The 72089-nt window shown below is 34.5% G+C and overlaps 1 pseudogene; it reads right to left on the bottom strand.

Moving 5' to 3' along the window:
* Positions 1-27429: 27429 nt before the first annotated feature.
* LOC107849092 lies at positions 27430-36051 on the bottom strand (annotated as a pseudogene).
* Positions 36052-72089: the final 36038 nt, after the last annotated feature.

Genomic DNA, 72089 nt, shown 5'->3' on the forward strand with positions numbered 1-72089 from the left:
AAACAGAACTCGTACATGGTGAATTTTAAATACAATGTTGATCCTTTAAGGTTAGAACATAAAGTAGAGGTAATCGATATGATTTACCTCACTCTTAGAATACATCAAAATATCATTAATAAAGACAATGACAAAGAAGTATAGAAAATAATGGAAAACTTAATTCATAAGATCCATAAATGTTGTCGGGGCATTGGTCAAACCAAAAGACATCACCAAAAAACTCAAAATAACCATACCGAGTTTGGAATCTAGTCTTAGGGATGTTTGATCCCTAATCTTGAATTCATAGTACCTAGAACAAAGATCAATCATAGAAAAGTACTTAGAACCCTGAAGCTGATCAAAGAGATCACCAATCCTTGGAAGGGCATACTTATTTTTCATGATCACCTTATTCAATTAGAGGTAAGCAATACATATCCGAAGGGAACCATTCTTCTTATGCACGCAGAGCACGAGATAACCCCACGGTGATAGACTAGGGTGGATAAAACCCTTATACAGAAGATCTTTTAATTGCTCTTTAAGTTTTTTCAGCTCAGTTGAAGCCATTCTATAGGGAGGAATAGAAATAAGATGAGTGTCAGGAAGAAGATAAATCCCAAAATCAATTTCTTTTTTGGGAGGAATACCAGAAAGATCATCAGGGAATACCTCAAGAAATTCACAGACCACAGGGACAGTCTTCCAAGCAGGACCTTCAGACCAATTATTCTTAACATGCACTAAGTGATAGAGGAACCCTTTAGAAACTAATTTTTGGTCTCCAAGATATGAAATAAACCTTTCCTTAGATACTAAGGAACTACCTTCCTATTCAATCATCGACTCATTAGGAAATTGGAAACTGGCCCTTTGGGTCTGACAATCAAGGGAAACATTTCATGAGTACAACCAATCCATTACCAAATCATATCAAAGCCTAACATGTCTAACTCTATCAGATCTGTTAAGGTCTTCCTACCATAAACCGACATCACACAACCCCTATAGACCCTTTTAGCCACATTGGAGTCACCCATCAGGGTGGACACAGAAAAGGGATCTAGAATACACTCAGGATCAAAACCAAAATGAATAGCCACGTAAGGGGTCACATAAGAGAGGGTAGACCTGGGATCAAGTAGACAATATACATCACGAAGGATGAGTTTGAGCAAACTAGTAATAACATCGATGGATGCCTCAAAATCTTGGCAGGTGGCAAGAGCGTACAAATGGTTTTGACTAGTGCTAGAGCCAAAAGTAGAAGCAGTACCTTTTAGTGCAGAAGTTTATAAATTAGAAAAAGGAATCTTATTTGCTCCATAAGAAACCTTAAATTGACAATCCCTATGCATATGGCTAATCTGACCATATTTGAAGTGCTTGTTCCTCCTCTTTTCATAAAATCCATGATGCACATAACTATATAATCTACAAGGCGGATATGATGGAGCTGACTGAGCCCCACTATCCTATGGTGCTCTAAACCTACTATCATAAAAATAACAATGATCACCTGATGGCTTTGGATAAGGAGCACAAGTCATAGAGTAGGAACTAGAATACCCTCACATCTTATTAGACCACTTTCCACTATCTCTACCACTCTGTTGCTGACTTTCACCCTGATTTAAGTATCAAAACTTTTTGTTTTTCCTTTCACTCATCTCTACTTTCTTCTTCTTTTCTTCTTCCACTTATTCCATATACACCACAAGTATAGAGATAACCATATTCTTATTAAATAAGGTAGCCTTTCTCTCCAAGATCAACTCATGGGACAACCCAGAGACAAACTTTCTCATTCTAGCCCTCATGCTAGACACCAATTTTGAAGCATATTGCAACAACTGATGGAACTTCAAGGCATACTCCTTTATTTATATCCTTGCTTGCTTCAAGTTCATGAATTCGTCAGCCTTTGCCTCCCTCGACTCCTGAGCAAAGAAGAGATCAAGAAAAGTTCTACAGAAGTCGTCCTACAAAGCATACTTAGCATCATCACCCCTAGAATAATACTATTCCTCATACCACTTATATATTACATCCTTTAACTGGTACACAAAGAACTCTACACTCTCCACATCAGTAGCATGCATCACACAAAAAATTGCTTTAATCTCATCAATAAAATTGTAAGGATCTTTCTAAACTTTAGAATTGGTGAAAGTCAGAGGACTCAACTTCATAAATTGTCCAACTCTAGTGACCTCAGAGAATGGAGCAATAAAATAAATGCTCATTATGGGAGGCCACCAACTGAGTAAGAAAATGAATCGACTAGCAAAACTCGCCATTAAATATATCAGCTTGGGGTTCTCAAGGAGGGATAGGAGGCACTGATGGAGATCTATTAGGAAAATCAAATGCAGCACCTCTAGATTGGGTCTGAACTCCTGGAGTAGAATGAGCTCCATCCACATTGTCCTAAAATAGGAGAAGATTTTTGCACGAGCATCAGTTTTTCTAGGAGGCATGATCTGAAAGCGAACATACAGGGATTAAAAGAGATTTCAAGACCTTAGACTCAATAGCTTAAAATAGAATAACAAAAAAGGGAAAATTTCCTATATGCCTCGTAGCCTTTCCATTATAAGTGTAGCGCACTACACATAATCAAAAGAAACTCTACTTGACACGACTTTATGGACACCTAATGACACCAAACCTAGGCTCTGATACCAACTTTGTTATGAACCAAACTAAGGCCTTGCTATGATGGGTATCTCAAGTCCCACATGGAGAGGATATCACCCTCTGTACCTAACCAAGTTAGCACAACATCTCTAACATCAGATAAATTCAACAAATATAACAAGATAGCATAGGAATAAGCTTAATGTTATTTAAATCATGTCTATAATTGATAGTTGATAGCTAGCCAAAGAACCTACTAACATTACCTAAGTCTACAGTAATCCAATAAAGCCTTCTAATAAAAGAATCAAAACTAGTCTTTATCGAGACATTTGCCCGACTCTGACAATGAAAATAATAATATTAATGATAATCAAACCTCTCAATTCTAATCTATGATATGAATTGATGAAATTTCTAAGGCTTTCAGAGAATGGAGGCTCACCACTTCACCTAAAAAACTAATGAAATAGGTTAATCCACCTAGCTCTATATAGGAAAAGTAGAAGTATCGCTGGTACCTGTATTTCATGAAGACCCAACATCCAGAGACAGATGTAGGATTAAAACTAACATGTAACTAAGGGATAAGGATAACATAATATTGTGATCAATAGTTCAAAATAATTCCAATACAATGCACATAATCAAATGTATATACATATATATATATATATCACATATTGGGATAAGGGAAAAGGCTTAACATGCACTTTAAAACTTTAGCCTAGATTATGTAGCTCAATTTTCATAACAAATGAAGGCACCCGTGGGATATATGGGCCTAGCTCTCCCCTAGTTGGTAGGGCCCTAGTGCGTAAGATCGCACGAATTAGAAGGTATGTATATACACTATGGGGGACTTAAACCTCCTGGTATATCCATGTGACACAAACACCCAATCATGTAATATAATATGAGTGACTCCAACCTCCCAATCATATGATAATAATAAAGGAGACTCGAACCATCCGGGCTTATAGACTTCCACGTTGGCAACCATGGTTTTTAGTGTTGGTTCCTCGGGACCTCAACTTTAACAACTTATCTACACAACCCTCATAAAATCCCAATTAAAACAATTAACACACATTCTCATTTATTAAACCATGATACACATTTAGGCATACATTGTCGGTATTGTTATACCAACTACACCTGCAAGGTAATATCATCATATCGAAACAATTACATCACGCGGGTAAAATTCACAACCCCTTGCCCAATTATACATTACCTTGGGGAATTACACAACCCATAAGGTTCAATTCAAAATTATTATGCTTCAATAACCTTTCATTTCATGCAATAATTCAAGAGTACTTCAATGTGCATATTTTTCATACTCAAATCCAATTTCACAATATGGGGTTAAGATCATAACCACTTCAGAAGTCATAAGTTAAGAAAATCATAATCCCTAAGTTTATTCACCACAACCATGCACCCCATAGGTTCAAAACAAAAAATTATAGCATGAACAATCTTGTGTAAACAATGGAAAACATTATTCAACAACAAGCATTTAAAGCCCTCAACCCCTATTTTAAAAACAACATCAAAACTACATGAATAACAATTTAAAACACATGCTTTTACAAATTAGTAGTGGAGGGAGAGTAACATTCCAGAATAACCCAAATTATGGAGAGACTCCAACCCTTGAGCCCTTGGATGACATACTTTTTTGAAACCCTAAGTATCTTTCTTGAGGAGATTTTGAGAGAATAAAGAGATTCTTGGATGTGTTAAAGTATGGAAAGAATGCCTTAAAGGTGTTTTATGAACATGGGGTCTAAGTGGTTAAAGTGGGAAGTGTGCAATGCTCCCTCAATTTAAAACCTGATAAAAATATCACCGGTAACTTCGGGTCACACGTCGACTCGTAACGACTTGCAACTTGTCACCACGAGTGATAACTATGATAGTGTTAGGGGAATCCATACTTTTGACCCTATGACTTACATCATATGACTAATATTGTTACCCTAAGACTCATAGGTCCAAGTCGTATCCAAGACAGGACCACTTGAGCCGTACACTGGTTACCCTATGATTTGCACCAAATAACTCATAATGAGTCCTAACAACTCATAGTGAGCCACTTATACTCAAAGAAAAACTTAGCCACCTATACACTATTTAGGAAACAATACGGTCCCTAGGAACCATTAAGAATCCTTACAACTCATAAGGAGAAGGAGTCATAGTCGGGGAAGTGAGGATAAAATTTCAGAAATTTTCAAGGACCAACACCTAGATGTTTTATAAATGAATTTATATTTCCTCCTATATATGAACCAAAGATGTAAATTAGGTATATTCATATCCTAAACACAAGTATTAACTTTGATCTGACTCAGTATAAGATCCCACTCCATATATCCCATGATCTAATCTATTGTTCCTCCTTCTAGTCTCGCAATAGAAATATAAGTTTATCCTAAGGATCGTGAATCTATAGAATAGTAAGAATAAGTATATGTGAAAAAAAACAATGATAATAAACTGAAAGCTAACTTAATTGAAAGAATAGGTGTTCATGTTTTTTGCCTCAACCCTAGATGAGAGTGTTTAGCCACTCGTGCTCTTACAACAATTGCAAATAAGGAATTCATGTATAAAAAACATAAATAATCTAAATTAAAGATAAATAACCCTAAGAAATCATCCTAGAGTGTACTTCCATACCCAGAAGTCATCTAATGTATTTATAAGAAGAGACAAGTGTTCTATTCATACTAGAAAGCAAGTAGCCCATTTTGGCCATTGGGCATGTCATGCTCATTTTTCTCCATGTTTAGGGGAATGAAATGCAATTAAAGAAGATTCACACTATTTTGAGCATTGTTATTTTGATGTCTTGTTTCATGGAAAACTCTTATCTCGGGGTCTATAGGATGTGGCACGCCCATGGCCTAAAAAATTTAAGATTTTGCCATCAATTGCTTCGTCCTTTTATCTTTGTTTTCCTCACTTGGTGGATACCTTTCCACTTTAATTTCAGCTTGTTTAGATTCTTAAAACTTATTTTAACATCATCCATTGGATCCTATAACATCAAGTAAGATGAATTAGTGCATACAACACCATAGAATTCAACAAGATGCACTAGAACAACACCTAGCTTAAGCTAGTGCACTAGTTTTCTCATCTAAACTCTAAGTGACCAAAATATTTCCAAACATGTTTTGTACACACCGTAAACACCATAAACAAATAAATTAACACATGAAAGCTCAATTATACCATAACCAACTCATTACGCACACCAGAAGTCCTTAAACTAGGCTAAACAAGGGTAGATGATGACACTTAAGTGCATAAATCCACCTACTATCACCAAATAGAAATTTATAAATTGTCCTCTTAGATATTTCAATTTGAGTACCTATTAATAAAGTATAGGCTAGTGGAGTTTGGTCCTGAGCTCTCTGCCCCGCTTGTGGAATCAGATCTACAGATGCGGCATATGAAGCATAATACTCATGAACTAACTTTCGACTATTAGATCCTAAAGACTCACCTATCCATCAAAGTCTATTTCTATCAAAAGTGGCCTTGATAACAGGGATCCCTTCCAAGTTTGTTGAGTTGATGTGGGGCTCCTCCATATAATGGAAACTGTAAGATCCTATTTTCGAGTCCAGTCCATGACTTATGGACTGAGTTTAAGACTTGTGGAATATTCTTTTGAATTGAGGATTTAGTTTACAAGTTCAATAAATGAGCCATAGATTGAGTACAAGTGTTGTGAATCTGAGTCATGAAAATCAAACTAGACTTTTGAGATTCAGAATCTCAGGTTTGATTCCTACGAGTCTAATCCATGACTCATGAATGTAATTATCAGGTCATAGGTTGTACTTGTGAGTTCAAACATAACAATTAATCATTATTTATCGGGTTTTTGGATTCCAATTGACATACTTTTCTACCTAATCAGTTCAAATTTGATCAAATATTATACTTATCCCTGTTTAGCTATCATTGGTTCAATTCACATGGGACAAGAAATCATGATTATAACTTTTATTGAAGTGATGGAGAATCATCAATCGCAAAATTAGAAATTTAGAGAACTAACCTTTTACACAAATAAAGATTGAAAAAAAATAATTTTTGTAATTGAAGGCCTTTTCGTGAGAATGGAGAGTGCAGTAGGGTTTTGATTTCAGTAGAGGTAGTTTGATTGCAGTGGGGATAGTTTAATTGAGTGTAGAGTACAGTAGAGTTTTGTTTTGTATAAGAGAGGAGGGAAATGTATGATGTAGGTGTTGAGTTTAAATAGGAATTGGTGTGGTTATATTTTTTTTTAAAATTGAGTTTAGGGTTTTATTTTTAGGAAAAGAGTGAAGTTGGGTAGGTTACATGGGCCTTCATATTTAATTGAAAATTTTAAAAAAAATTATGCACTTGGACCAACGAAATGACCTATGAGTCATAGGTGAGACTCACAACCCGTAGGTTGAGGTCGTGAGTCAAGTTCTGAAACCTAATTGTTAATTCTGATTTCCAAGACTCGACCCGTGAGTCATGGGTGAAACTCACGACCCTTGGGTCGGGATCATGAGTAAAGTTCATAGAAAAGAAAATGAACTCTCACTCTCATGAGTAACGACCCATAGATTCCACTCGTGAGTAGACTTACTTGGAATTGTTTGAATATTTCTATTTTTTCATAAGTCAGTGATTCCCGCATGCTCCCTTCCCAAAAAATACAAAACAAAGTTAACACTAAAACCTTGGGTTGCAATCCAAGAAGCGCTTGATTTAACATCACGACACGATGTGGCTGTGTTGGGTACTCAAAATTCACCAACAAGCCCATTAATTGCCTCCCATGAAGCACCTAGTTTAATATCGTGGCACAAATTATCTCCTTTGAATACTCATACTTCGTTAAGCTTCATATTCCCACACACTTTAATCTTCTTTGTGTTTCCAAAATAATACTCAACACGTTGTTCATTCACCTTGAATGAAACATCACCATCTCACTGTATATCGATTCCACTATGTGGAAATACACTCACCAGGGTTAATGGTCCGACCATCTAGACTTCAACCTCCCAGGAAACAAGTGAATACTCGAATTATATAGCAAGACCAAATCACCAGGTTGTAATTCCCTTTGTTCAATTCTTCTATCATGGTACAATTTTATCTTTTCCTTGTATAAGGCTGAACTCTCATTGGCACGAAGGTGAAACTTATCCATATCATTCATCTTCTTTAATCTCAAGTGGGAAGCAATACTCCACTCAAAATTTATCCGTTTTAGTTCTCATATTGCCTTATGCTCAAGTCAACTTGGAAGTGGCTTGCTTTACCATACACAAGTTGATAAAGAGATGCTCCAATGGGAGTCTTATATGTTGTTTGGTAGGACCATAATTCATCGTCAAAGTTTCTCAACAAATCAATCCTATTAGCATTCACCGTCTTTGCTAAAGTAGACTTTATCTCCTTGTTGAAGATGATATTAGGTGGATTTACACACCTATGTGTCAGTATCTATGCTTATATAACTTAGTTTTGACGACTTTTACTGTGCTTAATGAGTTGTTAATGATTTAAAGAAGCATTACAGTTTTAAGTTATGTAATCTTTATGTTTAAGGTATGTTAATAGTGAGTTTGGAGTCAAAACACTAAGTTAAGGATCAAAGGACAAAACTAGTACTCTTAGCTTGAGCTATGTTCTTTACAAGTTCATCGTCTTGGATTGTATATTGTTTTGAGCTCTAATTTGTGGTATTTTATGGTATAGGATGCTTGCTGAGTTGATCAATATGATAAATGGATATTAAAAAGGCTAGAAATCTAATAGAAAGAACACCACAAAGCTTGGGATGAAAGGATAAATGCATAGAGTTTACATGGTGGAAAAGCTGGACATTTTGGAGTTATTAGTGTGCCCCGCAACCTAGATGGCGTGATAGGTCCATGGCACTCCCTTGGAAGAATTTTTGATGGAAGATTACAGTAGCTTAGAGAGATAGTTACGTGCCACAAACCCTAGGCCACGCGATAACGGAGTTGCACACCCCTATGTTAAAAACAGTCAATGTTGTCTAACTATAAATTGGACACTTAAACTCTTTGGGAAATAGTCTAGTGGAGGAAAATCCCATAAAAAATATTTTTCAAAAGATAAAAGTTTTTCCAAAAAGAAATTTAAAAAAAAAAAATTGCAGCCCCCAACCCTATCCCTACCTCCCCCTCAAAAAACATTTTTTAAAAAAATAATTTTTTTTCAAAGAGAATAAAACCAAAAAATGAAAAGGGTAATTGCACCCCCACCCCACCCGGCCCTTCAACCACCACCATACCCCATCTCGAAAAAATATTTTTTCAAAAAGCTAAAAGATTTATAAAAAAATTGTAACCCCCCCCCCCCACTACTATCATACCCGCAGCACACCATAACCCCCCAGCCCCACCTCACCCCACCCCAAAAAAACATATTTTTAAAATGAAAAAAGCTAAAAAAAAATTAAAATAAATTGCACCCCCCACACCACCACAACCATACCCCCCCTCCCCCTAAAAAAACATATTTTTCCAAAAAATAAACTTTTAAAAGAGAAAAAAAACTAAAAAAATTTAAAAAATTAAACCCCCACCCTACCACCATAACCTCCCCAGCCCCCCAAACAAAAATATACTTTTACAAAAATTATTTTTTTCAAAAAAAAATCTAATACCCCCCTCAATTTCCTTTCCCCCAATTTTCTTTTAAATCAAATAATTTTGTTTAAATGATAAAATAATTTGTTTTTTTAAATCTGACCCCTCCCCCCCCCACCCCCACACCTGCAACCCCTAATTTTTTATTAAAAAAATAATATTTTTCAAAAAACATGTATATATATATATTTGCTCTCCCCCAACCCTAACCTCAACAACAACAATCTACCCCACCCTTATCCTAAATTTTCTTTTTTCTTAAATAAGATTAAATTTATAGTGCAATTAAATATTTTAAGCATATGTGAGTGATCTCTATATTTAAATGGGTACCCATATTGTACCCATTTTATCCATATTTCTATTTTCTTTTAAAATGAGTTAAATTTTATATTTACGCACTTAAAATACTAGTGATCCAACTCTAGAAATATTGGTTAAATGGACTCCTTTTACTGATATGGACTAAAACTGCCACTCTTAGGAAACACCTTAGACGATCTTAAGGTGTGAACATACATTAGAGAAAGCCGTAAATAGGGTTGTCTTCCATTCCTTTAGTTTAATTATGGATTTTAGCATGGATTATGTCATTATGATTCTTGTTACGTTCATGAGCGGCTAAACACCTTTTTCGGGATTAAGGCCAAGAACATGACTATTATTGTTGTATATTGAATTGGTTTTGGTTATTCATCATATTTGGTTGTTTGTTTATCCTTGTTATCACTATTTTAAGGATTCTTGACCCTTAAAATATATGAATAACTCTATTGTGAATCTAAAAAGATGAATGATAAGTTGAGATAGAATAGGATTGTAATTTATCAATTGAATGAAGTTATGATTTACATTTAGGTTAGAATATACATAAGTGCCCTATTCGGGTCAATTAAATGATAGAATAAGAATGCATTAAACTTAGTTCTCCCATCCCTGCTAAACGATATAGTTGTGCGGCTAAGTTAGATAATTGATTAGCAGTTCGGAAGGCCATAGTCGTAATATCGACCCCATGGACCAACACCAAGATAATTAACCTAACCAATAAAGTTATATATTGGAGTATGATTGTTCATAGTGCCTTAACCCTGGGTTTCTCCCTATTGATTGTCCAAGAACCTTTACTTTACAATATTGTTTAAGTTAACTTTTGTTCGTAACTCTCAAATACTGTTAGGTTTATTTTTGTACTTATTCAATCTTCAAAGTGAGAACGGATTAAGATAGTTGTTTAACACTAGTTCCTGTGGGATCAAAACTTGGCTTTTGATACAGCCACGATATTATTTGGGTGAACCATGTACAGTTTCATGTGCGCTTGAACACAATAAGTTTTTGGCGCCATTATCGGACACTTGTAAATCAGGACCTAAACCAGGGCCTAGTCGTGATGGGTATCTCAAGTCCGCCAAGGACTGAAGACCACCCACATTAGACTAGCTAACCAGAACCCAATACAACTAGTAGTAGATAAATTTCGATCATATAGCAAGATAGGTAAATAGAATAATACAGAAAAAAATTACAGAATTCCAACAACCATCCCAATCCACAGTAATCCACAAGCCTCTAATATCCAAAGAAAAACCTACATCGAGACATGCCCCCGACAATAGCCAGAAAGAAAACTAAAGAAACATATATAAACTAAACCAAGAAGAAACAAGCCTTCTGAAAGAAGGAAGATCACCACTTTAAAATACCTCACGAATAATCTAGGAACCAACCATCACTGCACAAAAAAATAAAAGTGTCTTTGTTCCCTGGATTACGGAAGGACTGTGTAGCATTAACTATCATAAAAAACACCCACGGGCTATATAGGTCTACCTTACCCTAACAGAAGGGCCCCCATGCGTGTTAGCTGCACGAACCAGAGGTATTATAGAAGACCAAGGAATGTCCCAACCCCACATCCTTCCAAGATACACACATATATATAGATAGATAAATAAAGTGTGATCTGTGCGCACGGTCATAAGACCAACCCCCATACCGACAAATGCAAGTTTCCAGCATCGGTCCCCCAGGACCTCCACATTTACACCCAACGTCACAATCCTCTTTAAGCCCAATTAAAAAATGTACAGATTACCATTCATTAAACAAAGGACCATCCATTAAGGCACATAGCATTGGTATCGTCTCACCAATTTTGCTTGTAGTCTTATAATTATGTCAATCCAATTTCATTATCCTAGGGAAATGCCTCGATCCCCTTTGCTCATTAAATCATTTGGGGGAATTCCTCGACCCTCTTTGTTCATTTAATTATTTGAAAAAATTTCATGAACCTTTTTGTTCATTAAATTATTTGGGGAAATGCCTCAACCCTCTTTTTTTATTAAATCAAGTTTAAATAAAAAACATGGCAAACAAGACCTTTTAAACCCTTTTCATCTGTTTAACCATTTATGCAATGCAATAGTTTAGTTAAGTAAGATAAATCATGTGATTAACCATATTTCAAATTCAACTATGCAAGTGGGTTAAGGGAATACAATTTCCAATACCAAATTCCAAACCAAATCATCAAATTGGGGGAATACCTCGACCCCTCTTCCACTTACTATGGCTATGCACCCCATTAGTTCAAAACAAGCAATAAAGTATAAACAAAGCATCATGAGAACATCATTTAAACAACAATCATCCAAAATCCTCAACCCAAATTCTAAAGCCAAACCTTTAATCACATAAATAAAAATTTAAATACATTCCTTAGCAAAATAAATTTTGGGGAAGAGGTACATCCCTAAAAGTATCATAATTATGGAGAGAAATCATCTCTTGAAAGCTCAAAATGATCACTCTTGAGAAACCAGAGCTTGTTATTGACTTAGGAATTTGAGAAAGTTTAAGAGTGTGCTTGATTATGTTTTGGATGTTAGTGAAGTCCCAAAAAGGATTTTAAGGTCGTGGCTCACAAGTGGGGAAAGAGACAAATGACCAAAGTGCCCTTAATGAAACACTAAAAATTTATCACCCAGTTATTTTGGGTTTCCTTATGACTCGTAACGTGTGACTTCGAGTCATCCCCTAGATCAGTAGTCTGGGTAGTGTCCCAAGGAATCTTCATTGTTAAACCTAAGAGTCATACCATATGAATTGTAATCCCACATTCGGACTCATAGGGTCCATTCGTTAAGTCAATAGAAACTTTGGCTATTACACTATTTTGGTTATGGATGGAACCTATATGACTCGTATAGTGTCATTATGACTCGTTAGGTAGGAGTCTTGGTTAGGATAGAAGACATGGACAACCTCACTAGTCACCCTATTACTAGAGCCCTAAGACTCATAAAGAGACCTTACAACTCGTTGGGTGAGTCGTAGCTTGGGAAGTAAACTTAAATCTGAAAACTTTTTAAGGCTAAAATTCTAGGGTATTACATTCTCCCCCCTCCCAAGGATCATTCTTCCCCAAATGATGAGTCAAGGAATCCTTTAGCATGATTCAAATACCAAAACACAACCACAATTTCCTTTAATAAAGTCATAAAATAAAGATTATAAGGAAGACACATACCTTAAGCTTAATTGTCTAATCCGGGGAACAAAAACGGATACTTAGACTTAATGTCCTCTTCAGCATCCTAAGTAGCTTCTTCTATCTTTTGATTCATCCATAGAACCTTTTCCAAAGCAATGTCCTTAGTCCTTAAATAATGAACTTGCCTATCCAAAATCTCAATCGAGAATTCCTCATAAGACAAGGAATTTAAAATACAAATATTCTCAATAGGCACAACCAAGGAAGAATGTCACAACCCGAGACCACTCCCAAGTCGTAACATGGTGCTTAAGGCCACGAGTGACCCAAAGCTAACCCATGATCTAGAACAAGCTATAAATACTAAAGGAAAATAACAAGATACTATGATAAAGTCATTTAATAAATGTTTAAGTAGTCATGCCAATCACAAAGGAGTCTGAAATACATCACTGAAAAAAAAACTAAATGTCTGTACTGACTGAAAGTCTCTAAACATGATGAGTTATTGGGATAGGTCCCTAACTAACTCTGAATACTAAAATAAACATTAACTAAAATATTGAAAAGCATGATAAATGAGATAATTAGTCCTCTACTGGTGATGACTCTCCAATGCTACAGCTCAATGGCACATAAATTATCTAAGTACGATCAGGGAACTGAGTGTCTGAACCTATGTTATCAGACAATATTGCAGAAAAGAGAGTCTGCAATTAGTACTTTTAATGTAATGGTGTGCGAGATGAGGACTGACTGGTATATATTTAAACTGAGCATGAACACATGAACATGGAAATAGAATGCAAGACCAAGCATAAATGTGTACTGAAATGATCTAAATAACTGGATAACTGATGTATGGGCACTTGGTTATGCAAACTTGAACTGATGTAGTCTGAATACTGAACTAAAAATATGGGAGCTAACATTTATCTGACATGCCCCAATTTGATCTAATCGGGGTCAAATCTATAACCCCAGTTAGAAGGGTGTCAGTACCTTTCCGTAGGTATTAACACTGGCTGTATAGATCCACTAAACTGATTTTCTGAAGGACTAGGGTATCACCCAAACTAACAATTTCCATTAAGAGAGTATCAACCCTATAGTGGTAGGAATATCTCTCATAACCTATGTTGGCTATGTAGTTTTGGAACTTAGGAACTACTACTAAAGGTCTCACTCAAAATTGGCAGGTAAGCCTTCATCACTAGGTTCGCTTGGTGCTAAGTTATACTCCCAACTGAACTGACACTAATATTGATAAAAAATTTAGCATGATTCAAACTAATAAATGCTCAACATGATAATAATCTAAGTAAAATAACACAAATATGATCTGAATATCTCGGGACCTAAAATCTATAATATGCATGACTACCTATGTATCGGGTGTTCATAACCCGCCAGCACTAAAAGTATAGTTACTATGTAATTATCAAAATTATAACATGGTGGGGAAATTTCTTGACTTGATCTCAAGAATACTACAGTCTTTTTCAATATTGAGATAAATCATGGTTGGGATACTGAAGTGTGTTTAAACTTATAGAGGAGCATATATTCATGGTAGAATTCAAGAGTTAAATTGAAGGATTGAGAAATTCATACTTTTCATAGAACTCTAAATCAAAGTGGAATTAAACTTGAGAGTTTGGAAAAATCCTTGGGACTCAATGGGTGAAAGAATCCTATTGATGAATATCCTACTTACTTAAAGTAGAAGCTTTGGTAAATTTCTTCTTGAGAATTGGATTTTCTAGATGAACCCTAATTGTTCCTTGGAAGAAGAGAAAATTGTCCCATTGTGGTTGCTTTAAGTGAAATTATATTTAATCATGTGATTGAGGACTTTAGGGATTTTATACTACTCATTGGGAAGCCTAAACTATGTGGGTTAGGCTTTAAAAGGAGTAGGAAAAGCCTTAAAATCCCCTGGATATATGTATTGAAAACTGGATTCCTAGTCGTTACGAATCACCCTATGACTCGATGGGACTGACTACGAGTCATAGTCTGGGTCGTAAGCTAGAATCTAGGGTCAGAGACCCTTTTCTATTCTTATTACCACTTCCCTCTTATGACTCATCATGACTTACTATGAGTCATAAGATGGAGTCGTAGTCTGAAGCTTAAGTTTTGGGTCCTTTACTTGTCAGGATGTGTGTCCCTCCATATGACTTGTAGTCATTGATTATGAGTCTTAAGGTCTTATCATAGACACTGGGCACAAACTTAGGGCCTTTACTGGAGTGACTATGACTCACTGATGATGACTCATCAGGAGTGGTACTGAGTCATCATCATGGAAGTATGTCAGGCCCTAAAGGGAAAATTTCCATAACTTTTTGCCTCAATATTAGATTGAGGTGATACTTAAACTGTTGGAGAGCTAACTTAGTGGTCCATTTTTTGAGAGGGTCTAGAACTTGAAAATTTGGGGTATTACAAAGGATTAGCCACACACTTCTTCAACATTGAAACATGGAAAAATGGGTGAATGGAACCCAAACTCAAAGGCAAATCCAATTCATAAGCAACATTACCCACTCTTCTCAAAATCACATATGGACCCATATACCAGGGACTGAGCTACCCCTTCTTCCTAAATATTATCACTCCCTTTATAGGAGATACTTTTAAGAAAATCCAATCACCAACCTCAAACTATAACTCTCTTCATCTAACATCCTCATAAAACTTCTGGCAACTTTGAGCAGTCTTATGTCTATCCCACACACCTTAACCTTATCAATGACTTAAGGAACCAAGTTCAGACTAAAAAACCTAGTCTCACCAATATCAAACCATCCACTAGGAGATCTATACCTCCTACTATAAAGAACCTCAAAAGGATCCATCCTAATACTCAAGTGACAACTATTATTATACGCAAATTTAATGAGAGGCAAATGATCCACCCAACTACCTCAAAAATCAATCACACGGGCCCATAGCATATCTTTTAAAGTTTGAATGGTCCTCTCCACTTGTCCATCAGTATGAGGGTGAAATACGGTGCTAGGGTTCACCCGTGTACCCAAGACTTTCAGAAACGAATGCCAAAAGCGAGAAGAGAACTATACGGTGCTAGGGTTCACCCGTGTACCCAATATATTTTTTATTGTTTGTATTTTAAATATTTTTTCTACACTTAGGTCTAACTCTTTTCCTTTTATTTCGTCAAATATATTACTGTTAAATATTATTTTTTGATCAATTCCTTCTTCATTTAAATATTTTTCCTTTGTTATTGATCTTTCTTAATCTCTGTCTTCTCATTTTCTCTTTCAATTTCTGTACCAGATCCATAGTCACCATGACTATGGTTTCTTTGACTCTTGTTCTCAACAATGCCTTCTATGCTGAATTTTGATAAAAGATAGTAATATTTGAAGTATGAGTGGGAATATATTAGAGAAGATTCTGAAAATATATGGAAGTCCTACGTTTTTTGTAAAATCATTATTTTTAATTGCATAATTGAATATATCAATACCAATGTAGAGTGGCTATTCAAATTCAGTCAAGAGAATTTGGTCTTTATACTAAATTATGCAACTCCTCAAATTCTTTACTTAATGCACTGATTTGTGAAGGGGTAAACAATTGAAGGGAAAAAATGTTCATCAAAATCATAAGATGACATTGATATTTATTAGAATATGTCATTTCTATTTTATAAAGTATGTTGTTGGAGTATTACTTGCTTGAAGGGTCATTCAATTTTTTATAGGCAATTTAGTTTACCTTTCACTTTGGAGCTTCCTACCTATTAATATAGTATGATATGATATTATGTATTTCCAATAAATCTTTCTTCTATATCCTTTTGAACTGTGTAGCATCTGGTTTTTGTTTCTTTTGCGTTATACATTGTTATTATTGGGCTCAAAATAATCCGTTGTCATACGAAAACTAATAAAGCAAACCTCGGACAGCGTCACATATGAAGACATGCGAGAAATACATCAAAAGAGACACAATAATTTAATAAAGTTCGGTCAATCGACTTATATCCACAAAAGAAGATGAGTAGTCTACTATACCAAAAGAGTACAAAATATTGAGAGAGACAACCTTACACAATTCACTTAGAAAAAAAAAATTTCACACAAGTATGACACTGTAACATTTGTGTCTCACAAATTCTCTCTCCTAAACAACTCTCAAAGTCTCTAGAACTAGATTGTGGATGCTACCAAGCTACAAGAAAGGAACCTTTATTTATAAAGTCTATAACATTTGCCTAGAAGAACAAGAATTAGCCAAATATCTGAGAAAGAATAAGATATTTATAGCCAATGGGTACTACTTCATAAAATAAGCAATGGTTCCAAACATTGCATTGATTTGGATGTACCGGACATGTGTGATTCGCACATCACCTTTTGTAGCCACATCTTCAAACCAATAACTTGTATGTTCTAAAATTTGATTTGTGGAGAATAATTAGCAAAGAAGAACTTTTACAAAACTATTTTGCCAAATACCCACTTAATTTTTTCTCTTATTTATTTTTTACGTTTAGGGTGTAAAAGGTGGAAAAAGTGGGGCCCACACGTGGGCCAAGGGACCAATTCATCATTTATACAACTTTATAAATTTAATTTAATACACCTAACCCCCTCCACTTATTTCAATATCTAAAAAAAAACCCTCTCTCTCTCCTCTTCAATTCCCAACTCCCGCCTTCAAACAACTTCTCCCAAAAATGTCATTTTCGTACGTTCTTCGTCTGCAGCTGCTAAAGGAGCGTTGTTGCTTCGTAAGGTTAGTTAAAATCGAGTTTCGATCATTTATAGATCCATTTAAATGGTTTTTCTTTTTGCTAATCGATTAGTAGTGATGTAGGATTTTTTTTTCGAATTTGGTGTTTTGATTTAATCGTGTTTTTTTTAGCAAAGAAGTATTGAATAGTGGTATAATTGTTGTTTGAAGAGTTATTTTAGAATTTTGATTTGAACAACGTCCTATTTTTGTCCGTAGACCCGCAGTCTATTCGTAGACCCGTGGTCTATGAAATGAGAATGCCCTAGATATATTTCAATTTTCAGACGTATAAAATTCTTTTAAAACATGATTGCGGAAGTAGTGAAAATTGAAATATTAATAGCTAATTAGTTTGATTAGATGCACTAGTTTGATTTTTAGAAATTGTTGTGTTTTCATATTTTGCATGTTCGATTTTGGTTCAATTATTGTATGTTTGTGCAGTGAACTGTTTAATGGTGGGGTGTTTGTTAATTTTTTTTCAGGGGTGGGTTTCATTTGATCATTGAGTTATTTCTGTTGATAGACTTGTGGTCTATGAACTGAAAATGGGAGATTTGTTCTTTAGGTGTAGATTGTGTTAAAAATGGATAGAAAAAAATGTTATTCCTAAACAGAAAGACAATACCACAGGTAGTAGTAGAAAAAGAAAAGCTGCAGCAGTTGAAAAAGTGTCAAAAAGAAAGAAAATTGAACAGTCGGTCTCCAAATCAGATTCGGAGTTAAAGGAGATAAGCGACTACGTCGATTCTAGTGAAGATGTTGCTAAGTGGAGTGTCAGTGGTGACAGTAAAGAGTGTGAGGGAAGTGGGAGTAATAGTGATGATGGGGATAATGATTCGTTGTCCGTGCCATATCTTTCAAGGTGCATTTTTGTGGAGCGGTATGACCTTGGAACGATAATTGACGAGGTCAGATCTTTCTCGACAAAGATATCGGTCAGATCAAGGATGGCTGCTTATCGAGAATTTAAGTAAATTCTTATTAACCAAGAATTGAAGAAAAGATTCAAGCGGTCCGGTTTGGGACACCTGAGAAACCTACCAGAACATCTCAAGTTCAATGGGCAGTTGGTCCATTATTTGCCGTTGCGATGCGTTAAGAACGATAAGATGCGTCATGAGATGTGGTTCTGTGTTAACAACAAGCCTGCCTGTTTTGGCTTGAAAGAGTTTTGCTTCATCACGGGGCTGAAATGCACATCATACCCTAGTGAATCAAAAATTAGGAAGGTGTTAGCAAAGGGGCACAAGTTTTTTTTTAAGGTGACAAAAAATAAAAAATCAGGACGGCCAAGTTGTTACACCTGATCAGAGAGAATAAGCTGAACGAGGACCAGAAGTTCAAGTGTTATCTGTTGTGGTTCTTGCACACCATGTTGCTTATAAAAGATTCGACGAAGGTTGTCGACACAAAACTGATTCGAATGGTCGACTCTTTGAGTTTCTTCGAGAAGTATCCATGCGGGAAAGAGACATTTCAACTGACCATGGACTATCTGAAGAAGAAAAGTGACCTAAAAAAGCAGAAGGATGTATTTGATAAAAAGCAGAAGGAATCCTATGCTCTATTCAGATTTCCCTGGACATTCATGGTATCTACCATAAATCTTTTAGTGAGTTTGTCGTAGATTATTATTTTATTTATACTATGTCATAGACTCATAGTTATTTTTTTTACTGTTGTACTGCTTACAGATTTGGATCTATGAGGCCTTTCCTTATCTTGGAGAATTTGCTGGAAAATCAATAGATGAGCCCTTACCCATCCCCCGCATCCTCAGATGGCACATTTCAAAAAGCGACAAGATAATCGAAGGTGACCCATTCAAGTATAAAGGAAAAGTTACCGAGGTATGAACTTATTTTCTATAATGCAATAATAGTACCATTTTATCGAATGTTATGTAATTGTTAATTTATATTTGGTAGAACGTGCACCCGTACATCATCCCTACTATTCATGAGATGAAGATGAATTACATGATTACGTTTGAGCCATATACGGATGAAGTGAAGAATAATATTCTCGATGGCTTGAAGAAAGAGTTAGAAGGGGTGATTGTCCTTACTTCAAATGAGGACAGTAATGATAACGGGGATTTGGGTGGTAACCCCATTGGAGTATGCATTGGTGATGATGATTCTCTGAGAATCTCCAAATATATAGTGAGAACCTTATCCCCCGAGAATCTTCATAAGCGTATGGCTGCGCTCGAGGAAGCGGTGTTGGATATTGCTGCCTATATCAAAGAGAAAAGAATGAAGAAAAAGAAAAATGATGAGTGACAACATGAGCGAGGTAACTTCATTCATTATTTGATGTTGTTAATGAATATTCAGCTTTAAATATCAGGAACACTTTGTAATATTATAAAATAGTGCATATGCATAAATCAAAAAGAAATAAATAAGGAGAAAAACGAGCAAAATGGATGAGTTTGCCGCTGTTGTGGCAGAAGAGGAAAAAAAGAAGAAAAGAAGGATGGTGAAGAAGATAAGAGCCAAGACGAAGGTGGAAAAGTAGCAGCAGCAGCAGAAGAAGAAGAAGAAGAAGAAGAAGAAGAAGAAGCAGCAGATGAACAAGGAGGCACGGAAAAAGGAGAAACTATTGAAGAAGAAGCTGACAAAGAAGAAGTTGAGCAAGAAGCAGAAGGTGAACAAAAAGAAGAAGTTGAGGAAGAAACAGCTGCTGAAGCTAAAAAAGAAATAGCTGCTGCAGGTGAAGTAATAAAAGAAGGTGTGAAAGAAAAGGAAACTGAAAAAGCAGCAGCTCATACACATGATGAAAAAGAAGAAGAAGAAGGTGAGAATGAAGAAGCAGCTGCAATTGTTAAGAAAAAAGAAGTTGACACTGTCCAAGCATTTGTGGTCATGGACATTGTTGATGAAATCAACAGTAACACTTGTGTTGATGAGGAACTTAAGGAAAGAGACATTTAAATGCTAAGATGTTTAATTTGTTGTTAAATGGTGAGTTGTTAGGATATGATAATTTTTTTTATTTCACAAATATGAAGTTTGAAGAATCTGGTGGTAAGATATGAAAATTATTCTTTTATTTTATTAAACTTGTTATAATTCTGAGCTGAATCTGTTTCTATCAAACTAATTTATGGCATGGAATTTGAATATGCAGGGTGTGATCATACTGGTACATTATATGCTTGATATTATAGAATGCATACTTAATATTTCATATACCGTTTTTATAGTCTATCATTACCCTGCTGGTCAAATTTAAGTTGATTGTTTAATCGACTATGGTTCTATCAAAAATAGTATTTAACATTATACAAAAGTAGAACTATTATTATTTATTCAATATCACTACATCCATGTTACACTTTTCCAAAGAACGAATACTAGAATTATAGCACATAACATAATTTTTAGGACATTCTCACTTTCTTCGGCCAAAATCAATTTTTGTTTTAGTTGATCCCTCTCTATTTAAGTGTCATATAGCAATAGTTTAAAGTGATCTCTCTGTTCTTTGGCTTCTTTGAACAAAGTCATGAGAAAATCTTTATTTTCTTCGCATTGTTGGAGCCTTTGTAGTAGATTAAATTTTGCCAAGCCTTGAAAATTTGATGTCTCAAGTCCCGGAATAAACATTGATGGACTAGCTGGAGGTGATAGCTCATCAAGCCATTTGAAAAACGAGCATGCACCATTATCCTAGGAAAAAAATAATTACATAACCATTAACTTAACTTTTTTAAAAAAAACACGCACACCTCACCTTTACAATTGCACAATTATAAAATTTGAGACCTGGATTTGAATCCGTGCGTGAAATCCTCAAGACAGCCACATTCCCACAATGACAAATTAGAGTATTTTTAGAATTGGATGATTGAGATGCTTGCGACATTGTAGAATTTTTAAAAACAAAATAAAGTTGATGAAATAAAATAAGGAGGGTTGTACACCTTATATATGAAGTAAAAACAAAGTGTTCATACTGATGGCTTACAAAAGTAGCCATTTTTTACTATTGGAAAAGTAATTTTTTCTCTTTTGAACTGGTGGTGACACTAAATAGACTGTCGTAGATCATAACCTATGTCAGTCATCAATTTGTATGGTTTACCATAGACTTACACCTTTAATAGTGCATCGATTGATATCCTTATTATGCGTAGACTATCGTGATCTATGTACACATCAATAGACTATCACGTGGAGGTAGTTAAAAAATGAATAATTAAATTAAAAAAATTAAATAGATAATAGTAACATATTTTGGGGCTGGTGGAAGAAAATAATTAAATATAATATGATTTAAATGGATAATCACATGTTTTGGGGCCGGTGGAAGAAAACAATTACATTAAAAATAATTTACATAGATGATCTTAAACTGGTGATGACACTTAATAGATCATCGTAGACCATGAACTATGTCATCCATCGATCAGTATAGTCTATTGTAGACTTACACATTTATTATCGCATTGACTGATATCATGATTAGGTGTAGACCACGATGATCTATGTACAAGGTTATAGACCATCACTTGGATGTAGTTAAAAAATGATTAAATAAATTATAAATAAATGTGGTATGGATTTCTACACATATGAAGGAGTGTAAATAAGTTACATAATCATATTAGAGCTTAGACGAATTAGGGAGGGTGAATTAAGAAGTGTCTGGATGGGTAGTGGTTGAATTCTCAATATCATAAGAGTAATGTTTAAACAAAGCATAAGTATGTATATAGGATATGTATTGTATTTGATGCCTACACATTCTACATATTTTTTTCATCACCACCCCTAAATCAAAAGAGTGCGTGCAATTGATAGTGGTAAAACATTTATCATCCTTAATACATACTTGTGCTTTGTGAAACATTACTCTTACGATATTGAGAATTCAATCACTACCCATACACACACTTCTTAATTCACCCTTCATAATTTGTCTAAGCTTTAATATGATTATGTGACTTGTTTACACTCCTTAACATGTGTAGAAATCCACACCACATTTATTTATAATTTATTTAATCATTTTTTAACTACATCCAAGTGATGGTCTATAACTGTGTACATAGATCACCATGGTCTACACATAATAATGATATCGGTCGATGCGATAATAAACATGAAAGTCTACGATATACCAGACTGATCGATGGAAGACATAGTGCATGATATACGTCGGTCTATTAAGTGTCACCACTAGTCCAACATCATCTATTTAAATCCTTTTTAATTAAATTATTTTCTTCTACCAGCCACAAAACATGTGATTATCCATTTAAATCATATTATATTTAATCATTTTCTTCCACCAGCCCAAAATACATGTTACTCTTATTTATTTAAATTTTTTAATTTAATAATTATCTTTCATAATTCCCAAAACGTGTGATTATCTATTTAAATCATTTTTAATTTAATTATTTTCTTCCACCAGCCACATAACATGTGATAATCTATTTAAATCTTTTAAAATTAAATTATTTTTTGAAAATTTGTTATTATTTATTTTAATTTACCCGATGATCCATCTATTCATGTAGTCTACGATCGACTAATACGTACAGTCGATAAAATACTTTGTACAAAATCTAAACATTAGATTTTACTCTTCAGGAAATTAGTCAAGCCACAATACTGTAACTTGAAAAGGTAGACATATTTGATTCGAATTTTCAAACAAGGGATCAGAACAAAGATGGTAAACACACAATGTTAAAAGAAACTGAAACATAGTTGTATTAAAATTATTCATTGCATTACATAATAAAATTTACATCAAAAGAGGAAAAATGGAAGAAGCTATCTTCTAACAAGATCATACAAAGAAAGCTTCTTCAACAATGAACAAATCAAAAAAACTTAAAAACATATACTAAAATAAAACATTTAAACTAAATTATGGGGATGGTGGGGGGTGATGTAGTCAAGGCCTTCCATTCCTAGTCTTTCCAGAATTGCCCTCAAGAAATGAGCAATTCGACGGAGCTCCCGCTCCAGGTAGATGTGGTCTTGACCCAGCCCGTAGAAAAGTCGGTCCAAATAATTCCTTAGGAGGAGGAGTTCATAGTGCCTCAGAGGAACATGTCTGATGGGGTGTAGGGGTATCCTTCTTGGAGGATTTTTTTTTATTTGGGTGAAAAAGAAGAAGAAAAGATGATTTTTGATATTTTTGATTTAGGGAAAACTGAAGGGTTGCGTAGAAAGAGGGTATGTACTTATAAACCTATAGATTTCATCCGTTTGTATATCTACCCAATGGTAGGTCAATGTGTCTGACAAGAGAAAATGTTTCGTATGCATATACCAGTTGTTTTTCTTCGTAAAGAGATGTTGTGTGCAGCTTTTTAATAAATAGGAATAGGAAACAAGGGAAATAATAATTCATTGCATCGATTTGAGAGATAAGCTGGGAAAATGACCAACATAACGTGTTAGATCAGCAATAAAAGATGTTCTCTGTAGTGTTGATTTATGCAAAGATTTTCAGCGAGGTGCCTCATGCAAAGTTCGTGATATGCACGACTGTATACACGGGAGAAGACATTGGCGATGCTAATGTGCCTGTTGGAGATGACGCAGAAATCTGGTTCATCTTCTATGATAGACTTCAGCTTCTAGAAAAGAAGGTCAAAGAAGCATCGTTCTCTTTATCAATGACACAAAAGGCAATCGCAAATATATGATTTTTGATGTCCTGTGCAACGGCGCTCAGCAGAACGCCCCCGTACTTTCCATACAAATATGTGCCATCGATGGCAATTACCTTTCTCATGTAGGTATATCCTTGTATACAAGCTCTGAATGCTAATAAGTAGTAAATGAACGATCCATCCATCTGGTTTATCATGATAGAGTAAGAAGACCTGGGATTCAATAACTCCACCATGTAGGAACAAGCCAACAAGCAAGTATATCCGTGTTTTGGTGTCCCGCGAATAATGTTCTTCGCAATTACACTTCCTTTCCAACACATCCAATAGCTTGCATTGCAACGCAACTCCTTAAATACAATTCTTTAAATTTGTTTTATGGTTGGACCCTTACCATCCCAAAAATGATTTATGCATACTGAAGCAATCAATTTGGATGAGACTTTTTGTGCTTGCGGTTGGCGTTTTCAACGCCGCACGTGTGCATCCCGACATACTTATATATGCAACATCTATTGGAGGTGTCGTACTTTTTTGCTCGCAACAACCAGCCACAACCATGAGATAAGCATTATGCCTTCATCAATTTTGTGTAGCTCTTCTCCATATAATAATCAAAAGACTGCCTCGCCGCTACTGCATCTAGTTATATTTTTAGTTTTTTTTATCGGTAAATGTTTAACCATAATAGAAATTGGTTCCGTCGATGAAGGAGTGTCCTACTTGTGATTTCGTTTCATGGTCTTCTTCATCATCTTGCGAGTCCAATGAAAAGCCTTCCATATGCATATAATAATCTTCTATATTAATTGTATAATCGACATCATTCTCGTAATCATTCAAATCATTGTCGATCAAATCATCGTCGACTACCGGGCACCGCGGTGGGGGTGCTAATGAATTCAGCGGTCCTTCAAAGGACCTCTCAACCACATTTATCCTCAAAATTAGACTAAAGCCATCTGCATCGACATTCATTGTGTATGTCAGCACATGTACATTGCTATTTATGATCGTAGGATTCACCTTTTCCCTCGAACACATTACATAACTAATCACCACGTCACTCGGCGCGCAATCTAGATCCCCGATTTGCATTACACTTGCAACAAATTCATCGTACGAACTATTGTGGTAAACTGGAATAGGAATTGTCACCTTGGTAAATGATCTCCATTTCTAACATTTCAAAATCTCTACCCATTCTCTCATGAAATCAACAGAAACCAGAACAAATTCTGCAATAGACATCCTAGAATTAAGCTTCGGTCGATAGTAGATTATACTTATGGTCTATGTCGTGTTGTATGCACGGTCGATGACTGGCGAGGATGGGTCGATGACTGCACAGATTTATGTACAAATACTTGAAATTATAAATATTGCTTGTAATCAATGATTGTTGGGTTTATGGAATAAAAAAATGAACTTGGAGTCGACTGAGCTGTTGTAATCCACTTTTTAAAGTGGTTTTGAGTAATCTGAGTGATTTAATGCTTTTTAACAATGGTAAAAAGTATGTTTGAGAAGATAGGAAACAAATGGGGTAACAATGGATGCAATGGACAAGCTTATGATGTTTGTGGACTAATTTATAGCTGATCACCGGAAAATAACGTTGGGAAAGTGGCCAAAATCTGAGCTTTTCAGTGGGAAAAATAATCACTTTCTATTTTTAGCTTTTGAAATTATTTTTTTTAACACTTTTGGAAACCTAGATATTATTTATATATATATAGTGGTGGATGATGGAGTGGGTTGAAGTGTATTATTAGAAACTTATGGGTGAATTTATTAAGTTGGAAGTATTGGGTTAAAGTGAATTATTATAAAGGTTGGAGCTGAAGTTGTTAAGTTGGAAAAGTTGGTGGTGAGGTGGAATTAAGTGGGTATTTGGCAAAGGATTTAAAACTTGAAGGTATTTGACAAAATAGTTTGGATAAAGAGTCTTTTTGGCATTAAGACCCTGGTTTGTGTGGAGAATGTGGGGTTCGTAAATGGCCTTGTGCATCCTTACATCCTTCCACACACCCAAAACAGTGAACGGAAGAGATGCATCTCTTCAGTTTGTGTGTAGTTTGCACATGGCCTTGTGTGGCTGCACATGAAGGGAAAATTTCAGGTCAGGTTTTTAGATTAAATAATTCTTACATAATTAAGTTTAAATAAAAGTTGTCCAAAATAATAAATTCAAAGCTGAGTGGGTGAGTAGTGGAAGGCATTTCTTCTTTTGATCCCTTTTGAATTATAAAGACATGTTTCTATATTTAAGGACATAAAAGTTCCTCTCTCCATTAATGTGCGGGAAATACTTCTTTCAAAATGAAAAATAATATTTCACTTTTTCTTTCTTTTTTCTTTTGTCCATTTTCCATGAATTTTCAACAATAGAACCCAAAATCCCGAAAGAGTATGTTGGAGCAGGGGTAGATTTATGGTAGAGGATGGGGTTCCCGAGAAGCTCACTCGCTACTGTAAATTCTATAGTTATGTAGAAAAATATATTAGAAGTATAAGTATTTGTAGATGGGAACCCACAATTAACTGGACTGTTGGATGAATGTCTAGAATGTATCTCTTGAAGCTATTTAGGTTGCTAATTGCAGGTTTCAACCCTAGTAGGTGTGTCTTTTTAAAATCAAATTTTCATCTTTTCTCTTAAAATAAGATTATTTTTTTAGGTCTAAAATGCACCAATTTTCGTAGTAATATCCCTTTCCATTTATTGTTTTATTTATTGCATATTAATTTATTTTACTGGAAATCCATAAACTTAAGATTCTGAATTTGCCTCTGAGTTGGAAATAATTGAACTTGAAAAGGTTTAAGAATTAGACACATACGTAGTATGTGGCATCTTAACTTCTGTGAATGGAAACTGATTTTTTTTTATGGAAGTTTATGTGCGTACTTATGAATACAAAATCGGACATCATAAAGAGTATATTTATGTATTATGCTTCAGTAAACATGTATTACATGGTACCGCCTTGTCAGTACTCTGAGAGACTTCATAACCAATAAATCATATTAGCATAAAAAAAAAATATCCGAAAGTAAACGGTTTTCATTGCACATGTCTATATTTGAAGGCAAATTATTTCCAATATAATCTTTCATCTTTATATAGTACTTTTTTTATGAACAGATCTTTCTTTATTTGATTATTGCATCATATTGTGCAATTTGAGTTAATCATCATTTAGTCTATAAGTAGGAATAGCCATTAAATGATTTTATCTGCTTGTTGCGAAACCAAAGTGCTCATCAACGTCCAAATCACAAGGCTGCATACCATTTGGAAGTTCCCAATCAAAGCAATGCAGCAGTTGTCCCACCAAAAAGCGGACAAAGATAAGTGCTAACTGTTGGGTTCATAGTAATGAAAGTGTGTTGAATGGAAAATGGAGAAATCAAGTGGAAGAGAAAAATTCAGTTAACACCAAAAATGGAAAGTGTACTCAATTTTGGCAAGTTTACCCTTTCTCCCACATTGGTGGAAGAAGAGAACTTGAGAGTATTTATAATGAGAAACACTTACTCCATATGGTAAGCGAGGCAAGGAAATATAGATACCTTTTGCCGTCATCGTCGCTCGCTCGGCTCAGATTCGGATTTGGATTTGGATTTGGATTTGGATTTGTCAAATGATCGATCGGTGAGATCTTTCTTTTTAGAAAAATTTTATTTGACAAAATCTTAACAATGATGAAAAATGCAGGAAATATTTTTGAGTTTTAATCCTCTATTTACATGCAGTAACAGTGACGCGATGCTACAGTTTTACATGAACAGTGACGCAGAACAGTTGCACTGCTTCGGAAATATTGCATTGCTTCAGAACTTGTGCACTGGTTTCTGTTATTTAATTGAACTAATGCACTGGTTGAATAAACAGATGCAACCATTCAGCAAAAGACATACTGATTCATGGAAAGATATGATTGTTCATAAAAGGATGGAATCTTTGATGAACAGACATGAATTTACAGTAAAGGTGCAACCTTTGGAGTGAACCATTGACTCCTTTCTAAAGAGGCATCATTTGGCCATAAATAACCTGGTTTTCATCCAAAGGTTAGAGATAAAAAAACATAGAAATTTTTAAATTACAAAACATTCTTCTTGTCTTAAAACTACTCTAAGTGTGATCATTCAAACCGTGAGTGTGTTCGAAGAATCCACCTATTTGAGGTACCGCTATAGTCGGATTGAAGGCCATTTTATCCTGGGAGGAAGATTCCATAACCTCGGGTACAGTGAGGGGAATTATTCCTTAAGGAAAGTCTGTGAATTCAGATGACTTGGCCTTAATCATTTCTGTTTCAGCTTTATTTTCTGAAAAATAAATACACCTCTTGGAAAGGTCTTTTTGATTTTGTGTTGAGGGTATTTAATACTTCATTGTGTTCTTGTTCATACTTGAACTTGAGTTGAAGTTGTTATTCTATTATACAGATTCTACGTACCCATATTGTTGAAAATAACAAGCTTAAGGAATAACATTAACAGAATCTATATTGCTTGTTTTTGGAGATTAAAGCTTGGGCTTTCTACTCCGCTTAAATTTAACTGGTGATTAGAAGACATAAAATGTTCATCACAAGTTAAGGTTCACTCGGTTGATGATTCGAAGTAATAAAAGCTTCATCGTTAACTAGAAACAAGAAGAACAGTTTCAATTTATTTAACTTTATAAATAGTATTCTGAAAAATACTAAGTTTTCTATCTTGTGGTGACAGGAAAAATGACAAGTGAAAGTCAAATGATGGATGCGACAATGTATATGGAGGAAAATAATATTGCCACATCAAGTTGTACAAATGCTCTGCCAACGATGGCACCGGCGGAGAAGCCCAGAAAATTTTCTGGCATTGACTTCAAGAGGTGACAACAAAAGATGTTCTTTTACCTCACCACTTTATGTCTAGAATGGTTCACTAGCGAAGACGCTCCCGAGGTTCCTGAGGGAACCTCGGACAAGGACCGTTTCATTATTGTAGAAGCTTGGAAATATTTAGACTTTCTTTGGAGGAACTATATTCTGAGTGGTCTCCAAGACGACCTCTATAATGTCTATAGTGGAACTAAGACATCAAAAGAACTATGGGGGGCACTTGAACGGAAATATAAAATGGAAGATGCGGAAATTAAAAAATTCCTTGTTGCACGGTTCCGAGACTTCAAAATGATTGATAGCATATCTGTTGTCTCTAAAGTACAAGAGTTGCAAGTCATCATACATGATCTTCTAGCAGAAGATTTAATTGTAAATGATTCTTTCGAAGTAGCAGCGATAGTGAGAAGCTACCACCTTTGTGGAAAGACTTCAAAAACTACTTAAAGCATAAACGCAAGGAGATAACCGTTGAAAATTTTATCGTCCGACTCGGTATCAAAGAGGACAATAATGCTGCCAAAAGAAGGTCAAAGGGAAATTCTATAATGAATGAAGCACATATTGTAGAAGATGGTCAAAACAACTCGAAGAAAAGAAAGAAAGTTGAACATGGAAGCAATCAACCCAAGAAAAAGTTTAAGGGAAAATGCTTCAATTGTGGCAAAATTGGCCACAATTCTACAGATTGTCAAGCCCCAGAGAAAGGCAAGAAAAAGGCCCAAGCAAACATGATTGAGTCCAACAAATAATATGATGATTTGTGTGCTATGTTCACGGAATGCAACTTGGTGGGGAATCCACGCGAATGGTGGATGGATTCTAGTGCCACACGTCATGTCTATGCAAACAAAGAGTTGTTCTCATCATTTATTCTGGCTCAAGCAGAAGAAATGCTTTACATGGCCAACTCCGCTACTGCTAAGGTGGAGGGAACAGGAAAAATATGCCTAAAGATGACTTCCAGCAAGGTCTTGACACTGAACAATATGCTATATGTTCCGGAGTTACGTATGAACTTAATTTCTATTTCACTCCTAAATAAGAATGAATTCAAATGTGTAACAGTTTTTAGAAAAATTGTAGTTAGTGAAGGAGAAATATATGTAGGAAAAGGCTATCTCACGGAGGGCCTTTATAAGATAAATGTAATGACTGTTGAAATGAATAAAAGTTTGAATTCGTCTTATTTGCTTGAGTCTTATGATTTATGGCATGAATGTTTGGGACATGTTAATTACAAAATATTATGAAAACTGATTAACTTAGAAGTTTTGCCAACTTTGAGTGCAATAAATCAAAGTGTCAAACGTGTGTGGAATCGAAGAATGCAAAGCATCCTTATAAGTCCGTTGAAAGAAATTCCAATCCCTTAGACTTAATACACACTGACATTTGTTATATGAAGTCAACACTTTCTTGTGGTGGGAAAAACTATTTCATAACTTTTATTGACGATTGAACTAGATATTGTTATGTCTACTTGCTAAATAGTAAGGATGAATCAATAGATGCGTTTAGACAATATAAAACAGAAGTTGAAAATTAGTTAGACAAAAAGATCAAAATGATAAGAAGTGATAGGGGCAGAGAATATGAATCTCCCTTTGCACAAATATGTGTAGAGAATGAAATAATCCATCAAACTACGGCCCCGTATTCACCCCAATCTAATGGAATTGTGGAAAGGAAAAATCGAACTTTGAAGGAAATGATGAATGCCTTACTTATAAGTTCTGGTTTACCGTAAAACTTATGGGGGGAGGCTATCCTTACGGCCAATTGTATTCTCAACAGAGTTCTCCATAGTAAGACACAATCAATTCCTTACGAAAAATGGAAAGGAAGGAAACCTAACTTGGAATACTTCAAAGTATGGCGGTGTCTAGCAAAGGTTCAAGTTCCTATAACTAAAAGGGTTAAGATAGTGCCTAAAATGGTGGACTGCGTGTTCATAGGATATGTTAAAAGCAGTAAAGCATGTCTATTTTTGATTCATAAATCCAAACATCCAGATATAAATAAAAATATGATAATTGAATCAGATAATGCTGAATTCTTTGAAAACATTTACCCGTATAAAATTATACATGAACAGTCTAGTGAAGGATCTAAACGACCTTGAGATGAACCAAGTGAGAATGTACATAATGAAGAACGTCAACTTTGTTTGGGTTGAATTTTGCAACATTTCTCTTAGAAAATGAACCTCAAACATTTAAAGAAGCAATGTCGTTGTCAGACTCATCCTTTTGGAAAGAGGCAGTCAATAGTGAGATTGATTCAATCTTAAGCAACCATACATAGGAATTGGTTGACCTTCCTCCCAGAAATAAACCTTTAGGTTCTAAATGGATCTTCAAAATAAAAATGAAGGCGGATGGTACTACTGACAAATACAAGGCAAGACTTATAGTAAAAGGCTTCAAACAGAAGGAAGGCCTTGATTACTTTGATACATATTCTGAAGTAATAAGGATAACATTGATTCGAATGTTAATTTCCTTGGCGGCGGTATATGATCTTCAAATCCATCAAATGGATGTGAAAACCGCATTCCTAAATGGAGATTTGGAGGAAGAAATATACATGGAACAACCTGAGGGTTTTGTGGTTCTAGGAAAGAAAAACAAGGTGTGTAGACTTATTAAGTCGTTGTATGGACTAAAGTAAGCACCTAAACAATGGCATGCAAAGTTTGACCAAACCATGTTGGCAAACACATTCAAAATAAATGAATGTGATAAATGTGTTTATATTAAAGACACTCCAAATCACCAAGTCATTATATGTTTATATGTGGATGATATGTTGATTATCAGTAGAGACATTTCTGACATAAATACAACAAAACGAATGCTCGATAGCAAGTTTGATATAAAGGACCTTGGAGTTGAAGATATGATCTTAGGTATAAGAATCAATCGAACTCCACAAGAGTTGGCATTGTCACAGTCTCATTATATCGAAAAGGTACTTAATAAGTTTATGGAATTTGGTATTGCCAAGACTCCATTGGATGCGAGCTTTGCACTTTGAAAAATAAAGGTGAAAGTGACACGCAATTGGAGTACACAAAAGTATTGGGATGTTTAATTTATATAATGAACTGTACACGATAGACATAGCATGCGCTATTAGTAAATTGAGTCGGTACGCGAGTAATCCCAAAAAAACTCACTGGATGGCAATGAAAAGAGTTTTGGGGTATCTTAAATACACTCAAAACTATGCTTTGCATTATAATAAATATCCTGCGGTACTTGAAGTATATAGTGATGCAAATTGGATCACCGAATCAAATGAAGTAAAATCCACAAATGGATATGTTTTTACTATCGGTGGAGGAGTAGTTTCTTGGAAATCATCCAAACAGACTTGTATCGTTCGCTCTACAATGGAATCATAATTTATTGCATTAGATAAAGTCGGTGAAGAAGCAGAATGGCTCCAGAATTTCTTGGAAGATACTCCGTATTGGCCCAAGCCAGTGACACCAGTATGTATACACTGTGATAGCCAAGCGGCAATAAGTAGGGCAGGGAGCATGATGTATAACGGTAAATCTCTTCATATAAGACGAAGACATAATACCGTTAGAGAACTTCTCTCAACTGGAATTATCACTGTAGACTATGTAAAGTCAAAGGATAATGTGTCGGATCCACTTACACAAGGACTATCTAGAGAAGGAGTAGAAAAGACATCCAAGAGAATAGGTTTAAGGCCTAGGACAAGTTAGTATAGCGGTAACTCTACCTAGCAGATCGGAGATCCCAAGAGCTAGGTTCAAGGAGATCTAACAAAGTTGTGTCTGACAGGTTTAACATTGTCAATTACCCAACTCATTCTCATGATATAGACAATGGTTAGTAAACAAGGATAAGACTTAAGAAGAAAAGTCTTTTAATGATTATCTAAATTTGACAGATTTGACCAAATAGTTTAATCTATAGGATTGAACGTTTAGAAATCACCTATGTGTGGGCGAAGTAGAAGCCGCTTCAAAGAGAATGCTAGTAAAGGCCTATTCTCTAAGATCTCACGAAAATTGGGACATGTTTATGGCTGAAAAGAATAAATTCGTAAGAACCATAAAATGGTAAAAGGCTGTTTGTGTGACATGTGTTGTCTAGGTGTACATTAAATCTAGATGGTTCAGAGATATCAAATCTACCGATTGACCGAGTGCATCCGATGATGTTCACTACGGAAAGTTCAAAGGGAAACCCATTTATCCAGATGCAATCAGTCTTTGCTTGATGATCACATACTTGTCCGTAAAATTTTTATGAAAAATAGCCATTCCACATTCATGTGGGGGATTGTTGGGTTCATAGTAATGAAAGTGTGTTGAATGGAAAATGGAGAAATCAAGTGGAAGAGAAAAATTGAGTTAACACCAAAAATGGAAAGTGTACTCAATTTTGGCAAGTTCTTTTTCTCCTACATTGGTATAAGAAGAGAACTTGAGAGTGTTTATAATGAGAAACACTTACTCCACATGGTAAGTGAGGCAAGGAAATAGAGATGCCTCACGCCGTCGTCGTCCCTCGCTCGGCTCGGCTTCGAATTTTGATTTTGATTTGTCAAATGATCGATTGATGAGATCTTTCTTTTTGGGCAAATTTTATTTGACAAAATCTGAACAATGATAAAAAATGCAGGAAATATTTTTGAGTTTTAATCCTCCATTTAAATGCAGTATTAGTGACGCAATGCTACTGTTTTACGTGAACAGTGACGCAGAACAATTGCACTGAACAGTTGCACTACTTCGGAAATGTTGCATTGCTTCAGAATTGGTGCACTGATTTCTGTTATTTAATTGAACTAATACACTGGTTGAATAAACAGACGCAACCATTTAGCAAAAGACACACTGATTCATGAAAAAATATGACTGTTCATGAAAGGATGGAATCTTTGATGAACAGACATGAATTTACAGTAAAGGTGCAACCTTTGGAGTGAACCATTGCCTCCTTTCTAAAGAGGCATCATTTGGCCATAAATAACCTGGTTTTCATCCACAGGTTAGAGATAAAAAAACATAGAAATTTTCAGATTACAAAATATTCTTCTTGTCTTGAAAATACTCTAAGTGTGATCATTCAAACCGTGAGTGTGTTCGAAGAATCCGCCTATTTAAGGTACCGCTTTAGTCGGATTAAAGGCTATTTTATCCTGGGAGAAAGATTCCATAACCTCTGGTACAGTGAGTGGAATTATTCCTTAAAGAAAGTCCGTGAATTCGGACGACTTGACCTTAATCATTTCTGTTTCATCTTTATTTTCTGAAAAATAAATACACCTCTTGGAAAGGTCTTTTTGATCTTGTGTTGAGGGTATTTAATACTTCATTGTGTTCTTGTTCATACTTGAACTCAAGTTGAAGGTGTTGTTTTGTTATACAGATTCTACGTACCCATATTGTGGAAAATAACACTAACTGCATTCCAGGGCAGCTTCTTCTGCCAGAGCCAAATGGTAAAAGTTGGTAGTCATGTCCATGAATGTCTATACTGCTCCCAGTAAACCTTTCGGGAAAAAATTTGTCAGGCTCAGGCCATATATTTGGATCCCTCTGAACAGCATAATAGTTAATCATGATCCGGGATCCCTTTTGCATGTGGAAGTTATCGACTGTACAATTTTCAATGGCCTCATGAGGCACTAGTGGCACTACGGAATGCATCCTCAAGCCATCCTTACGACAATATCTAAGTACTTTAACTTCTCCAACTCTGATTCCTTTACCATTCTTTCAAGGCCTACCACTTCTTCCAACTCTTTTTGGAGTTTCTTCATCACATGAGGGTGCCGAAGAAGCTCTGTTAGTATCCAATCTATAGCTGTTGCAGAAGTGTCTATTCCTGCAACAAACATGTCCTGTTATACAGAAGGAAACTGGGGAAATTAGTACAAATAAATATAATCGCATGCTGAGCATATTATAATAATACAAGTATATTAATGGGATGAAATAACATACGAAGAGGATAGCTTTTATATGGCTATGGTCGAACTAAAATTCTGTCTTTCCTAATTGCATAATGTCCAACGTGGTGAAAACAAAGTCTTTGGATTGCTTCTGTTCATGAGATTGGACATGTTCATCGAGACTTTGGATTGCTTCTGTTCATGAGATTGGACATGTTCATCGATAATCTTCTCATGAAACTCATCAAACTCCTTTGAAAGATCCTTGAGGCAGCGAGTGAGTCCCTCGAGATCAATTACACCAAGGAATGGGAAAAAATCTCCAAGGTTTGGTGTTGCTGCTAAATGCTCAACCTTGTAACTAGAGCTTTGAATCCCCCCGTCCAAATCTTGGTCCATGTACTTCTTTCCAAACACCATTAAGCAAGTCATGTTAGCATTCAAAGACAAAATCTTTGTGCTAAGATCAACAACAAGGCCATCTTGAGCTTCATTTTTAAGTGATTTCATCATAAACTCAACTTGTTGTCTTCTCATGGGTTGAAATAAATTGATCTTTTGGTTATTCAAAAGGTGCTGAGTGCACAATTATTTGCGCATGTTGCGCCAATATGGTCCATGCTTTGCAGATATCAGATTCTTCTGGCCATATGCCAAATACTGAGCTGCCTCGTGATGTGGCCTACTAGCAAAAATATGATCATATGTCTTGAGGACCTTCTCCGCTGCGTCTGCTGACGAGACAACGACTGTAGGTACTAGTCATATTCGCACATACATAAGGGGACCATGTTTTTTTGCTAGTTTTAGGAAATCTTTGTGTGGATTTTTACCTATCAAGTGAAGATATCCTAAAATGGGAAGCCCTTTTGGACCTGGAGGATACCTTTTCTTCTTCTGGATATTATTTAGCAGCTCATACAAGGCATACACAATAAAAACAACAACTATTGTTTCCCATATCAAAGCCATGCCTACTGATTACTAACTTTTTTAGCTTCTAAAAGAGCTCTAACGGAAAGGTTCTAGAGGTATGAATCTTATAATGCTGGCACCATAGAAAAATCAGCATACTATTTGGGTGTGTTTGGTATGGAGGAAAGTATTTTGCGGACAATGTTTTCCTATATTCCATGCTTGGTTGGTTAAAATTTTTGGAGAACATTCTTCTCCGGTAAACAAGTTCCAAACAAATGATGAAAATGGCTTCCCAATAAAAGTAGAGAAAACAAGTTTTACATGTGACATTCCATATTAATTGTCTCTTTGCTACCCAACAATACACAAGCTCCGCGGCTCCACTCCCATCCCTGCCCCATTCCCACCATACCCCACACAGGGATAGTTTGCAAAATAGACAATTTCAAAACTTATTTTGGCATTTAGGCACAAGTCTTGGAAAATTAGGTGTTTAGACACTAAAATGACATCATCACTTCTTACATACAAACCTGCCACACAAGTTTTAAACTTTACGCTTTAGTCCCCAATCTCATCCATTTAATATCTAATATTTCCCTCCTTTTTTATATTTCTACCTTTTTTTCATATTTCCTATTTTAATTTTAAAAATTGTCCAAGAAGCCACCAATAGGAGCTCCCTTTTTCACCAATAATTACCAATTCTGGCTACTTTTCCAATGTAAAGTGGCCCATCACAACTGAAAAACTCCATTCTTAATCATTGCCACCATTGTTGTTCCATTCTTTTTGAAAAAAATGTAAATTTTTTTTCACTATTTCTACTAGCTCGAAAAGCTTTCAAAATCCACTCAATACCTCGTTATTAGATATATTTCAGTAGTTTAGAAGTCCTACATATACATTTGTCCATCCCAGAGCTAGAAGGGCATCGATTATATCCAAAATCAGTCAATTTGCATCTTTGTACGGATGTTTTCATACCGGTGATCGACCAGTCATCGACCAGCTATAGATCGATACCTTAATTTATTATCGATTTGTATGGTCTATTATGGCAGTAGCTGAGGTAGTTATCGTGGGTGATAATTATATGGGTGCGTGGGAGGAGGGTCCCAACTATTGGAAGTGGAAATCATCTAGCAAGGTGACAATACACATCCCACTGCACCGCAATGAATCGTACGACGACATGGTTCGAACATAATTGAGAGCGGAGAATTAGAATACGAGCCAAAGAACGTTGTGATTAGCTATGTAATAAATGGGCGGGGTAAAATACATCCCACGTTCATAAATAATGATCGGCATGTGTCATTATACATGTTGGATATCGTTGTCGATGGCTCTAGGCCATTATTGAGGATAAATGTCATCCCGAGGTCTCCGATAATCCCACCACCACAACCGACAATCGACGAACATGATTTATTTAAAGATGAGAGTTTGGATGCTCATCTATTGGATTCAGAAGATCATTCAATGGAATTGGAAGATCCAATTTTCTCTGAAGAAGCGGGAGAAGAGTGCAAATTAGGAGCACAAACCAACCACACCTTCTCCGATGAAACTAATTTTTAGGTAAATCAAATATTTAGCAACAAAAAGGATCTGAAATTATTACTGGATGTAGTAGCTATGAGAAATTCTCTTGATTATGCTACATTGAAGAGCTGTGGCAAATTCCTCAAGGTGAAATACGTTTGTCCTAGCTGCGCATGGATGTTGCGGGCGAAGAAGGACGGTCCAGTGTAACCATGACCCTCTCCTCCTCCGTAATGACCTAAACCGTCTCTTCTATTATCTAGGACAGGACAGGGAGCACTGGCACCGTGAACTCCAGCGTATCGCTCATTTTTTATGGGTGATTGTGGAGCAACTCAACATGGAGCCCGAGGAGATGATCACTCCCACCATCCCCTTAGCTTAGGTTTAATTTTTTTTTGTTTTTTTTGTTTTAAGTTCATTGCAATGAGAAGCTTTCATGGTTAGGAATATATTAGATGAAAGCTTCTTTATTTTTCTATTTTTCTCGTCTTTTGTTGTACATATGGTTCTACACCATTGCAATGAAGTATGAATGAAGTATCTTTGTTTCCTACAGTTGTCTCCTATTTAATTTTACAATTTTGTTTTTGTTTGAAATTTTGCAATTTTTCCAATTAGAAGATGAATCAAATGGTTGTGAGATGTGAAAATTAATTCATATATGATAATGAAAAATGGATTTGGTCTATCCGGAATTATTTTGTTATAAATATGGTGCTAAACCATTGCAATGACCTTATGAATGAAGTATTTTCATGTTTCCTGCATTTGTCTCTACTTTAATTTTAATATTTTCTTCTTTTTTGAATTTTTGCAATTTATCCTTTTAGAAGATTAACGAAACAGTTGTTAGATGTCAAAATTAATTCATATAAGCAAATGAAAAATGAATCTGGTCTATCCACAATTATGTTGATTTATACAAAATTAAATACAAAGTCGATGTAGTTTATTAGTTACTGAGATCAATATCTATGCGCGAACATCTACGTAATCGATGCATTCCACTATGAAGTCCATCGATTGTGTCCAGTGTATATTATAGACTGTAAGCCTTGTCAATAATATACCATATCGATTTATTGCCCTTAGTAGTATATTTGGAAAAAAGGTAATAATTAGTTAATCAAAAAATAAATAATTGAATTTTATACTAGTAAAGGATCTTAAGCATGTCATGTGATCGTATGAGAGTCCATGTAAATTGTAGAAGGTGATCAAGGACGTGTGAGGATGGACTGCGGATGAACAAATGAATTCCTCACTACATACTAGTGCTTTGGTAAACATTACCCTAAGGATGTTGGTTGTTCAACCAAAACTCATCACCTCACACATCTTTGATCAACACTTTTAATTTACGTGGACTCTCATAGGATCACATGACTTGTTTAGGTTCATTCGATTGCATAAAATTTAATTACTTATTATTTTATTAATTAAATAATTCTTTTCAAAATATGTGCTAGTCATGGTCTATAAATATGTGTCCTAGTCTAGTACATTTATTAATAAAGTTGTACACCACATATGCTAGACTATGCTTAGTTATGTACTTGACCTGATATAGTCTAGCATAGCCTGTAAACTACTTCCAAAATTAAATAACTAGACTATGATATTTAATCACATACTATGACTAGGACATATTTTGAGAAGGATTAATTAATTAATAGAATAATAAATAATTGAATATTAAGCAATTAAATGAGCCTAAACAAGTCATGTTATCGTATGAGAGTCCACATAAATTGAAAGAGGTGATTAAAGATGTGAGGTGATGAGTTGTAGTTGAACAAATGAATTCTCCACAACATACTTGTGCTTTGGGTAAACATTGCCCCAAGCATGTTTGTTGTTCATCCACTATCCATCCTCCCACATCTTTGATCACCTTATCCAATTTACATAGACCCTCATACGATCACATGACTTGTTCAAGCTCTTTTAATTGCATAAAATTCAATTATTTATTATTTTAGTGATTAAACAATCCTTCTCAAAACATGTGCTAGTTATGGTCTATGAATATGTATCATCGTCTAATGCGGTTATTGAGAAATTAGCTCTTAGTTTATGTTAGACGGTCTATCTATGCGATGCATCATCTACCAAATGCATGAGAAGGCATCAATTATAAATAAGGTCTATGAAACTAGTCCAGTAGTAACAAAAATCTAAATATCAGATTTTTACAATGGTAATAAAGTACATGTCAAATCACATCCAACGATAATATGTCACTTTTTTCTTCTATAAAATAAAGGCTATTTTTTTGTTAATACTCTTATTTTTTTGTCTTTAATTTTTTATAACAACTATAATGTCTCAAGCACCCCAAACATCAAATGCAAAAGTGTCCTACATATTTCTTTATGGCAATCCAGCTGTTTTTAGAACGTCATGCATCGATTCGAATCCAAGTCAAAAATTCTTTAATTGTGCGTTTGGAAAGGATAATGGCGGGTGTTCTTTTTTTAAGTGGCTTGATGAAGACTCACCGATGAGCAACCCATTAATATCAAATTTTTGAGGCACTTCTAAGTTTCATATACTATAAAGGTTTTAGAAATCTGAAGAAAATAGAGATCTACTCATGACATTGCTAAAAGAAGCCAAACAACAAAGGGATTACTTGAAATGATCACAAAAAGAAGTCAAAATGAAAAGTGATCAACTAAAGCAAATAGATGTATGATTTCTTAAATCAATAGGGATATAGGAAACTGAATAAATAGATGTATGATTTCTTAAATCAATCATGGGTGTAATCTATAATTAATAGAGAATTATGTCTATATATTTTATCATCGACCTTTATAAACCATGATAGTTACTGTAAATATATGATTTACTCAATCGATAGTCTATTAAGTCTATACATTATAGAGAACAACTTCTACAATATTTTTAATCAACCACTATAAATTAGGATAATAACTGAACTGGTAACGCAATGAAGTCAATTGTTTAGTCTAACGAGACAATGTAATAACTGAAAATAATTTCATTAGTAAATGTCATTATTGACATTCCAAATATATGTAATTCAATTATTCATAAAAAATAAATCACTAAAAACAACAAATCACTAAGAAAACCTTTTGTTCCAAATCCACCAAACTACTTGTTTTCTTAATTGAGTTCCGCAACAATACCCATCACATCCACTTCTTTTTCATAATATTTTTTCTCCTCTTCTTCAACTTCTTTCTTCTCATTTTTTCTTCTTTTTTTTCTTCTGATGATTTCTTCTCTTCTTCAATGTTTTCAACTTCCTGTTCAACCACTAATTCTTCGTCAACCGCCTTATCTTTTTTGTCTTCTTCTGATTTCTTTTAACTGCTCTATTAACTCTTCTCACCATTTATGATCTACAATAAAAAATAAATATGTAGTGGTCGATTTATCGACCACTAGTCTATTAATAAAAATAAAAAAATACAACAAAAATAAATCTGTAGTGATCGATCCATCGACCACTTGTCTATTAAGAAAAACGGGAAAATGCCTCACATCAAACATGTAAATCAAGTTTCAAATTCACTAGATATTGGTAGTGCAATTCACAACAACAAGAACACCATTAAAATGAGTTCAATTCAGTACAAAAAATTCAAAATCAATACGCAATATAAGTTTAAAAAGTTAAAAATTTCTACTCATTATCCAAAGTAAAACACAATTAAACATCCAGAATTGACAATGTTAACTAAAAACACTCAAATTTTGATTAATTCAATGAAGAACAATGCAATTTTTGTCAAGATCGAAGAACCCCAGCACAAAATGTCGTTGAAAAAAATTACTAAAATGAATCTAAAACTTATTGGGGAAGAAAATTAGACTTACCTGAGCAAGAGAAACTGAAAAATTTCGGCTGAGGAAGCAAGAATCGTGCAAACTTTTTTTTTCCGATAAATATAAACTAAAATCAGGAGAAGGAAGGTTTTGAGGAGAGAGAAATGTAGTTGAAAATATTAAATGATTTTATGGAAAATTAATAAATATAAAAAGGGAACCATGTTGTATTTTTTAAAAAGTTGTATTTTTTTTCAAATTTTAAAAATATTAAAGAAGCCCATAACCCTACAACCCTGACCCACTTTTTACCTTTTTCATACCCTAACTCTAAAAAATATATCAAAAAGAAATTTGGTGTCCAACCCTCAAAATAAGTTTTGTAAGTGGGTAGTTATCAAAATTGTCTCCACACTCTACCCTTTACCCCACTCTCATAGCATTTGCCTAGATTAATATTAAATACTTTTCGGATATTAAATATTTTCCTTCATATATCAAAATCAAACACATCCTTAGCACTCCCTTACTTTTCAATAGACTACTAGACAGAAGTCAGGTGTCCAATCGAATTGAAAGGTCTGGATCATTTTATTAGATGATCCATTTAATTGAATCAAAAGCAGTACCAGAGCTCACTCTACTATCAAAGGTTGAGGTGGGTGGTATCTCTATAATTAAAGCTCTCGGATTCGAGTTATGGAAAAAGAATCATCTTCTAGAAAGAGCACTTTACTCTAAAGTGATACTTTCTTGTGCGAATCAGAATTAGTTGAACCCTAGAAATGGCATAGAAAATACTATTTCCTCTATTTGAAAAGGACCTACTTTGACTCGACACAAAGTTTAAGAAAATAAAGAAGAGTTTTGAATTTTATGGTCTTTAATTAAAGTTGTGTCAAATGTACCAAAATGTCCTTTAATCTTGTCGTCCTAAACATGTCATCTGAAAAGTTGAAATTAAAGTATTAACAAAAAAAGAAAGAGATCATTCTTTTTTAAACAGACTAGAAAGGAAAGTAAGTTATTCTTTTTTAAATAGAGGGAGTACTAATTAAGGTTACTTATATATGTCCAGATATTCATTGAAGCAGATGATGCACATCAAGTTTATTCAGTAAAAGATCGAGAGAAATTTCTACCTTGAGAGTGAATAAAGGCCAGGAACGCGCAGACGAACAAGTGGAACAACGTGTTTCTTCATAGAGTTCTTTGGGTTGAGTCCAGCTTCTGTATTATGCTATCGAGTGGTATTCCTAATTAGTTTATCGTAGAAGCATTCAATTGTTATCAAGTAGAGTAAACATTATTGGTTCAAGCCAGAATTAGGTTGAAGAAAATCAGCAACAAGAGTGATTGTTTGCGTGAAGGGCTTCAGGATAATCTCTTAGGATTACTAGTATAATATGAATTTGGTTCTGTTTTAGCAGAAGGCTGAGTTGAAACCCTATACGGGTGTGGTCTGGGATTTTTTCACCTCTGATTCATGATGGTTTTTCACATAAAATTTAGTGTTTATTTTTACATACTTCACATTCCTACAACAAACTAGCAAGCAACGTCACTTGCTAGTTCCATCAGTTAGTTCCTATAACTCAGGCGACATTAGGAACATTTTGAGAATGTGCAAAAATTTTAGAACGGTCAAAGTCACCATCCTCTTTTGTCATGTAAATGTACAAATTCAACATTTTAAAAAATATTAAAACATCAAAATTAAGTTTAAACTCTCTCTGTTGTATCATTATAAAAAATAATTTTTCGAAGGAATGAATCTGTCATACCCGTCAATTCATGATATATATCATATGAGTATCATAAAAGATTGAGGAGCTTTTTGAAGAAATAAATCAGTTCTTTATGGTATATACCATGTGCATTATAGAAGTCTGAGAATTTTCTTTCTTCGGTTTTTAAGACAGAGTTTGTGTTTTTCTTGAAAATGAATCAGTCCTCAATGATACTCGGTTAATATTATATTATATACCTCATGAGTATTATAAGGAACTATCGATTAATTCTTTTGAAGCACTGAATAACTGGTTTATGATACCTGTCAATATATGATGTATATTGTATAGGGTATCATAGAGGACTGGATGGTGTTTTTTCGAAGGAATGAACATGTCCTTTACTATAACGGTTAGTTATTTCCTCAGTCTCAATTTATACGATTCATTTTTCTTTTTAGTCAGGCCCAAAAAATGACATATTTCTCTCACTTTAAAATTCTCACTTTACTCTTAATGAAATGATTTATAACCACACAAACATCTTAGACTTATTCTAAACTACAAATTTCAAAAATATTTCTTTCTTAAATTCCGTATCAAGTCAAACTAATTCACATAAACTGAGAAGGAGGAAATATGATATATAGTGTTTGCAGAAAGAAGTAACAAGGTTCTGCATCACACATTACGCTAAGCATGAAGCGATGCGAGTGCATCATTAATGTGAAATTTTATTCAAAAGAAAAAGACTAAATTGAGCATTCAAATATTACGACATAACTGAAAAGACCACAACAACTATATGATCAACATCAAAGACTATATATATATGTATATATATATGTGGGAGAATCTCCTTTTTTGATAGTCCTCACAATTTTTTTAGTGCAATTAGATAGTCACACATGTTTATTATTTTTTCTTTACATATTGTTACATTTGTCCTCATTTATTATTTTATGATATTTTTATTTGTGTATTTATAAATGAATTATACACAGTAGTAATTTTTATAAATCTCTTCTTGTGCCTTATTAAATTATTTGTTTGTTTTTACTTATTTCTTATGTTAAAATTAATTGTTTTTCTTTCTTATTTATTTTCATAAATCAAGAAAGATTATAACTTTTTGCTGTATCATTATTATTATTATTATTATTATTATTATTATTATTATTATTATCATCATCATCAAGTAATTAGAGAAAATTGAAGAAAAGATGTCTTTTAAGTCTTGAATGAAGGATTGCGATATTGAACAACTTAAACGGTCAAACATAATTAGAAAACATGATTAAGTTAACTGTGGAGTTGATTAATATTTTCAAAACTTTCTAATCTTTTCAAAATACAAATCAACTCACACCCCTCTCCTCCAAATCAACCGTCTATCTCCTTTCTCTCACTCTATAGGCTCTCAACTCTCTCCCAACTAACAGTTCTGCAAAATTTCTCCCTTTAAGCTCTGGCAAAAAATGGCTGGGCGAGTTTCTTTTCGACTTTCAAACATCAATCGATGTGAAGAAACAAAGAAACTTGAGCCAATATCTCTGGCGGCAACAGTTTCGAGTTCTTCGTTGTCCCATTTCTTCTTTCATAGGTGAAAAATTATGACTTGAGCCAACTTCTCTGTTGGTTAACAATTTAATATTTCTTGCTTAAATTTGAAATGTGGACTGAATAAAACCTTAATTTCTGGCATTTCTTCTCTACTCTTTTCGGTGTGAAATATTTTTTTTGTTGTTATTACAGTTCTTGTTGTCGAACTATTGATTCGATTTGTTGGTGATTTGTTATAACCATTGATGTTCTTAGTGTGCGTGTGTTGTGTTGGTATTTCTGGGTTGATTTATTATTTTTCTTTGTAAAAATAGTGACACAACAGATTAACTATCTGATGCAATAGATTAACCATTTGATATAATAGATTATCCATCTGACGCAATAGATTAATCACCTGATGCAACAGATTAACCATCTGATGCAACAGATTAACTGTCTGATGTAACAGATTAATCATCTAATCCAACGGATGAAATATCTAATGTAATAGATTAAACATCTAATGCAACAGATGAACACAATAGATCATTCATCTGTTGCGATAGACGACTCTTCTGTTTGGAAGAAATCTAAATAATATTGATCCAACAGATAGCTCAATTGGCAAAAAATGAGTGATCTGTTTCAACAGATGCGCCTGGTTTTATTATTTCCAACGGATTACTCATCTACTGTAACAAGTTACTTATATGCTGTAATAGATATCCTACCTGGTGCAACAGATGAGTGATCTATTTTTATTATCTCCAATGAATTACTCATCCACTGCAATAAGTTGGTTATATGCTGCAACAGGTAACCTACCTAGTGCAACAGATGAGTGATCTATTTTTATTATTTCCAATAGATTACTCATCCGCTGCAACAGGTTACTTATATGCTGCAACAAATATCCTACCTGGTGTAAAAGATGAGTGATCTTTTTTTATTGCCTCCAATGGATTGCTCATCCACTACAATATGTTGGTTATATGCTGCAACATATAACCTACCTGGTGCAACAGATAAGTGATCTATTTTTATTGCCTCTAACAGATTACTTATTTGCTATAATAGGTTGATTATATGCTACAATATATATCCTACCTGGTGCAATAGATGAGTGATCCATTGGAAATAATAAGAATAAATCACTCAGTTATTGCACCAGGTAGGATATCTGTTGCTACCTGGTGCAACAGATAAGTGAATTATTATAATTTTTTTCAACGGATTACTCATCTGCTGCAACAGGTTGGTTATATGTTACATCAAATAACATTTCTAGTGCAATAGATGAGTGATCTATTTTTATTATTTCTAATGAATTACTCATCCATTGCAACAGGTTGGTTAAATGTTGCAACAGATAACCTTCCTGGTGCAACAGATGAGTGATTTGTTTTTATTATTTCCAATAGTTTACTCATCTATTGCAATAGGTCGATAATATGTTGCAATAGATAACATACCTGGTGCTACAGATGTGTGGTCTGTTGGAACTGTTATTTTGCTGTTTGCATGTTAGATTTGTTGTTATCCCTTTTTAATGATGCATTAATCAATTATAATCTATTCTATGTTTCTATTAATTTAAGATAATATGACTCCCAAAAGCAAAGAAAGTGAATCAAGTCCAAGTAAAAGAACAAGTGAAGCAGCTACGCTACATCCACCACTCTATGAGCTTGCTTTACAAGCGTTATCTCAATCAGGAGTAGAAGTAATGAACATGGAAAGAGGAATATTTCAAAATAGATAATCTAAATACTAATAGCCATTCAACCGAAGTGTTGGTCAAAACCTTCAACATTGATCGTAATCCTGTGAGAATTTAGTGCGATGGTGCCACAGATTAAATGGGTGATTTCGTGGTTAAGTCAGCCATGGGAAAATTTTTTGACACCTTCAAAAAAATAATTTGAGAATAAAAATTGGACTCTTATTTTAGGGAAAGCTACTTTGGCCAATATCTTGATTTGCCGGAGGACAACAATGCTCATTTTCAAATGAAAATGGTATATGATCTTCTCAAGCATAGATTTATGTATAAAAACAAAGATAAAATGGATGATGTGTGGATAAATTACTGTGGCATGCCTGTTTGTTTTGGTTGGAAGAAGTTCGCCATAGTTACTGGACTAAGATGTCATCCTCCTCCTCCTCCTTTCCTAGTTGTACCCACTCTAACCTAAAAAAACACCCACACACCCTAAAAAGGCAAAGGCAAGTCGAGTGATCATGATGACCTGATGTCCATTATTTGTTCAAATAAAAGACTTTCAAAGAAGCACAAACAATCATTGTGCTTGGTTTAGTTTGTACATAATATTCTTTAGGCGAAAGACATTAACAACAACATAAACCTCAGTTTAACAATCTGAGGATCTTGAGGAATTTAACAGCTATCCTTGGGGTTATGAAAGCTTTAAAATGACTGTCAAATATTTATTGACTCTGTTAACGCTAAAGACAGTCAACTTATATGGCTTTCCATGGGCTTTCATGGTAAATATTTCTTTTATTATGATATGATTCATTTTTTTTATTCAATTTTGCTTTTGATTTATTATCGTTATATTATAGGCTTGTGCATTTGAAGCCATTCCTTATTTGAGACAAAAAGGGAACTACCAAGAAAAAGTTTTCTATCCAAGAATCGTAAGATGGTTGTCGTCTAAAACTAATAAAAATGCAAAATTTTTTGATCTTTTCAATCTCCTAAAGGAAACGGTAAGTCTATTTCTAATCAAGTTTTTATTTTAATTAATGATTATTTTAATTGATTTCATCATCATTCTAATATATGTACTGATTTATTTTAGATTGTCTATCCGTGGCTTATTCTGACCAATCGAGAGTTGAAGATTCTATTTTTTCTTACTTTATGGTCTGTGCAAACTTTATCAGACCCTAAGGTCATTGATAGAATAAAAATAGAATTGTTTGGAGCAACAACCATCACAAGAAAAATAATTTTGAAGGGTGATCTTGTTGTTGTTGATGATGGTAGTGGTAGTGGTAATGGTAGTGGTGCTGCTGTTGGGGATAATGATGCTCCTCTTATAGTTTTTAAAACAACAAGCCATTATGATTATAATCATACTGGTTATACAGATTTTGCGACTTCTAGTGAATGTTCTGCATATAAATGTCAAGACTGTAAGGCAAAATATGATGGAGTCATTAATGCTATTAATACACTAACTGCTTTTGTAAAGAAAATGACATCTAAGAGGGGTAACATTCCATCAAAGAGGATTTCATATCCGTATACTCCACTATAGATCAACTTGGATAAGAGGAGAAGGAAAAATATTTGCAGGGCATCATCAAGCATCAGAAAAAGCAAAATTTCAATGTCTCTGTCTTTGTCTTGCACCACTGTTCAATGTAGAAGGGCCAAATGAAAGCAACATAAGTTGAAGAAGGTGAATGTATATCATGTGTTCCAATAAGCAAATAGCCACATCTCTATTTTAACAGATGATACATCTACTAAGAATTATCAAATAGATATATACATCTGTTGCAACTATTGTCTAACCTGTTACATCAGATGCGTTATTTGTTGCAACATATGTCTATCTGTTTTAGCAAATCAAAGAGATTTTTGTACTATTTTAATTTTTACCAACAAATGAGTCTTATGTTGCAACAGATGGGTCATCTTTTTAAAATTATCATACCACTCTATTTTACTTGTTCGAATTTGTCCCAAATCTATCTGTTGCAAAGTAAGACTCATCTATTGCAATAGATAGACAATCTATTGTATATCTGTAATTACCATTGACAATTCTGGCTTTTCAAGTAGATGTCACAGTAGAAGCTACTACTGAAGAGCATAATATCACAGTTGATAATCCATCAATTTCTTCAAAAAAAGAACAAAAAAATAGAGCCTTTTAATTTGGGAGAATGGAAGAATTACTCGTTCGAAGGGTTTAACATCTCAGATGAGGCTCTAAAAAATTAACAAAGTTGATCAACAACTATTCAGAATGGATTACCGATGGATTGTTAAAGCATCTTGTCGGTAGGTACATAAATCAAGTTTAAAGCTATTGATTGATACAATTCTTGTTCTAAAAATATAACATTAACACATATAAATCATTATGTAGAAAACAAAATGACGAACACTACAAAGTGAATGAATCGAGTCTTCGTTTTGATATGTTCGACTTTGTTGTTGTACATCCCAGAATGAAGAATTGGTTCTATTTGATGTCACAGCCCCAAACTTGCTAGAATAATGAGGTTTAAATACTATACATATTATTATTAATTAATACTCTATTTAATTGCATCCGTATATTGATTTTTTCATCATGTAATCTAAAATGTTTGATAGTATAAACAACACATTGATGTCATTTTTAACTTTCTCCGAAAAAAGGTCAAGATATAAACACAAGAACAATACAGATACACGATAGGCAATTATTTGTTTTACATCAATAATGCCTACGATAGGTATTGCCAACAACAGCTGGAAGTTTTCCAAAATGAGGAATGCTTAATCAATATCATCAAAGGTTTTAGCATTCCAGTTGGCTTACCTTGGTATTTGGTTGACGAAGTGTACATCCCAATCAATTGTCGTGATGAATTTCATTAGGTGTTGGCTGTCGTCATTTTAAAAGAGAGGTGCATCCGAGTTTATGACTCGATGTCGTGAAGGAGACATTTTAGGCTGTCTTCTAAGATACAAAAGCTAGCCAAAATATTGCCTACTTACCTTGATATGAGTGGCTTTTTAGACCAAAAGGTTCGTATTGATTGGTAGATGATTGAAGCATACCGAGATAAAATAGATAATCCATTTGATGTACAATATGTTGAAGGAATTTCTCAATCAATCATTAGTAGCCTGTAAGTATAAGTATCATGATTTAGTTTCATTTCATAAATTTCACAGCACTTACATGAACTGCAAGATATGGATTATCTATTTTTTTTAAAATGCAGGGATTGCGATCTTTTTATTGCGACTTACGCCGACTAATTGAGCGATGGATTATAAGTACCAAATGATGAAATTGATGCCAGATTACTCTGCCAAAGATATGTTGCTTTTTTATGGAAATATGGAGAAGCAAAAGCTTAGAAACCGTGCGCAAGCGACATTAAAGATCCACGACGACCAAAGCCAAATTCTGTAGCACCGGATGAAGATTAACTTGTCCATATTGGGTAGATTTTTATAGCTTGAGTCTGTCAATGTAAGAACCTATCTTCCTTGGTTAACTTGTTGATTTATTTTTAGAGTAGATCATTTGTACCCATAATAATTTTTTTACATTTCACTTATTTGTTGAGATATTTCATGTAATTTTTGAAGGCTTCAATTTATTTTATGCTGTCTATGATTATAATTTAATCCTTACTTTTAAACTTATTAATTGAAATGGAATACTAGATTTAAATATCGCAACAGATAATACATCTGCTGCAATAGACGACATATCTTATCAAACAGATTTAGACATATTTTGCAACATGTAGGTCATTTGCTGGAAATTATATAATAGGTCTTCCTACCTTTTTGATTTGTTCCAATAGATTACCCATCAGTTGCAATAGATAGATTATATGTTGCAATAAATTGTATATCTATTTCGACATATAGATAGAAACATTTGCATAATGCAACAGATAACCAACCTATTGCAACTGATAATCAATCTGCCACAATTGGTATGATATCTATTACAATAGATATACAATCTGTTGCATTATAAAAATTCAACTTTCGTTAGACATAAAAAAATTGCCACTACAATGTAAAGTGAACCAAGTGGCTTGAAATAAAAAATTGTCATTGTGTTCATTTTTGTCTTTGTACATATTCTTCTTTATACACGAGCTCCAACCATTTAGTTAGTACCTCATAAACCTTAATCTCTCCCTTTTTGAGTAGCATCTCAATAGCGAGAAAATATTTGACTTCTACATCCATGACTGCAGGGATTCTCTGTGCCTTGGTCTAGCTTTTGCCATGTGGATATGGCCTCTTCCCTCTAACATTGTTAATCATGTTTTTTCTGTAATGCCCTAAAATTTCTACCCTGAGATGTCACATAGTGCTTAGGGATACACGTAGCCGCAAGCTAACCCTTGAAGCCAGACACTTCCTCAAGGAACTCAATTCAACAATAGTCATGCATAATAAAGAAATATATCACATCGGGTTCACGAAAGATACTGGAGAATAATAAACTGTACAACCAAAGTATATATTGAATGTCTGCACATACCATCCCTCCAGTCTGACAAAGCTTTTATACATCAAAATCAAGGAGCCTTTGGGATAAACCCAACTGACTCAACAGTACTGAAAGCCATAACAACAAAATAATATCACAAAAATATAGACACGGTCCTCGAACCATGAGGACTCACTATTGAGAAAACATAGTGAGGCACCCGAATATAGCTAACGCGGATGCGGCTAAGTACCTGAACCTACATTACGAGAAAATGTAGCCTATAGGAAAATATATGGGTCAGCATTTTAGAATGTTATGAGTATGTGGGGGTGTATGGAACAATGTAAATATTACATCAATTTAATGAAAATATGCATATGTACAATGATGGCTCACTTGGCTTGAGTTAGATTGAAACATACTTTTTATCATCTCATTGTAAATAATCATATGATAAAACCTCATAAATCATCATAAACAACTCAACTCTTCAACTCAAGACTCGGAGTGACTCGGTAATTCAAGAAACTCAACTCTTATGGACATAGGAGGTTCTTATAACCGTCATAAACCATGTGAGCTATATGGAGTCTAATGTTTTACCCTTCTAAGGAGAGAAACCCACATTGTCGGGAGAGTCATACTTTTGCCAGGGAGTACAACCTCAATTTAGTGATCAAAATCTCATACTTGGCCTCTGGCCCAGAAATATACATACCAATCCTAGGGTGGCACATAGTTTCGGGGAAAATACCATATTTCCTGCTCGGTGCTAAATACTACTCCCAGACACAAGCTTAGAACGCGGTAGGAAATCCACTACAAATATCACAAGGGTCTATCATTAAGATCAAATCAAATCGCTTTCTCATTTATCAAATCATAATCAATTTGTGGATTTCTAACTCGACTCAAATCAAATAAATCTTTCTCAATATCGAAATGTATCAATTCATTAAATCATGGCAACATCAATAACTTTGAGAAAATATCAAGACTCATTGTAACAACTCAATCTCATGAATCAATATACTCAATAATCCAATTTGTCATAAGGAAGTTTAAAGCTTGACACATATCTTGAAAGCACTTGAAATATCAACTCATGATACAAATATGAAATTCATAATATTAAATATCATGTCATAACTTGAGAATAGTAAAATAATCATGTATAATAAATTTATATTCTCATAGTCTTATGAAGAAGTAATTTGGGTATAAACCCACTTGCAAAATCATATAAATCCATATTAGAAATAGAAGCTTTGGGCACAAGAACGAAAAGATTGATCTTGTTCAAAACCCCAAATAGCTTAATCTTTGAAATTGGATGAATTCTAGTGCTTCAGACTCTATCCGCACTTGTAATAAATGATTCTCGAAGCCTACACTATAAGGAACTTGGTTCTTTAAGAAATCTTAAAGATTTATGCTTGATTTTTGGAAGATAAATGTTCTTGAATGAAACCCTAGATATATTTTCTTAAGAGAATTGGAAGAGAAAATGAAGAAATTAGGGTTTCGATGGGGATTCTCATATATATAGGGGCCTCCAAAAGATGGTAAAAGACCAAAATACCCTTGAAAAAATGTCCTTTAATTGCTGAAAAAATAGCTGACAACATTTGTGACAAGTCGTCAGACCTGTGACAGGTCGTCACGAACTGTCATCACAAAAATAGTGGAATTTATGACTTTCTGCTTAAGGTTGATGACATTTTATGACAAGCCGTCAAACTTGTGACAAGTCGTCACAAAATGTCATCACAAAATGTTGGAATTTGTGACTTTCTGCTTAAGGTGATGAAATTTTGTGACAAGCCGTCAGACTTGTGACAAGTTGTTACAAAATATCATCACACAGTTTTCAGGCTGACATGCTGGACTAAAATAGGCATAACTTCTTGCTCCGACACTGGATTTGGGTGAAGTTGGTACGTTGGAAAGCTAATTCAATTACTATCTATTGGTGGGTCATGAACTCAAAATTTCTTAGTGTAACAAGAGATATGCTCATTTGAAGTTGACTATGCCAAAATCCTTCTCAAGAATTCAATCGGTAAGGGATGTTTTGATTCATCTAATTGCTAGGACAACTTTGAGGCCTTAATACACATCACCCTTGATCAGAAAACAAGCAAAACACTATAATTTATTTCTCATGAGCTTGAGTTATGGTGTCACTATTGGTTAGAGTTCTTGAGGTATTACAATATCTCTCCCTTGGAAACATTCGTCCCTGAATGTTGCTAGAAAGGCCAAGAATAAGAAAAAAATGAGGACATATCGCTGGAACAACTCACTCAAAGGACTTACTTCACTCTATACCTTTGGATACTATACAAAATGTATGAATTCATGATAGAAGTAGAGACACAACTTAATCTTTAATAAGAAGGGGACAGAATTAAGAAGGAATGGTACCTTCTTCTCGCTCCGAACTCACAGAAAAGAGGTGAGGGTACTTGGCTTGCATATCAGCTTCCGCTTCCCAAGTAGCACCCTCAACGGATTTATTTTGACAAAGCACTTTAACCAAATGAACTTCTTAGTTCCTTAGCCTACGAATTTGAAAATCCAAAATCTCAACTGGAATCTCCTCGAATGAAAGGCTGTCCTGAATATCTAAGCTTTCGGAAGAATCAACCATGACAGAATCACCAATATACTTCTTAGGAATAAAAACATGGAATACTGAATGAATGCTAGACAACTCTGTGGGTAACTCCACCTCATATGCTACTTTCCCAACACGGCTTAAAATCCTGTATGGACCAACATAACGGGGACTAAGCTTTCCCTTCTTCCTAAATCTCTTCACCCTTTTCATGGGTGAAACCTTAAATTATACCAAATCATTAACATTAAACTCAAGATATTTTCTTCTTACATCTGCATATGAATTCTGACGACTATGAGCGGTCTTTAATCTTTCTCGAATCAACTTAAATTTTTCCATAGCCTCGAACGCAGCATCAGGCCCAATCACAGCTGATTCTGCTACTTCAAACCAACCTATAGGCGATCTACATCTCCTCCCATACAAATTTTCAAATGGGGATATCTGAATACTACCATGGAAACTATTGTTATACGTAAATTTGATCAATGGTAAGTGCTCATCCCAACTACCTTTGAAATCAAGAGCACATGCCCTCAATATGTCCTCCAAAGTCTGAATAGTCTTCTCAGCCTGACCATCAATCTGCAGATTAAAAGCGGAACTCAAATAAACTTGGGTACTAAGACCCTTCTGAAAGGCTCTCCAAAACTGTGAAGTAAACCTATCTGAGATGATAGACAAAGGAACTCCATGCAATCTGACTAACTCACAGATATACAATCTAGCATAATCCTCAGCTTTAAAAGATGAATGCACTAGCAAGAAATAAGCTGATTTAGTCAACCAGTCTATAACAACCCAAATCAAATTATGATGATCACGAGAGGGAGGCAAACTAATTACGAAATCCATATTTACTTCTTCCCACTTCTAAGTAGGAATGATAAACTCTTGCATTACACCACCGGGCCTTTGGTGCTTTACCTTAACCTGTTGACAAGTAGAACACTTTGCCACAAATCCTTCTATGTCTTTCTTCATACCGTTCCACCAATAGATTTCCCGTAAATTGTGGTACATCTTGGTAGCACCGGGATGAATAGAATATTGTGTTCCATGCGCTTCAACCATAATTCTCTACCTTAGATCATAAACATTGAGAACACACAATCAACCATGCAATCTCAACATACCATCTCCCTCTTGGGAGAAAACCTCTACCTTTTGGTCCTTAACTGACTCCTTCAGTTTGACCAAACTAGGATCCCTATCTTGCTTCTCCTTTACCTTTGAGACCAAAGAGGACTTGGAACTACTCTGAACTAACATATTCCTTTCAGTGGAATCAAGAAAGCTAACACCCAACCTAGATAAACGATGCACATCACGAGCTAATTATTTCTTATCATTCTCTACATGAGCTACACTACCCATAGATAACCTGCTAAGAGCATCTGCCACAATATTGGCCTTGCCCGGGTGATAAACACACTTATATCATAGTCTTTTAGCAACTCTAACCATCTTGTTTGCCTAAGATTCAACTCCCTCTGAGAAAACACATAATGCAGGATTTTGTGATCTATAAACACATCAACATGAACACCATACAAATAATGTCTCCAAATTTTCAAAGCAAAAACTACAGCTGCTAATTCAAGATCATGGGTTGGGTAATTATTCTCATAAGGTTTCAACTGTCTAGAGGCATAAGCTATAAATTTACCCCTCTGCATCAACACACAACCTAAACCAACTCTAGAAGCATAACAATACACAACAAAACCATCAGTACCATCGGGTAAAGCTAACACTGGGGCTAAAGTGAGTCGAGTCTTTAACTCGTGAAAACTCTTCTCACAGGCACCTGTCCAATGGAACTTAAATTTCTTTTAGGTCAACCGAGACATGGGAGATGTAATGGAAGAGAAGCTCGCAACAAAACGATGGTAGTAACCAGATAGACCCAAGAAATTTCTAATTTCAGATGGGGAGGTAGGTCTAGGCTAATTCCTTATAGGTTTTGTCTTTTGGGGATCGACTCTAATGCCTTTGGCAGAAATAATGTGACCCAAAAAAGCAACTGACCTTAGACAAACTTCATACTTTCTAAATTTAGTGAATAATTAATGATCCTTAAGAGTTTGCAAGACAATTCTAAGATGGTCGGCATGATCATCCTCTCTTTGGGAATACACAAGAATATCATCTATGAATACAATGACAAACATATTAAGATATTGCTTGAACACTCGATTCATGAGGTCCATGAAGGCTGCAGGAACATTGGTTAACCCAAAAAATATAACAAGAAACTCAAAGTGACAATAATGAGTTCGGAAGGCTGTCTTTGGAATATCACACTCTCTCACTTTAAGCTGATGATAGTCGGATCTAAGGTCTATCTTTGAGAAATAACTTGCACCCTGCAACTGATCAAATAAATTATCAATTCTAGGAAGAGGGTACTTTTTCTTGATAGTTATCTTGTTGAGTTGACGGTAGTCAATGCACATACATAATGGACCATCTTTCTTATGTATGAATAGAACAGGTGCACCTTACAGGGATATACGGGGTCTGATAAAGCCTTTGTCTAAGAGATCTTTGAGTTGTTCCTTTAACTCTTTAAGTTCAGTGAGAGCCATACGGTATAAAGGAATGGAAATAGGCTGAGTGCATGGAAGGAGATCAATCCCAAATTCTATTTCTCTATCAGGTGGGACCCCTGGGAGATCTTTCGGGAAAACATCGGGAAACTTATTAACAATACTAACTAACTGAATTGTTAGAGTCTTGGACTTGAGGTCTTTAACTCGAACTAGGTGATAGATGCAACCCTTGGAAATCAACTTCTTAACTTTGAGGTAGGATATGAAATGGCTTTTTAGAGTTATAGAACACCAGGACCACTTAAATATGGGCTCATTAGGAAACTAAAACTTGACCACTCGGGTACGACAATCTATAGACACATAGCATGAGTGAAGAAAATCTATACCCAGAATGATATCAAAATCAACCATATCTAGCTCAATCAAATCAGCACATATGACCCGATGAAGTACAGTGGTAGGATATTTCTTATACACTTACTTAGCAATACAAAATTCTCCTACTAAGGTAGAAACTAGAATAGGCTCAGAAATCTATTCAGGGTCTATTTCAAAATTTACAGAAACCAGAGGTGTCACATAAGAGAAACTCAAATCGCGGTCCATCAATACATACACATCAAAATAAAAGACACAGAGCATACCATTGATAATATTTGGAGAGTCCTCTTGCTCCTGGAGAGGTAGTATAGCATAAAAGTGATTCTGGCGTGAACTGCTAGTAGTACTAGAAAATGTGCCTTGAGGATGAACTGGGTGAACTACAAGAGTGGGGGCACTGATAGCCTGACTTGAGGAAGTGCATCTCGACTCCTCTGTCTAGCATACAGACAATCTCTTAGTTGGTGGACCAAATTTCCACAACCAAAGACACCCCTCTGATCAACAAAAAACTTGCCAAAATAATCTCTACCATACTTGGCACATAAAGGAGGATGAGGTCTGTTACTTACACTTTCCTAAGACCTGGACGGGATAGGCCTGTTCCCCTGCTTCTGCCTACTTCTAGGTATGGGAAGACTAACTGAGAAAGGCGTAGGCATAAATAAACGTCTCTAGAATTGAGGGCAGTTCCCTTCATGGAATCTAGACTGATAGAATCCCTACTGTTCTGATCTATCTCTTTTATTCCCTCTTACACTCTCCCTCTCTTTCACCTTATCAGCTTCAATTTGTTGGGAATGTATCATCAACCGAGAAAGGTCCATCTCTCTATTAAGCATAGTAGATCTACACTTTTTCACAATGTAACTCAACACGTCGATCACAAACTTTCTCATGATGGTCCTGGAGTCAGCCATCATACTAGCAACATATTTGGATAATTGATTGAATCTAAGACAATACTCCTTAACAGTCATGGAGCCTTGTCTCAAATTCATTAATTCCTCTATCTTTGCTTCCCTCATCTCAAGAGGAAAGAATCTGTCTAATAACACATCCTGGAGTAACTGCCAAGCTATGGAAGCGGCATTATCCCCTTTACTCTTCCTCTATATCTCCACCCAATCATATGCAATATCTTTTATTTAATAGGCAGTCAATTCAACACTCTCTTCCTCAGTCACGTGCATAATATAGGTGGTTTTTCTCAGTTCATCCAAGTATATCTGTGGGTCTTCACCTACCTTCGACCCATAGAACTTAGGCAGATTCATCCGCATAAATTCACGAACTCGAGCTGCAGCAGAATTATTCTCTTGTGGAGGCGGAATAGTAGCCTGGGCATTAGCTTGAGCATTGGCGGTAACTACCTGGGCTATCACCTAAAATGCTTCCCAAAATTCTGCATGAGACACATGCTCGTTCAAGGGATCAACGGGTTGAGGTTGCTCGTTATTTCTATGAGCTCTACTAGGAGGCATTTTCTATTATAAGAGAGCACAAGTTAATTGTAGATAAAGAGATAGTTTTTGGCATGATAAACTTTAGAAAGAAAGAAATGACTTTTCCTAAAATGTCCCGTCGCCTCTTGCTCATAGATGCAGTGCGCTACACACCGATGATCAAGACTATAACTAATGCGGCTTGTCAGAATCCCTAGGACCTAAGACTCCTGAAACCTTAGGCTATGATACCAAGCTTTGTAACGTCCCAAAATTTCCATCCCGCGACATCACACGGTCCTTAGGGCTACACGTAGCCCCAAGCTAACACTCGAAGCCAGACACTACCTTAAGGAACTCAATTCAACAATAGTCATGCATAATAAAGTGATATATCCCATTGGGTTCAAGAGACAAACTAGAGATTACTAAACTGTACAACCAAAGTATATACTGAATGTTTGTACATACCATCCCTCTAGTCTGAACAAGCCTCTATACATCAAAATCAAGGAGCCTTTGGAGAAAACCCCCAACTGACTCAACAGTACTAAAATCCATAACAACAAAATGATATCATAAAAATATAGACACGGTCCTCGAACCATGAGGACTCACCACTGAGGAAACGTAGTAAGGCACCCAAAAATCGCTAACACGGCTGCGGCTGAGTACCTGAACCTATATTACAAGAAAATATAACCCATAGGAAAATATGTGGGTTAGCACTTTAGAATGTACTGAGTATGTGGGGGTGCATGCAACAATTTAATAAAAATATGCATATTTACAATGACGGCTCACTTGGCTTGAGTTAGATTGAAACATACTTTTCATGATCTCATAGTAAATAAATCATATGATAAAACCTCATAAATCATCATAAATAACTCAACTCTTCAACTCAAGACTCAAAGTGACTCGGTAATTCAAGAAATTCAACTCTTATGGACATGGGAGGTTCTTATAACTGGCATAAACCATGTGAGCTATATGGAGTCCAACATTTTGCCCTCATAAGGAGAGAACCCCATATTTGAGGGAACATCGTACTTTTGCCAGGGAGTACAAATTCAATTTAGTGATTCCAATGTCATACTCGGCCTCTGGCCCACAAATATCAATACCAATCCTATGGTGGCACGTAGTTTTAGGGGAAATACCATATTTCCCGCTGGGTGCTAAATACTACTCCCAGACAAGCTCAGAACGCATTAGGAAATCCACCACAAACATCACAAGGGTGTATCATGAAGATAAAATCAAATCTTTTTCTCATTTATCAAATCATAATCAATTTGTGGATTCCTAACTCAACTCAAATCAAATCAATCTTTCTCAATATCGAAATGTATCAATTCATTAAATCATGGAAAAATCAATAACTTTGAGGAATGTCAAGACTCATTGTAACAACTCAATCTCATAATCAATATACTCAATAATCCAATTTGTCATAAAGAAGCTTAAATCTTGACACATATCATGAAAGCACTTGAAATATTAAATCATGGTAGAAATATGAAATTCACAATATTAAATATCAAGTCATAACTTGGGAAGAGTAAAATAATCATGTATAACAAAACTTGAATAATTTATATTCTCATAGTCTCATGATGAAGTAATTTGGGTATAAACCCACTTGCAAAATCATATAAATCCATATTAGAAATAAAAGATTTGGGCACAAGAATGAAAGGATTGCTCTTGTTCAAAACCCCAGATACCTTAATCTTTGAAATTGAACGAATTCTAGTGCTTGAGACTCCTTCTGCATTTGTAATAAATGATTCTCGAAGCCCACATTATGAGAAACTTGGTTCTTGAAGAAATATTAAAAATTTATGAATGATTTTTGGACGATTAATGTTCTTGAATGAAACCCTAGATATATTTTCTTAAGAGAATTAGAAGAGAAAATGAAGAAATTAGGGTTTGAATGGGGATTCTCATATTTATAGGGGCCTCCAAAAAATGGTAAAATAGAAAAATACCCTTGAAAAAAGGTCCTTTAATTGCTGAAAAAAATAACTGACGAAATTCGTGACAAGTCGTTACGAAATGTTATCACAAAAAGGGTGAAATTTATGACTTTCTGCTTAAGGTTGAGGACATTTTGTGACAAGCCGTTAGACTTGTGACAAGTCATCACAAAATGTCGTCACAAAATGTTGGAATTTGTGACTTTTTGCTTAAGCTGATGACATTTTCTGACAAGCCATCAGACTTGTGACAAGTCGTCACAAAATGTCATCACATAGTTTCTAGGCTGACACGCTGGAGTAAAATAGGCATAATGTTTTGCTCCGATACCAGTTTTGGGTGAAATTGATATAGTTGGAAATCTAATTAAATTATCTATCTGTTGGTAGGTCATGATCTCAAAATTTCTTAGTGTAACAAGAGATATGCTAGTTTAAAGTTGACTATGCCAAAACCCTTTTCAAGAATTCAATCGGTAAGGGAAGTTTTGATTCACCTAATCGCTAGGAAATCTTTGAGGCCTTAATATACATCACCCTTGATCATAAAACAACCAAAGAACTATAATTTATTTCTCATGAGATTGAGTCATGGTGGCACTATTAGTTAGAGTTATCGGGGTATTATATTTTCCATTTGAACGTAGAAACTAACTGATCAATTCTCCAGCCACCAGGACCAGTTTGACTACGAAGAGTATTGTACCTACTCTTGAAATTATTGTAGAAGTTGAGGTCTATTATCCTATCAGCAGTATTTTAAGCAACTGGGCATACAAATTGTCTGCCCCTCATGAGGCAGAGAATTTCATCAACATACTGTGGTATAAGAAGATAATTTTTAAATAGGTTAGCAATTGTAAAGAAGAAAATCACAGTGGAAAGATTCTGTTGCAGAGGGTTCTTTGAATTAGTTTAAAGATTACCAAGCTAAGCAACTTATGCAACAGATGTGTATTATGTTGCAACAGAATACCCAGCTATTGCAATAGATTACACATCTATTGCGTAACTTATTCTTTATGGAGTAGATAGAAAGGCTAGGTTAGAAAAAGTAAACTTACATTGTACATGTACCACTCATGCATTTTTTTCATACTTGTGAAGTCTTGGTCGTCAAATGAATGCTTGGTGTATTCTTGTGGAACTTTTGTCTTGCCAGTCATGATTTTTTGTAGTTCCTTATTCTCTTTGTAGCCAAGTGCCACGTATATGTCCACCTTCTTCAGCGGCCCCTGAACTTAAACAACTCTTGGAGTGGAAAGAGTTGCAATTTTTTTTAGATTTCTAATTAAAGAGTACTTGGCTAATTGCTCTTTTCTACATCATAACCATCGTTGTAGGAGTGTATGGCTCTCTCACCTTCTTGGATGGTATGACACCCTTCTTGGATTTCAACTCTTTGGCAGCTTCAGAAATAGCCTTTAGTTTTTCAAGGAGTTTATCCTCTCTGTCCTTGCACACTTTGACAATAAGAACATGAGGGTGAAGAGGGGTGAGAGGGACCTGTGCAAGGGGTGTTTTCAAATGTATTTATTTTTTCCTGAGCACCAACATGCTCATAATCACAACTGGCAGTAACAACAGCATTAGGATGGCTGCCACCATCATAAACAACTCCACCAGTAACTTCCCCAGAAAAAGTACCTAGTTCTATTTCTGTAGGTTGGTTATGAAAAGCTTCAATATAAGCTGACCTTTCCTAACTACTCTTCTTATGGTTTTTGCTCCAGCCAATTCCTTCTTTATTAACTCCACCATTGAGTCTGCTGTTGTATCAGCAAGACCTAGAGTAATAAAAGAAATCAACCCCAACTCTTGCTTAGTAGGCATGATCCAAGGATGCATAACCTATAAAAAGACAGAAGGCATTTAAATCAGATCATATAATAATAATTTATAGTAAGTTGTGTTACGTGTTAACACAACCAACTTATGCAATAAATGATCTATCTATTGTAATAGCTGATCTGTATGTCGCAATAGATTGATAATATATTGAATCATATTACCCATCTATTGCATAATTTACAGTAGATGCATAATCTATTGAGTTAGGTTCATGGAACCAGAGCAACAGATGGTTAATTTGTTGCGACATATGGATCATCTATCATAATAGATTACCTATTTGTTGCACCAATTACAGTTAATGGGTAATATGTTGCAACAGACGAACCATCTGTTGCAATAGATGGCATATCTGTTTAATATCATTCTTTGAGGTAAATTGTATTAGTTGAAAGAAGATATACTGCATTATCTGGAGGGGTAAAGACATCAGCCTCTTTAATTTTTAGGTTGTTCTTTTCAACCATCCACCTAAGGATCCTTAGGATGAGAAACCTTATCTGGGTAATCCATTACCTACATTTGGAGGGGAGGAATGACTTCAAATGCCCAAGCCTATAAAATGTAAATAGGAAGCAAGCCAAAAAAAGTCATAATAACTATATTCAATATAAATTAATGAATGAGTTAAACTAGTGATCAATTTTACCATAAAAACTCAAGGAAAGACGCATAATATGATCATCCCTGTGGATAGCTTTATCAGTAAATATTGGACAGTGTAGTAGCTATCATACCCCCAGGGATAATTGTTGAATTTCTCAAAATCATCAAGAAGCGCCAACAAATCATCTTCCATGACTTTCCTGACATCTCTTTCCAATAAAATAGAATGGACAAACCAAACTAAGCACAATTTCTCCTTATAGTCCTTCAATATGTTTTTATCCTTGAGATCTGCCATTAAATCCCTTGCTTTGAAGCTACGTCGTCCAACAATGCCCAACAACCTATCCTTTTTTTCTCTTGTGTTTGTTGGACCCTTTGTGGGCTGTTTCATTGATGAGAGGTTCTTCTGGACACTTTCTCCACTTTCAGTTTCTTTTCTTTTGGAAGACATCTCTTAACTACAGATAATGGAAAAACAAAAAATACATTACATTTGATGTCTGAATAATTTTTTTAAAAAAAGTAAGATAAATTTCAATAAATTATTATACACCACATTACAAAAAAAATAATCCAACAGATAACCCATTAGTTGGAATAGATGGGGAATCTGTTTGAAGACCTACTTAATATCTCCCAATGGATCTTTCACCTGTTGCAACAGATGGACCACTAAGACCACCACCAATACCACAACTAATGCCACCTCCAATGCCACCAAGACTAGCACCAATGCCACCAAGAGCACAACCAATGCCACTAATACCAAAAATAATACCAAGATCGCCAACACTACTACCAATACCAACACTAAAACCACCGACACCACCACTAAAACTGAAAAAATCAACACCACTACCAACAACCACCACCAATACCAAAAACACCATCCAATAATATTGCGATAAAAACTAGGGTTTTCTCAAGAGCTTTCTATGTTTTTAGCATCAAAACTCAAAATTGTTAACCCATTCTCGAAGATAATACAACTAAAAGTCTTTTTTCATCATTAACTAAAATGACCTAATTTTCTAAATATAAAACAAATTTAGAAATCTTCTTGAACTCTATTACCTGTGAAGACAAAGAAAAATACGGATACAAGTAAGAATGAAGTCAAAAATAACCACTATGAGGTCGGAAATGTTAAGAAAATTGATCTATTTTGAAGGGTTGAGCAATATGTTGAGTATTTGTTATCTGTATTATTGAGAGAGAGAGAGGATTGAGAACTTGAGATTTAAAATGAGGAAATTTTTTTTACGCAAGTAGATCATTTGTATGGGTTGATTTGTAATTTTGGAAAAGAATGACAAGTTTTGAAATTATTTTTTTAAAATTTTAAATGATATTGTTTTTAAAATATTAAGTTAATGAGAATCTTTTCAACTCAAAGTAATCGATCGACTACTTGGGTCAGGATGAACGCAATATCAAAACATTCAATTGAAAAGACTCAATTAAACTTATAGTAGACCCTTTGAATTCATTCATTCATAGTTAAACATAAATCAATTTAGGTACTAACTTAACATTAATATAATGAGAATATTTTCAACTCAGAATGATCGATCAACGACTTGGGTCAGGATGAACGCAATACTAATATCATGCAATTGCAAAGACTCAATTGAAGTTGTAGTTAACCTTATGGAATCATCCATCCCTAGTTGTACCAAAATATATTTAGGTAATAGAATAACATTAAGATAATGAGAATATTTTCAACTTAGACTGATCGATCTATGACTTTGTTCGGGATGAATGTAATACCAACACCAAACAATTGCAAAGACTCAATTGAAGTTGTAGTTGACCCTATAAACTCATTTATCCCTAGTTATACCAAAATCAATTTAGGTGTTATCTTAATATTAAGTTAATAAGAATCTTTTTAACTCAGAGTGATCGATCGATGACTCGGGTCGGGATGAATAAAATACCAACACCATGCAATTGCAAAGACTCAATTGAAGTTGTAGTTGACCCTATGAACTCATTCATCCCTAGTTCTACCAAAATAAATTTAGGTTCTATCTTAATATTAAGTTAATGAGAATCTTTTCAACTCAGAGTGATCGATCGATGACTCGGATCGAGATAAATGTAATACCAACACCATGCAATTGTAAAGACTTAATTGAAATTATAGTTGACCATATGAACTCATTCATCTCTAGATCTACCTAGATCAATTTAGGTTATAGATTAACATTAAGTTAATGAAAATCTTTTCAACTTAGAGTGATCGATCGACGACTTGGGTTGGGATGAACGCAATACCAATACCATGCAATTATAAAGACTCAATTGTAGTTGTAGTTGGCCCTATGAACTCATTCATCCATTCTACAAAAATCAATTTAGGCGATAGATTAACATTAAGTTAATAAGAATATTTTCAACTTAGAGTGATCGATCGATGACTCGGGTCGAGATAAATGCAATACCAACACCATGCAATTATAAAGACTTAGTTAAAGTTGTAGTTGATCCTATGAACTCATTCATCCCTAATTTTACCAAAATTTATTTAGGTGCTAGCTTAACATTAAGTTAATGAGAATCTTTTCAACTCAGAGTGATCGATCGACGACTCAGATCAGGATGAATACAATACCAATACTATACAATTGCAAAGACTCAACTGAAGTTGTAGTTGACTCTACGAACTCATTCATCCCTAGTTCTACCAAAATTAATTTAGGTGCTATATTAACATTAAGTTAATGAGAATTTTTTCAAATCAGAGTGATTGATCGATGACTGGGGTCGGGATGAACGTAATACAAATACCATGCAATTGAAAAGACTTAATTGAAGTTATAGTTGACCCTATGAACTCATTCATCCTTAGTTCTACCTAAATCAATTTAGGTGCTATCTTAACATTAAGTTAGTGAGAATTTTTTCAAATCAAAGTGATCGATTGACGACTTGGGTCGGGATGAACGCAATACCAATACTATGTAATTGTAAAGACTCAATTGAAGTTTTAGTTGACCCTATTGACTCATTCATACCTAGTTCTACTTAAATTAATAGAAATGAAATTTGTGGCAACAAATGACTGATCTGTTGGAAATTTTTAAATAGATATTCATATTCTGGCAACGGATGACATATCTGATTTAATTATCTAATAGACATTTACATATGTTATGACAGATGACTGAGCTGTTGGAAATTTTAAAACAAATATTGATATCTGTTGCAGTAGATGATATATCTGAATTAATTATCAAATGGACATTTTCATCTATTGTTATAGATGACTGATCTACTGCAAATTTTTAAATAGATATTGATATCTGTTGTAACTGATGGCATATCTGATTTAATTATCAAATGGACGTTTGCATCTATTGTTACAGATGACTGAGCTGTTGGAATTTTTCAAAAAGATATTTATATCTATTGCAATAGATGAAATATCTGTTTGAAACTTTTTTTTCTTTTAATTTTAAAGAATGCTTCCGTCCGAAAGAAAGATAAAATAGTACTACTAAAGACGGTAAAAAATATTTCTTAGATAACTTAAAAATCTCATTGACTAGTCTTTTCTTGTCTTTTCAATGTCTTCCGTCTTGTCGCACCCCTCGATTTATTAATGAATATTTAAATCCTAAATTATCTCATCTCTCCTTCAGCCCTAAATTTATTTTATTCATCTCTCATTTTTTTTCTTTCTCTCTTCTTTAGGGTTATCATAAACTTATTTTTGTCTTTTGTCTCCTCTTTCTCATAAAGATCCTTTTAGATCTAAATCAATCTATATCTCTCATCGACTGAAATTACTATTTTGATTCCCTTTTGACATTACAGTTAAGGTATGGTTCACTATTGCTGTTTCATTCTCGCCTTCTTCTTTGCAAGTTATTTACTTTTGTTTTTATTTAATTAAAATTTTCCCATATCATATTTATTTAAAATTTTTTTAGAAACTTTTAAGTATTGAATAAATGAATCGAGAATTTTTGTTACAATATGCGAAAAAAGTCATCTGTTAGAGGAAGTTTAAAAGCCTTGTTGGCAGTATCATTTTTTTGTATGTATTTTGTTTGTTTCTTTGTTGTTGATGTTGTTATTGATGTTGTTGGTGGGGATAGTGTTTTTGGTATTTGTTGTGTGGTTTTGGAACAAAGGATGTTGCTTTTTTGTTGTTGATGATATTGGAACAAATGATGTTGTTTCTTTATTGTTGAGGTTGCAACAGACAGAGCAACTATTGGGACAAATCAAACCACTGGCAAGGCTAGTTTGATGTATTCCAATAGACTCCACATCTGTTGTAACAGACTCCACATCTATTGCAATAGACTCCAATCTGTTGCAACAGACTCCATATCTGTTGCAACAGACTCCACATCTATTGTAACAAACTCCACATCTATTTCAACAGATAGATAATGTTCTTTCTGTTCTTCTCTTGTTTGACATTAATTTTTTTTCTCTTCTTTATAGATATAAGGAACTGAGATTTGATTAAATTTTTCCTGAACAACATAAGAGGCTATAGTAAAGATGGGTTCAAAGGAATAAGCTTCTTGCAAATGGAATTACTTCATATGTGGGAGATATGTATTACTGATAATGTTATCGTAAAAACACATATAGAGTACACTGATTTTGTGAATGCTATTTTTATCGTTTAGTCATTCATTATTTAAACAAGATATCTATAATTTTACTATTAAGTTTGATAGGTCCAAACTGATAAGGCTGAGGGAACATAAATATGGCTCTGATACCCTAATAAGATTTAATGTCGGTTGTTGCTCATGTTTATGTGTCAAGTATTGTTAAGGGATCTAGTTTTGGTGTCATTGTAAAGAGATTCAATAGTGGTTGGTCTAACTTTTAGAGTGCATTAGACTCTAGAAGGACCTACAAAGCCTCCCACTACTTCAACCAAGAATGAAAATTAATATAGTTATTGCCCTAGCCTAAATTTATATGGTTCGATTGCTCGGGGTGATGATTATTTGCCAGAATGTATGGTAGAAGAATGCCTGCAAGGGTAAATGGGGGGTTGATGAAAGACTATGTCAAATGTGATCTAATTGAAGAGGAAACATAGGGTAGAAAGGAACTTCTAGCGAATCTGGACGATGAAACTGACTTAGAACTTGAGAAATCTAAATCGAGTGTAAATTTGATAGTGTATCCAGTAATGTAAATCCGTCTTCTGTTTCTCTCAAAGAAAAATAATGAAGATGGACACTTTGCTAGGGAGATGTGTTTAGGTAGTGTGGTCGGGATTATTACCCAGATAGAAAATAGCAGAAGACCAAGAAAGTAGCCTCGCGAGCATTGAGGGTTGAAAGAATATACGGTAAGTCTAGAAAACTTGCACTGATAACAGCTGTACTCAAAATAAGGAATCTTAGAGAAGGATGCAATTTTTGAATTTTAAATTGCATCCCATGCCTTCTTTTTTGTATTTTTAATTAGGTCCACTGTTGTTGACCTGATCGGAACCATAAGCAAGATTGAAAGCTAGATTGAGTATCATTACTTTCTTACCAAAATCGATATAATTGATTGTGTTTTCTAGCCTTAGAAAGCTTTTAACATATCTTAGAAAAGATTAGAGGCTTGCTGTAGTATGTGAATCCCGATTATATTCAAACTTTTCTCCAGCTTACCGATTTAGCCTTTAAGTTTGTCATTGCCATCTTTAAAGTTTGTATAGAGTTCCTAGCCTTTTGTGAGCTCGATCAGGAACATTTTCTTTAAAGTTCTAGCATTATAGAAGTCCTTCAGAACACTTTCTTCAGAAGCCTTAAATGATACATGGAGGGTTGCTATGTTTGTTTTAGGTCAAAATATGTTGATGCACACTCAAGCAGTGGTCCCAACAGTTGAATAGCTCACTTTTATCTAGTGTTTCTCAATGCATCTTTATCAACCAACCTTCAAGGGATTTGATAAATCAATTAGCAAGGAGTTACATAATATTTGATCAAAAGTGACTCTACCAAGCCTATCAAATGTTGCATAACTCCAGGCTTATTACCCTATCAAAAGCCTTTACCCGAGTTAGTTCATAAATCAAACGAGCTCAATCTCTCAGTCTTTCTGCTGATCTCTCTTCTCCCATATAGAGGACAAGATACCTCTATGAAAAAGTATAGAAATTCTTGCCACAATGAAAGTCTTTAGAAGGCATGACTAGTAATCTCTCAATATCACTTTTATAACTTTCTTGACGTCTCTTGCCAATATATTGGAATGGACATAGCAAGCAATTATGCTTAGTTTGGTTTGTCCATGCCAATATAATTACAAGAGACGTCAAAAGGTGATATTGAGAGATTACTAGTCATGCCTTCTAAAGACTTTTGTCGTGGCAATCATTTCTGCTGATAGTCTAGATTTTTTCATGGCGGATATCTTGTTATCTATATGGAAGAAGAGCGATCAATAGATAGACTGAGTGATTAAGCTCGTTTAATTTGTCCATTAACTCAAGCAAAGGTTTTTGATAGGGTAATGAGCCTGGAGTTACGTAATGTTTGATAGGCTTGGTAGAGTCAGTTTAGATCAAATGTTACGTAACTCCTTGATAATTAATTTATCAAATCCCTTAAAGATTGGTTGTGCAAAGCTGCATTGAGCAACGCTCGATAAAAGTGAGCTACTCAACTATTGGGACCACTGCTTGAGTGTGCATCAACATATTTTGACCTAAATCAAACATTGGGACCCTCCATGTATTATTTAAGGCTTTTAAAGCAAGTGTTCTGAAGGCCTTCTACAATGGCAGAACTTCAAAAAAAATGTTCCTGATCAAGCACACAAAAGACCAGGAACTCTATACCAACTTCAAATACAGAAATGAAAAGCTTGAATACCCAATCGAAAAGCTGGAGGCAAGCTTAAAAATTATCGGGATTCACATACTACAGTAAGCCTCTGATCTTCTCTAAAACATGTTGAAAGCATACTAAGGCAAGAAAACACAATCAATTAATCCATATTACTAAGGAAATAATGATACTCAATCTGCCTTTAAATCTCGTTTGTGGTTCTGATCAGGTCAACAACAGTGGAACTAATCAGAACCACAAACAAGAAGGCATAGGATGCAATTTAAATCTCAAAAATTGCAGATTTCTCTTAGAGTCCTTATTTTAACTGTAGTTGTTATTAGCATAACTTTTCCAGACTTACTGTACATCATTTTAACCCTCGATGCTCACTAGGATACTTTCTTAGTCTTCTTCTATTTTCTATCTAGGTGATAATCCCGACCACGCTACCTAGACACATCTCCCTAGTAAAGTGTCCATTCACAATATTTTTCTTTGAGAGAAAAAATAGATAGATTTACATTACCGAATACACTTTCATATTTGTATTTGATTCAGATTTCTTAAGTTCTAAGTCAATTTCATCGGCTAGATTTTCTAGAAGTTCCTTGCTACCCTATGTGTCCTCTTTAATTAGCTTTTATATGATATAGTCTTTCATCAACTTCCCTTTTTCTAGCAGGCATTCTCCTTCGGCTCCTTCTAGTATATAATCATATACTCGAACAACCTTCTATATAAATTTAGGCCGGGGGAATTTCTATTAGTTTTCTATTCTTGTTTGATAAAGTGCGAGGCTTTGAAGGCCTTCTCAGAGTCCAATGTACACTTAAAGTTAGGTCCAATCTCTATTAGATCTCTGTAATGACACCAAATATTGATCCCTTCTCAAAACTTAACACACATAAACATGAGCAACAACCGTTAGTCGTTTGTAACAGGGTATCAACACCATCATCATGGGACCCTCATCCTTATCAATTCGAACCCATCAAACTTAACTGTACAATGCAGGATCTTGTTTGAATGATCAGTGCCTAATCAGATAAAAACTATATTCACAAAAACATTATACTTTGTGTGTGTTATCCCAGTGACCTTATCAGTAATACATAACTCCCACAATGAAAAATGGTTCGTAAATAAATAATTAGGAAATAAATGATAAACACAATTTATAACCGTAAAAGAACGGTTATTTAATTTTAAGAACTGATTATGACTTTTCACCATTTTTGTTTTAAATTTATTTTTTATAATTATTTATTTATTATATAATAAAAAGAGTCACAATATTGGATTAATTAACTTATATGATGCTTGTTAAGAAAAAGGTGAACAACCATGATTTTTTGTCTAAAACACATTCAACAATGTTGCTGATACATCAAATTCCCCATCTGTTGCGATTGATGTATCAGCTGTTAGAAGAAATAAAAAAAGCTATTAAAATACATGGTTGATTTGTTACAACAAATGGTATATTTGTTGCAACAGATGATTTATATGATGCAACAAATATACATTCTATAGTCAGAGCTCAATAAAAATGGTTATTATTTTATTAAAAAAATGGTTATTAAAAAGGTGTCTTCGATTTTTAAATTGAGAAAAAGGTTATTTATTAATAATAAGCTGAAAAGTCATGACTTGTCAAAACAATAAAAAACTTACCATCTTGATTTAATTAAGTCATTTTTTTCACAGAAAACAATAAGGAAATAAATGATAAGAACAATTTATAATCGTAAAAAAATTGTCATTTAATTTGAATGATTGACGTTAATATTAAATAGGTGCCATTTCTTTTCATAGAAATTTTTTTTATTTTTAAATCTATTTTTTAATTTATATAATAAAAAAATCAGCAAATTTGAATTAATGATATGATGATAATTAAAAAAAAAAAGATAGATTATATGTATTGCAACAGATGATATATCTATTGTTATATATGAGTTATCTTATGCAAAAGATATAGAATTTGTTGTCACAATACAATAAATATAGTTTTTGGAAAGAACTAATTAATAATAATCTGAAAAGTCATGACTTATCACAATATTTATTAATTTAGTTAAGTCATAACTTTTTACAGTAATAAAAAATATAATTAATAAATGGAGGTGAACAGTTAGATTATATGTTGCAATAGATATATTATCTGATACAACAAGTTTTCTATTTGTTGCAACAGATGATATATCTGTTGTCACAGATGAGTTATCTGATGCAATAGATATAGAATTTGTTGTCGCAACTCAATAAATATGGTTTTGGGAAAGAACTAATTAATGGTAATAATAATCTGAAAAGTCATGACTTATCACAATATTTCTTAATTTAATTAAGTCATAACTTTTTATAGTATTAAAAATGTAATTAATAAATGGAGGTTAATAGTCGCGCCTTTTTGCTACTCATTCAAATTCAATCATCTATAAATAGATCCCTCCTTACTCAATCGCTCATTCAACTATACTCTATTTATTTATTGTATTTTGTCTTTCATATTGCACCTTCCACCACTTTCTCTTCCCTGAATTAGGTAAGTTTTTTCTTGCCAATTTCTAGTATACGTTGTATTATATTTGGATATTTTTTTCTTTACTTTTGTTTTTAAATTTTTAGTTAATTCATATGTGTTCTAAATACGGCTGATCCAGTGAGGGGCATTGCTTTACTTTAAGATGCCGTGAATGAACTTCGAATGCAGGTTCGTGACCTGTACTGGGAATTGGGAGCAGTTAGGACATTGCTGATACCGATTGAAGATTGGCCGACTAAAAATAATAGTAATAATAATATGATGATAATAATAATAATAATTAGATTTTTTTAAGTCTATGTATATGTATTTTGTTTTCTTTGATAAAAAAATTATGTTTAATCAACTTTGACGTTTTAATTAATATTTAATTTTAATTTTTCTATTATCTTCTCAACAAACATATCGATGATTGGACGTAAGGAATAATTTTGA

This window comes from Capsicum annuum, chromosome 12, assembly GCF_002878395.1.
Source record: "Capsicum annuum cultivar UCD-10X-F1 chromosome 12, UCD10Xv1.1, whole genome shotgun sequence".
In the NCBI taxonomy this organism is placed as follows: domain Eukaryota; kingdom Viridiplantae; phylum Streptophyta; class Magnoliopsida; order Solanales; family Solanaceae; genus Capsicum; species Capsicum annuum.